Genomic DNA, 71,750 nt, shown 5'->3' on the forward strand with positions numbered 1-71,750 from the left:
TCCGGCTCCAGTCTTGTCCGCCACTTTATTTGGACTTGGATTCAGCTGAGGACGTGTTTTAGCTGTTTGACCCTGACTGCCGCAGTCCTCTGTCAACAGCCAGAACGCAGCCTTGTGTATCCCAATCCTTCCTCCTCATCTTCTTCCAATCGATCTGTTTACGGCCTCTGGCGGCGATGTGGAATCTGCTGCCTGCAGAAAAACATTTGGTGCAAACACAGAACATCTAGAAAGCCAATGCGGTTCTTTACAACGGAACTGCTGAACTGTTGTTTCATTTCAACTCCACCGAGCAAACAATGATGTGACTGAGGAATTAGAGGCAGAATGAGGAATCAGCTCATGCACACTGGGCTCTGGCAGTGACGGCTACGAGCCTTTTTGTCTCCAGGTTGATGGTTTTTGTGCATCTGCTCCGTCTCTGCATATTCTCTGTCTCATTTGCATTCATGTGACCGTGCAGTGGCCATAAAAGTGACATAGGCAGGAGCGTAACATTATGGCCTTTTTTAAAGTAATAATGCACTGAGTGGGTATATTTATATGTGATGGTAAAAGGGCAAGAGTTACAGTGTGAGCGTGTGTGTGTTTGTGTGTGTGTGTGTGTGAGGGGAGGTTTACTTTCCTGCTTCATATGGCTGCTGCACATCATCAGTGAAGTGAAAGACAGCATTCTGGCATCTTTTACACTCCGATACACAGGAGAATAAATTCCCTCATAAGACCACCCTGTCCTCCACACATGCACACACACACACACACACACACACACACACACACACACACACACACACACAAAGCAGCAGCATCCGTCTAAAAAAAGCATAAACATTAGGCACGAGGAAGTTGCTGAGAAGTGAAAAAGCCGTCTAAGCTGTTGATCCTGTTTGCTGCTTTGAAATTTTCCAGGAAATCTTCCTTTTCAATCTTTTTCACTGAGGGATGAGCGCGTGGTGAAGGAGGCTGGCGGAGACGGAGTCTTATCTATCGCGGGGCAGAGTAGCACTCTCTGAAGCTCAGCACACTCAGGTGCTTCATCTCATGTGTCCTCTTGCCAGTAAGCCTAAAGCCTTATGCAACAGCGGGGCGGCTGGAACATGAAATCATATGAGGAATGCTGTCTGGTAAGCCAGTATCTGTGGCTGCTAATACAAAGTGTCTAAAAGTTGAGATATCTATAGATTAGGCAGATTGCCTTTGTCGGCTTTTTGGTCCAACAAGTCCTTCAGCACTGAATGGTAAAACTGTTTGTTTGTGCCGGCTTTCTAAAATTACCCATATGAGTGTAATAAAAATCCCACATTATACACAGGAGTGTTTTTTGATCTGCCTCCTCAGTGCTTAATGAAAGAAAGAAAGTTGATTTTTGAGTCTCATTCCCAACTCGTCAAATACTGATGCTTTGGGATTGTAGGTCGGGTCGCCCGCCATCCCAAGGCTCAAGTTCAAAAGGTCTCATATTGCAGAAAGTGAGGTGTCCATGTCTTTTCTGACTATAAAGCAGGTCTAGGTGCTGTATATACTGTGGAAGTATCAAATCACTTAATCCACAAAGTAATGCACACAGCCCATATTCAGAAACTGTGTCTTCAAACGTCACTTTGTTCATCCATCCATGCTTATGTTCATGAATTTGACTGCATGGTGTTGCTGTCTGTTTCTATTCTCCCCAAAACAGTTTCATTATTTTTGCTCCTTTTTGTGTCTGTATGTTTTTAGTTGTACAGCCTAAAGGTACAATTTTCACTTAAGATTAAACACGTTCAACTGCCGCAAAGGCATCTTTAGCTCAATTCATGCCACCAGCAAATTTGTGTCTGTTTTCAGTGTCTATCCACTGATTGTGAGTGCAGTTGTACTGCCTCTAAACAAGTGTTCAGCCTGAAGACATGCATCAGATGACCACTTGTAATGCAAAAGATCTTGCTTGTAGAAACAAACCCACAGAAAATTACCACCCAACTATGCAGGTTCCCTCAGCTTTATCAAGCATTTAGCATCTTTCAGCTCATTGTTTTGGTTTTTGGGGCCATAGTTTTTTTGTTTCAATGTCAATACTCTCTTCAGCATTGTTTCCAGTTGCAGCTGGCAAGTTGGTTGGGATGAAAACAGATCTGTTCAGATCAAGTTCACCCAAATGAGAAAATTCTGTCATTAACTACTCGCCCTCATGCCAATTGGAGAGTCAGGTTGAAGTTTCATCGTCCACCACACATTTCTGAAACTTCACAGCTGAATAGCACTTCAGCATTCTCCTAAACAATAGAAATTAAAAACGTTCCACACAGCTTGTCTGGTGTAATCTGGGTCTCCATAACCCCAGCGATCCCATATTGATTTGAAAAAAAGTTATTTACACCCAAAATCTTCACTGTAGCTGCTAATAGCATGAGTGCGCAGCCAATTTGAATCAGGTGCACGAGCTCAACCTGCGTGTTGAGTGTGTAAATACTGTCTTAATTTGTTGTTTCGGTAGATAATGACTAAATTTGCAATTTAGACTTTAAACTTAACCACCAATAAACATCGAAATATTTCTGCCTTCAATTCTTAAGTGCCCTTGAGCAAGTCCTGTATTGGATTTCCTCTGTGTATCAACAGCAGAAGATTGAGGTTGCGCCGGGATGATCCCTGTGTGAATGTGTGTTACTGTGTGAGAACGAAAGCGGGGGATTGTTTGCGCTGAGCACACACGCTCCGCGAAAGCCTTCCCCCGATGAAATGAAGAGGGTTAAAAATATATGTGTAGCTGTCATTTTTGTCTTATTTGAACACTTGACGGCTGATGGTTTGGTATTTCAGTAACCACAAGTTGGATTTCTTTCAACATGAAAGGCTTTCTCTTTCTTTTTTGAAGTCTGCAGCCCTACTGAGGGGGAAATGATGCTGGAAAGAGCAAAGTAAAGAGAGAAAGTTACAGAGGCCAGAGAGGAAGATGGAGAGAAAACACGTGTGGCTCAAAAGGAGAAGCCTCTGAAGAGTTTTGCTTATTTTATTTGAACCTGCTCATGTTCATATGAGGGAGTTGTTGGGCTGCTGTTCAGAGATGCTCTAAATTATGGGGAGAATGAGACGGTGAGGGGGATGGGAGCACGGTGAGATTGCGACGAGTCCTTTGTGGAAATTCTTATCTGACTGTAGGAAAGGGGGACCGAGGCCGTGACAGATTCAGGGCACCGCTTGTCATTGTGTGTGTGCGAGTGTGTTCTCTTCCTTTTATTTGTCCTGCGAAATAGGACATGGTAAAAAGGTCCCTTCTCATCTACGCTCGTGTCGTTCCTTCAAGGGCAAACAACCCATCGGCCCGGTGCCGGGGCCTTATTTAAAACACACATTTACACACCAACGGTGTGCGCACACATGCTGTGAAATCATCGATGGAGTTTTCTCTCACAGTCACACACATCCTCCCGTCTGCTGTCATTCTGAAGGTAACCTTTCCCTTCCTCGCTTTATCTTCGCCTGCGAACACCTTCTCCACACTTCGTCTCTCACCTCCTTTTCTCTCGCCGCACAAAAGGACACCTCGCTAAAAGGTGAGCCTGCAATGAGATGAAATTTAAGCAGACAAGAGGGGCCATTTAATAGATCTCCAAAGAGACGATAGAAACGCTTTTCCCCTGCTTTTAAAAACTGTTTAACTGACAGCCGAGTCGACAGAAAATGCCCATAATCAAAACATAACTGTGACTGTCCGTGCCACAAAGTAATAACCACTGACAAATTGAATTGCATACTTTTCATGCCACTTGTGTCATCAAGTGTTTTGTGAGGCAACTAAAATAGCCGGGAAATCGTTTACCAAGGCAGCGGATGGCCTGTGCAGTCAGCAAAAAAGGTGACGGGTCATGAATTCTGTTTTCCACAGGGAAAAAGAGGATGAAAAACACTTCTGAGGGAATGAATGATAGAAGAGCCACGCTGGTCTCAAAGCCTGACGCGGCCAAAACACACCGCTGTGTGCTTTAGAGTGTGTGCGTGTGTGTGTGCGCGTGTGGATGTGTACAAGGCTCTTGTGCACAGCGCTTTCTCAATGTGTATGAGTGCGTGGTAGTGTTTCACTTTGTATGTTTGTGTGCCTGAAATGTGTGATTTTCAGGTTTGTGTATGAGAACATGTACAGACTCAAATGCCAGTTTGTTGCTTTTCTGTGTGTGTGTGTGTGTGTGAGAGAGAGAGAGAGAGAGAGAGAGAGAGAGAGAGAGAGAGAGTGAATGCAAGCAACGAAACACACTAATTAAAGGCCAAAAATACACCGTTGACGAACTGAGCTTGTTGACGCGCTGAGCTGCAACCTTTTCCACCGTCCTATTTCCTGAAAATAAGACTCTTTTCCCCAGAAAATACAATCTTGGCAATACAATTTTGTTACAGATCTTCTAGTTTGTTACTTGCTTTTCACTGTAGTTTAACTATTTGACTTCTGCCTGTACCAACAGAGCAAAATTATAAAAAATAAATACATAAACTAAACTCACTCCCTGCTTGTAACTCTGTTAGCATAGCAGCTCCTCCCAATCATGACATTCTGTTGTCAGTTAGCAACGTTAGACAGTGCAAATATGCATATGCAGTGCATATATATGTATACACACACACGTAGAAGAAAACATTTGACTTCATAAATTAAATTTGATGATGATCTCTTAACAACATATAGATGTTGAATGTCCCTGATGAATGTCATCATTAACAGCATTAAGCCCTCTCTGCTAGTCTGCAAAGAGAAAAGCCGGTAAGTCATCAAATCTGTACAAAATATATTAAAAAGTTAAATCTTATAGGAACAGTAAAGCCTTCTTTCCAAGAGATAATGAGATTATGGATACCCATCATCTCACATACATCTGTGTAAAGCTGGAATCGGGAGGTGATTAGCCTAGCTTAGCTAACTAGCTCAAGACTGAAAGTTCAGGGGAAAGGCTAGCTTATTAACACTGTATCTCATTTGTTTGATCTATACACAAACACAAATGTAAAAATTAAAATGTATAGTTGGAGGGGGAGTGATGTGCTGTAGACTGACTGACACTGATGTCACAATCCACCTGCTGCAGCGTGAAGTCAAGTCAAATCATGGCGAGACCAAAAGCTACTGAGTGGGCAGTGAATGGAACTCTAAAGCACTTTTCAGACACTGGATCAGTTGCATCCAAAGCATGAGATCACCATCAGAAGAGGAATACATCATGCTCAGTTTGCTGGAAGATAGAAAAGCAACTTCATCACAGATACAAAATAAAGAATGCAAGAAGAAGTCCTGTGGAGAGAAGGCTGTCTTGTAGTGGTCTCAGAGGACAAGTAGTAGTTTCTAAACCACTTCTCAGGATGGGAACACGGCCAAACGCTCGAGGTGGGCTGAGAAATACCAGAATTCCACAGTGGATGATGAAAAGAGACCATTTTCTGATGATTCCAAGGTAGAGATTCACAGCAAGGAGACTTTCCTTGTATTGTTGGGCACATATGATCATTTGTAATGAAAAAACTGTATTAAATTCTGAACAAATGCAAGATAGAAGTATTTTAACTCGTGGTCTTTCCGTCCGACTGTATGTGAAAGAATTTAGTTATTTTCTGATAGACACTGAAGACACCTAATATGTTTTCAAACATAAATTTGCCACCGATATTTAGTCATTACAAAAGTGTTGGTGAACAAAAGTCATGCACCGAGTCAAGGCCTCTCTCACCAGAGATCAGCTAAGACCGCTGACACCACCGACATGATGACTGATCCTGAATAATATCACACACTATGACATAAAATTTAAAATATTACATTAACACGCGGAAGGTTTCAGTGCAAATTCTACTGAAATGACTCAACTTGGCTCCAATTTAAACCAAATTGTTTTAACCACCGTGTTTCTTGGACCAGAACTTTTCATTCTGGTCGTAATTATGCTTCGTCTCAGGCTTCAATTTAAAATTCATTTCATTAATAATTAATCTGCAGAGCCTTTTTAAAAAAAAATTAATTGTTCATTCTAAAATGCTTGAACATAAAAAAGAGAACACAATATTACATCGTCAAAGTTTTTGTTTTATGGACCAACAACTTCAAGATATTTCACATTAATGGCCTGGAACAGAGAAAAGCAACAAATTCTCAAATTGAATCACTTTTGCTCAACAAACAATGATGAAAATTCTTGTTGCGTATTCTTCTGTTGATCCGAGGAGCGAATCATTTCATCACTAGTTTTGTCATGCTGTGCTTCAACCTCTGTCTGACGCTTTGAAGAAGCATTTCTGACCTTGTGATGATCCAACTCTGATCAGAGGATTGTGATAAAAGCAGCTGGAGCCACAGTGTGCAGCCTCTGCTCCTTTCAACATGTGGACCAGTCTCCTCTCAGACCAGCTGTTTCATTTAATATCAATGACAACTTAACACATGTATAAAGAGACTAAAAAAAACAGTTTGCATTCAACAAACACATGCAGCTTCTAATGCAGTTTGTTTGTGTAGGATACCAGAGTTCGCTTCAGGCTGTTCATCGGACCAGATGGTTGGGTTTTTTCACTGCAACACGACTCTTCACGCGGCGCCAGACAGCGAGCCAATCACGCGGAGAGCTGTGCTGATTTGACTTGCAAAACACGTCAGTGTGATTGCTGACACTCATCATATTGTCTTATCCTGGAAACCAGTGTGAGGAGGCGAGAACAGATCTGAGGAGTCATCTGTAAAAAGTCTTCTCACTCGAGTTTTCTCTGTCAAAGACACCACATGGAGACAACAAACCACGCAGGCTGAAAATTTGTTGAGTTGAGTTTAAAATTAGGAGACAGTAAGAGTTGAGCTTTGTTTTTTTGCAGCTGGACACAACAGCAGCAGCACCAGCAGCTCCGTCTGATTCAGCTTCATTGAAATCACCAGTGGACGGTGTCTCCCTCGTGTGGATTTGAGAGGGAACAACAGGTCAAAAAGAAATAGTTCACTCCAAAAATTTTGTATTCCACAGCAATACAACATGTAAAAGGGTGTGACTAATCCCTGAAGCATTCATATGTGCACACACCCAGCTCGCACACTGATAGGCTCATTTAATAACTGGATTAAGAATGTTTGGAGGATCACCAGATTTCAGCCTCAAGGCCAAAGTTTCAGCACACGGCGGCTTTTCCGAGGGATTTGGGGCAATTCCGATCGTGTTGCCACCACATTACATCAGTCGACGTGTCCACAGGCAGTAAAGCATTAATATGTTGTTCTAAATGCCAATTTCCTGAGACGAGTTCACTTCACTGCTCCGCATTCTGCCGACTGCTCTGCTCCACGCACACGGCTCGACTCAAAATCAATTATCAACTTAGCCGACATAAATATGAGAGTATAAAGTGATTTCTGAGCACATTTAAGGAAATCTTCTCTCTGAGATACTTCTGCTACGTACAGTATGTATGCTGCATTACTGAGAGCTAGCAAAGTGTCCAAACAGAAGCTGCGGCTGAAGACGGTTCCTTTTTAAGTGTATGTCTCATTACACAGATCAGCGACAGGGCTCTCAGCAGTCACACTACGATGAATCCTATTAAAGGAACAGTTCACCCAACAATGAAAATTCAGTCATTATCTGCTCACCGTCGTGCCGATGGAGAATCTTCTTCATATCAGTTTAAGACCTTGCAGCTTTTAGAGGCACCCGATGACTCAATTTTCATTTTGGGTGTAGCGTTCCTTTAATCTCATGGGTTAGCCGGACTATAACAGCTACATTTTTAGGGTTTAGACACCTTAATTCAAGTATACTTTTAATTTTTTTTAAGTAAATTTAAAACGTAGTCTTAAAAAGTGAACTTCAAATAGATGACATTGAGTTCAAGAAGCTGGAACTTGAGAACTTTATACTTTTCTTTCTTAAAAACATATTCATGACGATTTATTAATTCTCAAATTGTTGTCGATTAATTTACTAGTATACAACTAATGGATTAATCGTTGCAGCTCTACATACAAGTGTGAGGAAAATTGTAAAAGTGGAGAGGAAGGGGAATATGACAACAGAAAAAAGTTTAAATGAATAAAAAATGTTCCAAAAGGGGAAATTAATGTGTTGAAAAATAAAATAAGGTGATTAGATATTTATTTTAGCTGAGGGCAAAATCATAAGTCAGAGTCAAACACAGAACAATGGTTTGAAGATTGGCCGATTAAAGTAAAATGCCATTTTGTGAACATCATCTGACACTTTAATAAGCGATCATATCTTAAAACCTGTACAAACAACTCTCATAAAGGACAGGAGACTTTCACACTGCTTATGTACTCACTATATTAGCAGACCTGTAGCATTTACTGACTGCATTTGTACTGATTATTTTTTCCTCAGAAAATACACAGAAAATGGCCATAAAGACTGCACACAATCAGCCTGTGTTAACATGGATCAGTCTGAGTTATCATGGAAACAGAACGGTGACATGCGACCAAGGTCTAGATGAGATCACCTGACCTTTCCACTTTCTCGCTTTCCACTTTGAGTTGACCAAAACCTGGAAAGCTGAACTCTTTGCAGAGCTGAAAGCAAAGAGACCTTGTCGGAGAGCTGAACTACTGGATGACTGAGAGAAGAAGAGACGCAAACCACAGGATAAATGTCTGTTTACAGACAAACGACCACAGAGGAGCACCTGCTGACTTGAGGTCAGGGTGACTCAGACATGCATCCTGTGTTATCCTCATTTTGAAACAAGTCCCCATCTATTTCAGTTGTTTAGAATAATGATGCGTTGCTGTTTTTCTGTGAGGATCTCACATGCTCACATCCATCAGCATGTGAGAAGATAATGACTGAATTTTCATTTTTGGTGAACTTATCCTTTAACATGTGACAAGTCCATTACATTTTTTAAAACCTTGGCCCCACAAAATCATATTTCTCTCACTTCAAATTGAACAAAGAAACTGTACAAATCATTGTAATATAAGTATTAAAGTACCCCGGAGGCACTGATGCCTACATTTTTGGAAGGTCAGACAGTTCATGAAGTCGCTCATCAGCAGCAGAGACTATGAGAAGGCAGAATCAGACTGCAGCAGTGGACCGAGTCTCTTAGCATACAGACAAATTAACACAGGAAGTGTCGGACAAAAGACTTGAATTTAAATGTCAATCTGTGGAACAACTTTTTTATACAACCTTGAAGAGTTCCAAGAAAACTTGAAGCTGTTGACAGAAATTTAAATTAAAAAGTACATCCATTTAAAATTCAAGCTGCAGCACCACAACACAGGAAAAAAGATTCCAATAATTCTAATAATGTATCGCATTTTTTGTCATGACCTTTACTCCTCATTTAATCTGCTCAGCATCTTTTTCACAGTCCTTTAACACTGAATACCACAGTTATGTACGTGTACACATATTTGACCCAAATCAAACAAATGGCCCTGGCCTTCATAATGACTTCACAGGGCTTCATCACTGTTATTCTCACATTAACACATTCATTTGATTTGTACAAGTGACAGTGCTGCCACCTAATGTTAGAGGTGAGGTACTACAATGGAAAATGGAGAAATTTTGTGGCAATTTGGCCAAATGTCTTTTGATGTTAAAAATGTTCATCTTTAATCTTGTACTTATTTTATTACAGAGGGAAAACAATAAAGGATAAAGGCATATATCAAAATAAGACATGCTTCCATGTATATGTGGCGCATATTTCAATTCCAGTGTGTCCTATAAGCTGATTTGTGTCCCTTATAACACAAACCCATTATTTTGTCAGTTATTTCATTTATTACCCAGCAATTTAGTCTATATATTATATTTAGGATAGGAAGATTTAGTGGCATATATTAGCTGCTAAGACTTTTCGAGAGCTGCACAATTAATCCAAATACAATCATAATTGCAATATGGTCAAATTAAATATCCAAATCACAGAGGCTGCAATTTTTTGAGGTAAAATGTGATATAACAGCATCATAATGAAGCACTGGTCTGGACTCAAGTTTCTTTCAGGGAAATTGAAAATTGTGATGCGCAAATGATCACTCTGTTATCAGGATCATACCACAATATCTGTCAAAATGATCACAATACAACTTTTTTTTTGCCATATTGTGCAGCCTAAACTCTGTCATATCTTACAGTTACAGAGCTGCTCAGCTGCCTCTGTGTTATCAGACATCAGCAGTGACCCTCAGCTTCTCCTCCGTCAGATATGATCACACAACATTGGCACTATTCCTGAGATCAGAACCGAATACATCAGAAAACACTGCAGCTTTCACTAAACAATCATGTTAACAAGTCATTTGAGCTAGCATTAAATTAGTGTTGAGTATTAACACATTATTGGTAATACATTCATTTAATAAACCAGTTTTAAGTGGCAAGGGCTGTGAGGGTGAGACACTGACCTGTTTCTAATGTGACTCAACTTGTCCTAGGAATTTGTTTGAATAAAGTTTCGTCATCTTGACACCTGCTTAATGTTCTAACATCACACATGAAAGATCCAGTGTGTAGGAATCAGGGGCAGAAATGGAATATAACATTCATTGTTTTTATCACCTGAAACTAAGAATCGTTGTGTTTTTGTTACCTCAGAATGAGTCTTGTATATCTACAGATGGAGCAGGTCCTCTTCCTCAGAGGCCTCCATGTTGCACCACCGTGCTTCTACAGTAGTGCAGGACGGACAAACCAAACACTGGCTCTCTCTAGAGGGAGCATTTTGAGTTTCCATCGAGGCCAACCTCCCTGCTAGATGCCACCAAATCCTACAAACTGGACCTTCAAAAATCACATGAAATAACAAATGAAGACATGTCACGTCCATTGTTTACAATTTTATTATTGTTATTGTTTTCTCGTCGTCAGATAAAAGCAGATAGAGAGGAGCAGAGTAATCAGAAACAGCGTGCAGCTTTGGGGATCCTGTCCAAAGCCGGACGAGAGAACTGTCTGAGGTGAGTATACGTTAACAATACAGGGCAAACCCCTCTGTCGTAAATGCTACATAACACTGTCCATATCATAAACAGTCACAATAACGGCTGCTGTCAGCTCTCTGACAGTCAGTTAGCCTGTAACACATTCATGACACACAGTTATTCTGAGGTAAGCTAGAGTTGGCTAGTGTTGTACTGAGCAAATAAACATCTATGTACTGTATATCTATAGTGTTGTGACTGTGTCATGTCCTGTTCCTGTGAGCACAGTTCACTCTGTAGCTCATCTCTACCTTGGCATAGCTTTGGCATTAGGAGGTAACATGGTAGCGCCCTGTTGGGGGCCGTTTGAGAACAAGCGTCTTTGTCCATTTCATGAACATGTCGGGAGTAACTCCCCAGGCCTTGGGCCAGTAAATACAGGGGACTAAGTACTGCAGAGTTTAAGTCAGCTATTCATATTTCAAGTTTGACAAATAACAGTTTCTATATAGTGCTAATGTAATCTGAAGGAAAGCACCCATAGACGTGTATATTCTCTGGGTTATGTACATGTCTAACGCAGGTACAGTCTGCAACTCCCATCGTTCCGTTAGAGTGAGATCCACTTTGAAGTGCAGCTTTGCAGTCATACGAACTTACACGAGCTTAAGCTTTAGCTTATTTCAATAGGAGAGAAGGTGCTTGGAGCATGTAGAACGACGCATTTGGGTTTTTGATCACATTGGTTTTAGCGTTCTTTCAAACGTAAAAAAATAAGAAAAAAAAAGAAAAGACAAAAAATCTGAGTAGACTCGTGTAGCTAGGCTAGCTTCACTGGCTGAGTTGAGGATTGAGACCGAGTACAAAAATGACCAAACAGCAGCATTCAGTATAACAAAGAAGACAGATGACACAGAGATACTATGATATATTGTCCTCGGCTTGTTTCGCTAATATAAAAAGGTATAAATAACACATCCTGTTTTGGTTAAGATGAAGGAAATCAAAATAAAGAAAACAGAGCACATGTTACGACAACTCTTCACGGTCTTTATCCATCATGTTTTTTGGGATTACCTGAGATTCCAGTCGTCCCTCAGGGCTTTACAGATTGATGATGGATCGACTGATTGAATCAGTCGACTGATTGAGGTTAGAGTCTTACGAACTAGATGGAGTCAAAGACATTCAGGCGAGCAGAGGGCTTTCGTATCACCATACACTGGATCCATGATGCCGTACTTTATCCCCACACCCAAACACACCTGACCTGCAGGCTCAGCACGCTCATGTCACCACAGTCCATCAGACAAACACTCTGAAAAGGCTAAAAGAAGGCATGTAGCAAAGAAAGAAGAAAAGGCGTAGCTTAAAATGGGCGAGGTATCCTTTACATGATTCTCCCTCTAAGGAATTTAGGCTTTTTAATACCATCTTGGAATGCACTATATATTGATATATATATATACTGTATATTGCCGTTAATATAAGCAGGATTACTGTTGATAAATACAGTGGCCTCCTTACCATCAGAGGCACCTCAGCGAGCTTCAGCACCTTTCTCCCTTTGAGTTTTGGGTGCCGTAGGCCCCAAAGGAGGACACTTACTCTTTTCCTATTTCATCTGATATAAACTCAAACACTGCGATCCAAACTCCACCAGCTTTGGTCACTCTTCATCCACAGTCTCCCTTTTTGAATCCTCCTCTTTCTGATCCAGGACCTGAGGGGTGGGGCTCGGCAGGGCTGCCACCTCGGTAGTAGCCAATGAGGAGGGGTCTTGTTGTTCAACAATCCTGAGAGAAGATGTTTCTTCCTGTGGAAAAGTACAGATGTATAAGAAAACATTGTGATTTACACTCTGTATCTACTTGATTAGATACACCCGTCTGGTACAAAGCTGTTTGTCAGCTCGGATTCTTCTATCTTTATTGTCCCCACTGACAGTTTTGCTTTCAGACTGTTAAATCATTTCAAAGTGATATTATTGCTGGCCCCACTGTCAAAAACAACTGGATTGCTTTCCATTTTCCTCAGCGCGGCAAATAACAACAGCGAGAACAAAACATGGGTTTATTCACTCATTGAGTTTATAATGGAGACGTAAAAGCAGATGAAAATGGTTTCAGTCACCCATTATTTTCCCGAGAGACAGCAGACAAAACTGCTTAGTGAAAGTGAGGTTTCTAGGGAACTAATCGAAACAGTGATGATGTTATTGTTCTATAGACAACACCAGACACATGATGATTAAAGGAATAAAGTTGTCTTTTGCCAGTTTAAAGTAAAAGAGACGAGCTCCTGTGACCATTCTGGCTGAACGTATAGGGATCTACATATCCAGGGTGACCTAATCATGCTGCATATTCATCTGCTTACGTCAGCTTGTTTACATATGTGAGGCTGACTTTCACTAAAGTCACACTGTCCTCTCAGGAAACTCAGAGTTAAAGGTGGATTATCTCCTTAAAATTATAAAGATGATCGCGAGTCATTTCACTTTGATGGCCGATCACAGTGCACACAGTCATACGACGCATAATTTGAAAACTGTCATATGGAGAGTGCATATGTTAATGAGTGAAAGTTTAACCGCTCTGATCAGCACTCCACTCCAGTTAACTAATGTGCCTAACAGCTGTTTTCTAACCGCCACTTAAGACGATAAATGAAGACGAAGAAGAAAACACTCTCCGACTTGCCCTCGCTGTTTTCAAGCAGCCTCTAGATGTGAATGCAGACAGCGACACTACTGAAGCAATTAGCATTTATATCATGTTTACATCTGTTTTTCATCAGCGCTGCATATAAATATGAACTATGTGAGAGTGTAAGTTCACTGTTTACTGCTCAATGCACAAACGAGCAGAGCGGAGCAGCTTTTAGTTTCTGTGCTCTCCACCTGTGGAACGAGCTTCCTGAATACCTCAGAGCTTCAAATATGACTGTTCACTGTGGCTTTACAATAAGCCACAGTGGGTTTGAATAATCAACAAAGTTTATCATCTGTTAATGTATCAATCTGTCGTTTGTTAATGTAGAGATACACATATTGTTTCCGCTGGAGGATCACTGCAGGTAATGTCATTAGGCTTTACACGATCAGGATTTTTGGGGCCAATCACCGATTAGTGAGTTTAAATAAACCGATCACCGATCACTGATCCGATCACGTGAGGGAACAATATGTGTATTTAAATAACTTAATAATTTACTGTATATACTTATGTACTGTTTACTGAGTATCAACAAAAGTATTCTCAAGCATTTTTGCCAATGTTTAACAATCTTTGCCATGCCCCAAACTGACAGAGATGCAAGGGTAAAACATCAATGACCTCTAGAGGGCATTCAAGGACTGGCCAGACATAAGTTCAAAGTTCAGTCAGGTCAAAACAAAATAACTTGAGACAGAAATAATGGGCGCAACAACTTACTGCTTGGATCAAAGTATGCCAGCAAACGTTGAAATGCGGGGTTCTCCACAATATTAAATGGCAGGTCGGCCAGCACGATAAACTCCATAAGTTTGCTTGTGCCACCGCTTGCCTTCTCACTGTCATGGCTATACGGACGGGTACTGTCTAAAGTAGTTTGCTTTAGCATCCGTTTTGGTGTTTGTTTTTCTTTTTCCACGCTTCGTTTCTTGAACTCGGCATGCTCCTCCTTGTGTTCCTTATCCAGGTGCCTGATTAAATTTGTCGTGTTGGGGCATTTTGCAGATACTCCTCCACGAGGTACTCTAGTGTTGCATGGATTGCGGGTGGCTTGGGTTGTGTCTGTCTCGTTCGCTTTGGGGGGGCGGGTCCCGCACCGCCGGCGTATTTGTTTGAATCCGACAGCTAATGATTCAAGATTCCAAAAACTTTATTGTCCGTCACATCGTGACAGCGCTCAAAACTGGCTGTCGGGTTCGGGCAGGCCTGTCGGTGGTGTGGAGCTTCTTTGGAGTGGGTGGGACACAGGCCGTCTGCAATCTATGCAACGGGAGCATCTGCGGGGAGTTTCAGCACGACAATGACGTCATTGATCGGATCGGCGAATTAAGACATTACAGCCGATCTCACAAATTGCATAAAATGCAAAATATCAGATTGGCGGAAAGCCTAAATGTCATTAATATTTTTAAGGCGTATTTCTCCCCTCTCATCCCACCCGTTATTGATCAGGATGTTACCGTTTATGACCCGTCCTGCCTGATCCACGGACTGAGAATCGGACTGAGCAGCAACGCTCCTCCTTGGTTAAATATCAGTTTATTTTTTCATATGCAGTCAAACAGAGTTGTTGATGGGACAGATGATTGTGAAATGGTGGGGCAGAGGGTCCAGCAGCCAAGGATCACATCCCTTTCCCTCAGCGAAGACAAGAGCTACTGGTAAACATGTGTCAGGCCCTGGCGCACCTGGCTCTTAAAGAGAATGGGAGATGACACTCGGATTGGTTTGATTTATGTTCTGCCCCAAAACACACCCATGACTAAGTCAGAGTCTTAATACCACCTCTTTGCACTTTGTGCCCACATTATCCACCGTTTAACTAGCAAAATGGACTTGGACATGCCCTAGATGCACTAGCGCGCTGAGCGCTAGTGCATCTGTCTAAATAGGGCCCATTGAGTCACAATGACACATTTATATGCACGGCTGAAATACACCAGGTTTTTCCATTAAAGTTAGTGAATTCAGTTTAGAGTGTTAACTTCCTCCTTTTCTGGGATCAGCCAAAACATGACCCATGTTTCTGCTGCTGCCACACAGACTTCCTGCTATTTCTCACTTTGTTCTCAGTGTAGCAAACTGGCTCTTACGATGACAACACTGGCAGCCACTTTTCAGCTGACTGTCAACAGCGACACACTGAAGAAGTGTTATGGCTGCTATTAGACTTTCTGTCATGGCAAAAACTCGCACCTATCCAACACAGGGTAAATGATGACATTTATTATGGCCACATTCTCTTCATGTGCACCAGTGCCAGGGCCCGGGTATTGATTGGCATGGCTCATTAGCACAGCTAAACAGAAGTGAACCTGCACTTTTCATGCAACGACAAGTCACATTTCTGTTGAGACACAGATCTATGAAACATTAGTCCAACAGCTATTAGCTTTTAGCAGTGTTTATGGTATACGTTTCCCTTTAAACCCTTTAAAGCCCAGACAGTTTGAAGGAAATTGTTTGTTTTTGATACATTACAGCCATCGTAACGTTTGCGACTGTGCTAAAATCACTTTCCTTGCATATTTCAAATACAATTATCACAGCCAACAAGTCCTACTCCTAGTTATCAGTTTTCTGTTACTTCTCAAGCAGCTGGTTTAGGGGCACCAAGTCAACTCACTTGCTCTGAGAAGCGATGATTCACCTGATCAGCAAACTCTTGCATCTCTCCCTCCTCACCGTTAGAGTGGCAGCTGGGACTTGGCACCTCAATTCCATGGCTTTCCAAAATGGCAGCTTCTGGTTGTGTTAGACAGGGAAGAGAAGGAAATATATATATACGTACATTTTACATAAATTGAGACAAACATGACCAAAAGTCTCCTCCTGTGATTCTACATGTTGTCACTGTCGAGAGAAAATCAAGTTTCTCCGCTTTTTGGCGGCTTTAATTATAGTTCTGTTACGGTGACCAAATCTGCTACTTAAATGAACTCTTTTAAAGCCTATGGGGTGTCACCAAGCTCAAAACAAACTCGTGAAAATATGATGTTTTGCAGATACGTGGACAAAAACAAATTATCAGGTCCTCACCAATGTTTGCTCTTCTCTTCATCTCCTTCCGACGGTTGGCAAACCAGTTGTACACCTTCAATGCCGTCACACGTTCAAACTCAGACAGCTTACAACCTGGGTGAGGAAACGCACAGCATCTTATTTATAGTAGCGGTATGGCCTTGACCAAATGACCAAATAGGCCCTAACTCAGTATCAATATTGCAACAATATTGTAGGGATGACTATAGGTTTTTTCACAAAACATTAGCACAATGAGATTTTTGATAAATCATCATCAGTAATCTGGATATAATGACTAAGTGTGTAAAGACAAGTATGAGAACAAGTAAGTAGTAAGTAAATTACATCACTTTACTGTAATACAATCTTTAAAAACAGGAAATATAACACTACTGTCATATCATGATAAAACAATATCCAAAATCTTTGACGCCATATAGTCTCATATCACAATAACGATATATATCATACTGTCTAGCCCTCTGCAAAACCAGTCAAGATCCTCAACTATTCTGTCATGGAGGTAATAAAACTAACTTTAAATCCCTCGTCCTAAATTACGTACAACATGAGTCTTTAAAATGAAGTTTACACAAACAAATCCCCAGTGCGCTTTTTAAAAAGGTCAATTAAACCACTAACAATAAGATGGTATAGATAATTGAGTTGACATTTCCACTAATTGCGACTACAACAAGCTGATACAAGTACATCTTGTGATTTGATTTATCAATGCAAGAGTGAATCTACACTTTATACCTATTTAAAAAATATTTGCACAATTTGTTTAGCTATGAAATAATTTTCTATTTCTTTTATTTTTTATAATTTTCAATGACACTATAGCAATAAAAAGTACTGTATGTGCACAATTTGTTTCATCAAAGCTTCACTCTGCTTCACAAGAATGTTAGTGTTTACATTTTCAAAAATCACTGCAGAGCACTTTTATCATCTTTGTGTAAATCCATCTGCACTGCATTATGTTGAATACTTTATTTTTTAATTAAGTATTCATATCAAGGCTGCAACTAATTAACCTCATCATAAATGAATCAATCATTTACTTTATGTTAAATCAATCTTTTATAATGACATGATGCAAAGAAAAGTAGAAAATCTTCACATTCAGGAAGCTAGAAACAAAACAACTGTTGACTAGAATGACTTATTATTGAGATAGCCATCAATTAATTACATGTCAATTGTTCTTTTAAGAACAAATTCAAATCAAGTATACAGAATGAATTTTTCAACACAAGGGCTGATGGACTTGTACATTTGTCACAGTAACAGGCCTGACACAGTTAGAAAAGCCTCTCAGTACCTGGTTTCTGGATGACAGAGTTGCAGGCGTTGGCGATCTCCTCTCTCTTGGCTTCATCTGGGTACTGGTTCTCCATGAAGAAACTGCAAGAGATAAACATCCACTCTATTGGAAACAGCTCAATCACACTGTACCACAGGTTAAACATTTATTAGAAGACGGCACCAGTCTGAGCAGTGCCAGTTAATGCTTATTTTACACCTCATCAACTTGGAGTCTTTGTATTGAAAAAGTAGGGACATTATTAAATGGAGACGGAGCATCAAGAGAGGTCCTCAGTATAAAGGAACAGATGAATGGATGCGTTAAGTGGATTCATTTCTGCAATTCAAATATTGTAAGCTTAAATCTCTTCCTATGCCTATAAATATAAAGACAGTGAAATTTATGTTATCCAGGTAAAGATCAAAGTAACAATTTTTTCCTCTTTCCTCTCCAGATTTTGTCTTCTTCATCTTTTTATCACCCCAAGGCTGAAGAGGAATCATTATCTCACGTTACAAAACACACAGGGATCAATTTCCCTCCAGCCCTCTCTCCTTCTCACCCTCTGAGTTGCCCTATCCTGTCCACTCCGTCTCACACACATACACACACTGCACATCATCTTCACCTCTACTGTATCGTCCTTGGGTCTAAACTAGCTCATAAGGATCAGCACTGCAGTAGAATTGCGTAATCCGGGGGCACTGCTGGTGAGTGCTGTCTGAGGGCCCGTGTGCTCTTATTACTGAGAGTGCCCAGACTGCACACTATACTTACAGCAACCATGTAATAGAGAAATCAATTGCACACAGCGGGTACGACTGTGGAGGAATGCCTACTCCTCTTTCTCTGCAGCCTTATGACTTACTGAGAAGACTGTCTGGGACAAATATGTTACAGAAAAGCAGAGACATGATACAGCATAATAAAGTGAATAGTGCTGCTCTGCACAACAGTAATAAAAGACATTTGATCCTGGGCAGGTTATCAATATTAACAATTACCTCGGGCATTGCTGCATTCCTACCATATGTGAATATTAATCCACAGCTAGATAGCTGAACCTGTGCTGACGTGTTCAAACTCATCTGCAGACATCAAACACTGAAGTGTTCTGTCTCAGTTGCTCTAATCAAAACTCAAACTCAGTGGAAACCAGGTGTGTTTGTCTTTTACAGCAAACCAAATACTGAAATGTAAACCAACAGAACCCAACTTTGTCATGGCAGCTTGATTACAAGCTGAAAACTGTTCATTTTAGAGCTCAAACAACCAGTTGATCAACAGAAAATTGAATGTTTTTAATTGACAATCAATCATCAAAGTATTTTTTCAAGGAAAAAGGTCAAACATACATTAGTTCACACGAATGCTTTGGAAAGAATTGCTACTTTTCCTTATGTGACTGTGAGCTGAATATCTATGGTTTCAGACTGTAGGTTGAACAAAACAATTTATGTATTTGTGTGAAATAGTGTCTGATTTATTAGGATATTCTGACATTTATAGACCAAAAGATGAATCGATTGAGAAAATAAGCTTCACTTGCAGCCCTAGCTCATTTCAATATACTTTACTTGCAGTTTTTTTTTGCAGTGTTAATGATGTTAGAACGACAGAAGTCAAGTTTTTTTTGTTTGTTTAGCTCACTAGTACCCCTATCAAACTGGACATGCCAAGGTCAGGTGTTTTATCGGCTCCAGCTCTGGTTGGCTCTGGGGACATAACGCCTGGCTGGACATGCAAGGTTTTGCCCTTTTTCTGGCTGTTCAAAAAGCATCGAGTACTGTTCATTCTGGGTTGAATTTGAAAGGGAGACTGATGAAAAAAGACATAAAAAAGGAACCGACTGAACATTTTCTACTGTGTCAAACGTGACACACAAGAAGTAAAACAGAAAGGCAAATTCTTCCACTGGCAATGGTAAAGGGGTCAGTCATCTCTTTATGTAGGTTTACCCACATTTAAAAAACCTGCATGTGCACACTAATTTTGGTGTAAAAGTGGTGTATGTAGCACTGAGACTTGCTCACCTCTCCATGATTGATTGGCACTCCTTCCTCCAGGTAAACCTGCTTCCTCTACGCAGCCTCAGAGGCCCGCCCACCAGCCCAGTTCTGTCACCAGTCATGATCCCTGTCCTCCAATCGGGTTCCTCCTTCACCAGAGAGCGCATAGATAAGGTGGCCCCTGAAGAAGACAGCACATGCAACAATATGAAAGTTGAGAGCTTGTGTAAACAAAGACAGTGATCGTGTGTTTAGACTCCAGCTGAACAAAAGCTGGATCATGACTCAACACTAACTGCCACATTGTAACAACACTACCTTCTTTAATCAGTTGTAACGTGTATTTATGCTATAAGTTAAGTGTTTGTCATAACCTCAATAAAAATTCAAAAGTCATTTATTGACCGCTTCTGTTAATTGCTATTACAAAAAGGCTGTATCGCACATAAATGTGAACGTTATTAATAAAAAACATAAACAAAATTTTGCTAAATACTCCCATCTTGGCCAAAGATTCTGCTAAAATGAAAACCTAATGAGCTACAAGCAATTACTGTGTCAAGTGAATGCAGCATTTAATTAAATCACACTTGAATCCTCGTCTGTTCCAATTAACTGTAACTGTACAACTTAAAGCATTCATGCCCGTTTCATCCTGTATGTTATTAGTTGTAGTCTGTCACAGGAAATTTGCTCCTGGTGTAAATATCACAGAAAATGTTCCTCTGGCTCTTCCAACATCGCTGTGGTAACAGTTATGAAAGACTGACCTACACCTGCTGGAGTGCAAATTTAAAAAGGTATATCTCAACTCTACACTGTGACTAACACGGGTTTCTGCAGGGATTAACAAAGTTCAATTTAAAACCATTTAAATACCAAAAGGAACTCAATTTAAAATCTGTTCAAGTGTGAAAGCGTGATGGAAAACCAGAAGGGACAATAAGGCTTGAATGATTTATTATTATGTCACAATATTTCATGCCTTCCTGGCAGAATAAAAGAACGATTCCACAAGATATCACAAATTAAATTATGGATGATAAAATGATGAATTATTTTAAATTTTTTCTAATATCTAATATTGACATTTGGCCATTATGAGACGATGAGCTTCCTCACTGCTTTAGCTGCAGCAGTGACAGTGTTTGCTGCAGGTCTGATGGTGCTGACTGAAACTCCACGACGAAGAGAACATATTACAAACATTTGTAAATTAAAAGGCTTTTTATATCTTCTATGGTATTCTTCTTCTGTTAGAGGACTCCTCATGAGGTACAGACACCCAGTTGTTTACCACAACTCTGACATTATATTCAAACTAAGCTACATTTGACCTTCCGCATAGCTGGTGCAACAGCCTGCTGATACTACGGCAAAGTCAAGAGGATTTCAGTAGTATGGTATGGAGATAAAATCCTCTAGTTGTCCTGAGTATCTCTGCCCTTTCAGACTGCTGAAACACATCCCCAGCTGACAGAGTAGCTACAGGGTAAACAGCATGCAGGTCAGCCGATGAACAGGCGCCTCCTGTGGCATGCTGTTGAGGCCGGGGGTGGGCAGGGAGGGCGCGGTTACCTGGCTGGGCCTGGGCGGCTGCAGCGGCAGCAGTGTACCACGGCAGCAAGTGCATCAACAGCTCTCTCTGCCTGCTCCACACTGGGTTGGGGTTGAGGTTGGTGTTGGGGTTGGGGAGGCTGCCACTTGCCCCTGCTACCGTCCCGTCTCTGTCCCCTCCCCTGGCCCTGGGCATGGGACTCACGCTGTGCTGGCTTTCACTCCACCTCAGCCCTTCAGTCGGGACAAAACCAACGGTCAGGCAGGCCAGGGATCAGATTATAGACACCAGGGTTGACTTATGTATTTGGGAGTTAACTGCCACACTCCTGTAGACCTGCCTGGCAGTTTTCAGTCAGAATTATGCATTTGAGTCTATTGGCCAAATTAAAAGTGAATTTGACTGACAAGACTGATACTTCTTAGATTCATGAGCAGGTCAATAGGAGCTTTTATTAGAAGCAAAGCATCGTGGCCACTGAGAGAATTAGTTCTTGTTAGTATCATTCTTAAGTAATCTGTTTGTTAGCCATGTAGGAATGAAAACCAGCACCAGAGTACCTCCAGCATCAGGGCTGAGAACTACAGAGGAGCTAAGGCAAAGCTTGGAAGGGTGGGAAAAGAAATAAAGGGTTAAGATGAAGGGAGGCAGCAGGGTCAGCAGATGGTCCATCGGCGGCTTTGTTTTGTAAAAAGTTAACTTGTGATTATTGTGAATGCATGCCCTCTCTGAAAGAAACCATACCAAATATTTTTAAGTATCTGTATCCGAGGACATGGAGAGGTCAGCACCAACCCGAGCTGTTACTCTAGCCTGCATAGACGAACCGCATTCACCCACTAAAGTTTCATTTCCAAACCAGAAGCCTTAATAATATTGATTAGCATCTCCTGTGACAGGACTACCTTTATCATTTGTCTTTCCTCTGAAATTATAGATTTGTCTTGTGTCCTTCGTTGACCTCGCAGCCCTCAAGGACCAGGATGGAGTTAGCGTGAGGGGTTAGAGGTGTGTGCGTGTACCATGCAGGAGGATGGGGTAAAGATAGATGGAGGGGGGAGGTTAGCGAGCAGTGGTATATATTAAGAAAGATAAGAAGTATTCACACACATTATCTAATCTATAATCTATTTTCATTAACCCGGCATTCAACCCTGAGGCACTGATCTGGAAATCTTCATAATTAGTCTTCCTGTAGTCGACTTTGTTCACCCCTGTAATGATCTATAATCCCAGTCCTGCTGTTTAATAGTCAAACTGTACCTGACACATTGCACTTACATTTCCCGTCTAACCCTACAACCCTTACCCTGCCCGGTGTCTCACCTGGGTTGTTCCTCTCCAGCAGGTACCAGCGGTAGAAAGCTCTGCGTTTGGAGTCGCTCATCTCAAGGCCCTGCTGCAGCAACCACTGGGAGATGTAGCTCTGGCTGATGCCTGTGTGCCGGAGGCGAGCCATGTTATCTTAACACTTTAAAGACATTGATTTATTTCACGGTGCACCAGTAGCATCTGTACTCCTGAGATGGGCTGAGAGCCAGCCCTGAAATACTCCTGTTAAGCTAATGAAGCCATTCCAACATTGATACATTAATTAAGGGCATGTGATCTGGTGCAATTCTCTTTCAGGGGGGGTGGGAGGTTTGCTGGTGGGAACATGCTGCTACCTGTGAAGTTCAGCATTTATTGCTCATAAGTGGAGCTTTGGCTGTGGAGGCCACAAGCAGTTCTCTACCTAGCTATAAGTGTGCTGCATTATCAGCACCAACCTTCCTGTTAGATATGCACTGTTCTCTCATCTATTAGCATATTTGATTACCTGAAACTCAATTAACAGGCATGATCATGTATATATTCAAAACCCTTTCTTAAAAGTTTTGAAAGAGTGAAAAATGCCGATCATTGTTTTTCCGAAACCAAAATGACTTGGGACTGATGATTTTAAATTATTTGTTGAATCCAAAATGAGATTTCCAAAGATATGAAAAGAGAGAAAAGCAGCAAATTCTCACTTTTGAGAAGCTGGAAGCAGCAATTGTTTGGATGGAAAGGCACTTTTTGCATATTGACTTTAACTACTTATCATAAATCAAGACTGTTGGGTTACGATTCTGCATCACTTTACAAATGTCAAAAACTGATTCTTGCCCATCCGTCTTTTCGGCCCATTTTGAATTTAATAACGGCATAATTAGCATTACAAGATGGAAGTGTAACATTATATGAACACTTGGATTGCTGTCAGCAAGACACTAACATATGCGAGCGGGGGGGCACTGATCTCCAGAGTGAGAGTGTTAGAGAGGAGGGAAACAAACTCCATGGCTTTACAAAAGAAACGGGTTATGTAGCACAACTTCACCCTACATCACTGTACAGTATTATCTAAAACTATATCACCTTTCAAAATATATCTCAGCCAGTACTGGTCCTCAGTAAGCCGAAGTAAAGTAAAGTAAAGACTTTAACATATTCCTTTTTATTACAATCCTCAATTAAACCGGAAGAAATGTCTCAAGAATTTCACATCTTCATATCAGCACTAGTTAAAGTACCCCACTATTGACATGTGACATGTATCCGTGTAGTTGTTAATAAGCTGTAATAACATGAGACAAAGCAGTACAGTACCTGTAACTTGGCCTACGATTGCCTGAGAGATCCTGCGATTGTTGAGGAAAGTTTTGATCTCCTCTTTCACCAGGTTGCTGTCTCTCCTGTAAAAGCAACGAAAACCCATTGTGGCATTAGAACTATTACACGGTGGTTAAAACAGCAGCCTTTGCTCTGACTAACCTTATTCACTGGTGCTTCTCTTTTTTCAGCAGTCCCAAAACACCTGACCTGAATTAACTCCACTAAAATTCTGGAGAATAAGCCTGGCCCTCTGGGGACAGTAGCTGTCATTATCTGATGTTATAATAGTCTCTCTTTGTCTCTACCATTCTTTTGGTCTTGCTTTCCTACTCGTCCTCGCTCAGCTCTCTGATAACACTAAGCTCCACCGTCCTCCCTCCTCCATGCTCACCTCATGTACTCATCCACCTTCTCCTCCAGGTCCCACTCCTCCTCTCCCATCATGTCGTAGCTGAATGACCGCTGAACCGCCACGCTGGGAGGGTAGAGGGGCGGGGGTGAGGCCTCGTAGCTGTTGCTGGGGGACAGAGCGGCGCCGTCCAGGCCGGAGGTCTGCGTGGTGGCAGAGGCTAGGGAGAGCGAGGAGGCGGAGGAGGATGAAGATGAGGACGGGGCAGGAGCAGCCGTGGTGGGGGCGTTGTTGGATGGGGCGGGTTGAGAGTCACAGTGTGGTGGGCGGTGGTCTGGGTCGAGCCTCTCCAGGGACTCCAGAGCGTGGATGATCTGAGGTTTGGTCATGCCGGACAGACGAAGTCGCTGCAGGAGGTCGATCTGTTCGATGGTGTAGCGTGGCTCCACCTCACAGCACTCCATCCTGGCATCTGCAGGCATCAAAGTGAATTCGAGACTAGCATTTTAAATGAAATACAAGACCAACTTTGTAAGTGAATAGGAACCAACTGTGGCCCTATTAATACACCAAAGGTCTGCAAGCTTAGGTTGATTTCTCACTAGATAAACAGCGATATACTGCTATATTTATCTCTACTCAGCACCTTTGATTTGTTAACTGTAAATTTAGATAACATGGCAAACTTCTTCAAACCTCCAACAAACTGATAAATGATGAAAGGATTATTAATAGATGAAAACCCAAATAAAAAAAGACAAGCAAAGCTGAATTCAAACAGTACACTTCCTTTGATGGGGTTCATTTATCCTGAATATGACTTTGAAGACTTTTAATGCAAATCTGACTAAATAATTTCAGTTTAATATATCCAAATAACTTTGAATAAATACAGGTCTGGTTTATGAAGCTGAACTTAGGAGAAAAAAAAACTGCCTGCATTCTCCTCTGAAGAACCCTTGGGTCATTCAACATTTTGGCACCCTTTCAAACACTTGGCACAGACACTTGGGGCTAACCTTGCTCCATTTTGTCCAGGGTGGAACTAAAGTAAGATCACCCTGGCATACATAACCTATCATCAGGTCCACTCAGTCTAGTCACATCCACCCACCCACCCACCCACCCAGGGTTTTACTTCCAATATCTGCCTGTCTTGTGCAGGGTCGTAAGAAGCCTGGCCTTAACACTTTACATTAATTGTTGACACTACAGTGTGAAGACTCATTTGCAGCAATTTGACATGACCTTGTTTACTTGAAAAAGGTAAACATCTGGGATAACATACCTTAATACAGTTTACAAATCTGATGAACCCAATCTTTTACTCAGCATCAGACTGATTTTACACATCAGTTCTTCCACCAAAATAAACAGTGGTGAGCTGCAACACCATTAAAAAGTTGATCTTGTTAAATGGGATGTGTGCCGAATTTACTAGAACGACTGGATGAATTTAAAGATGCATTAAGTCCAATCCGGTCACACATGTTCCTTTGTTGACAAGCTGGACAAAGTTAACTTGCCAGATTTTTTACAAAGAATTCGGCTTCAAATGTGTGTTTACAGGACAGAGTGGCTCCTATCAGGGCTACAGTAACGTTACTTAAACTCTGACAAATACACCACACTGGTATTTTAGGTTCTTTCTGTGCCTAAACTAAAACATTGAAAACTACACAGCATGCTGGCTTCAACCAGAAGTTAAACCGTGTCCCGTCACTGAGGTTATCTTACCTGGCGGAGGGGGTGACACAGACAGGCGCCCCGGGAGTGGTTCAGTGCGAGGGGTCGCAGCGGGGACACACCACTGTCGCATGGCTCAGAGGAGTTCAGCTCGGCTGGACCTCTACAGAGTCAGACAGGAGACTTGCTGCAGTGTGTTGCGGTTAAGCTGCCCCTATTAGCATGCTGGCAAACCTACAACAGCGGATGACTCGCTAGCAGGCTATGTTGGCTAAGCTAACACCGTCAACTCTGGTTGGTTGGTTCCCCTGAGCACCAGCCTCCCATCGATAGCTGCCCGCTGCCTTGTTGTGTCAAGTCAGACAGAACGAGGCACACACATAGCGGAAGTACTGCAATGTGACCTTCAAAATAAAGCCATTTTCCTATAGACACCTCGTTTCTATAATAATTACAAAAATAATAATAGTTGTAATAATAATAATAATAGTAGTACTAACAAGACGAGATGGATAGGTCCTTACGACCAAATTTCTGAGCTTCCCATAAAATAATGTATACGCATTTATCTTCAGTTGTGTTTGGCTGGGATAGAAACATGCAGTCACATTTTTCATTTATTTACAATTCATAAAAGCAGTTTACTTACTGTTTGTGGGCTGGCAGCTAGATTAAGCCACCACACGCCCCTACATATAGGGTTAAACTGAACTAAAATGTATACTTATTCTTTTGCTGTATGTCTAAATTCTGTGAAGAAAACTTCTAAGTTCACTGTTTTGGCTTAAATGCAAGCATTGTCAAATTTAACATAAGCTATATATACACTACTCAAAATCAGTTAGGGATGTTGGGATATGGGCGCATATATGGATATGCATAAAAGTCAAATGAAATGTCTGGCATTATTTTTTGGGGGGGGGGGGGGGGAATAAGATGCCTGAAATACACCAAAAAATCTTCACTAAACACTAAACAAAATTCAGAAATGTCACTGAATAAATAAACAAGAGTGGAACACTAAAATATCCCAATATCCCTAACAAATTTTGAGTAGTGTAAACCATTTAGACACATATCACCATCATTTTAATAGATTTTTATATTTACATACCCCCTGTAGCTTCAAGTTTCTGTAAAAGCTATCAATGAGCACAAATCGCGCTTTTATTTTGATGGATGCAGGAAGCATTATCGTTCAGTCTAGCCAGCTAGACAGTACAGTCTGTCTCGTCTGGGCTAACAACTTATCGAAAACTTGCACCTTGTGTGTTACGTTGCCAGCATTTCACACGTGCTGTTATTTACGAAACCTTCATGGTTAAACGTGACCGCAAACAAACATCATGTGTGTCAGGTCGAGTGTCTGACTGCGACACGGCCACTTGCTAACGGCTTAGCTCGCTAGCTAGCTAAGTTAGCTGACAGCTAGCTAGCGCCGGATTGTCCCACCGCGGAGCACCTCTCTTACCTCCCGTTGCTGTGGAGAGATAGCAGCAGCCGGCTGGACGGAGAGGGAAGATAGTGGAAACTGTAGACAAAGTGGCGCTCCACCAAACCCCAGTAAAGAAAGTAACTCCTCGGTCCGAGCTGAGGGTGAATTACCGAGCCGAGTGTGAACGGTGCAGGGTCATATTGTCTTTCAGCTATGCAGTGGGGAAATAGTTTATGCAAATGTGAGGAGTCTGTCTCAATTTATGACCCCTCACCCGATACCACTGTCAAGCTAGCAACAATTATAATCATGATTTCCGGTTATACTGTACCCACTAAAATGTCATAGCTCAATTTAAACACCAAAAGATGCAAACATTTTAGTAATAATTATGTTTTAGCAAAATTAAATTAAAACACCAAGAATTGTCATGCATACAGTACATAAGCTATAGTTTATTAGGCCATTAACAGTACTCTATTTCCAGCAGTTATTCTATATATTCTCTTATTTTGATTGGCTAAAGAAAAATGTGTCACTAAATCTGTCTGCCTTGACTCAGCACCACCCAACACATAAGTGTTTGTCTGCAGAATGAGCTGCCTCCCTCAATTACAAGCATTTAGTGAAGAAGTTACATGAAAAGGGGTTAAGCAGCAATTTGATGATGATAATAATAATAGAAAAAATGTTCTGTGATGGACTCCCCAGCAAATACTTCTGATCCAGCAGTCTGCTTTTGGACCTGACATTTCTATATAGCCTGCTTGCTGTATAAACACGCTCATAAGAATTTCAGCAAATGAGATTCTAAGTGCTCAGGCAATTTTCCTGATTTTCATGTCTTGTAGTGGATATGATCACACCAGTGGTAGAATGTAACTTAGGTATCTTAGGTATAAGGATGTGTCTCCCACTGGAGAAGAATGCATAGCCTGCTTTGCTTCAAAATGTTTAAAATTCACGTAGATAATTACAGATAAAATATCTGATGTTATTTCCCCATGTTCAAACAGTATTACTAATTTTTAATAGAAAGTGACAGCCCTGTTTGTGAAAACCTCGGCATGTCTTCCTCTGTCCCCGAAGCTGCTTGAGGCTTTGGATGTCCTGAAAGGTAAACTCCCCCAAAACCAAGATGACCAGCTTTCAAGGTTGAAGTAATTGATTTAGGTGTGCCCCCCTTCAAGGCTCTGAAATCTACAGGGGGATGAGCATTCAACCTCTTCCTAACAGGTGGGTGTAACCTACACAGCTCAGCCGTTCGTGTATTTACAGTTTTGTGATGTCATAGTGCTCCAGTGTCTGAATAGCATCACGTCAGTTGTTTTCTTGGTCAGGAAAGATTAGTGATGTTTCTTATATTTGTCTCTCAGGGCCCCGGAGGTTCCCTTGGGCCTCCATGTCTCCGAGCCTGTAGACAACGGTGCCTCGGTTGCATCCTCACCTTATTGTAGCTCACAGACAGCCTCTGTGTCGGAGAGTGAATATAAGCTGCTGAGAAATCTAATATATATAGATTTGATTGTCCAGCTTCACACAGTCAGCCACAGACAACGTCTAAACCTTATACAGCCTCTGGTCCTTTCTGTTAAGCTAAGCTGCGTTTCCTGGTTGTAGCTCATATTTAACAGATATGAGGGTGACAGTGATTTTTTCATCTAACTCTCAAAAAGAAAGCAAGTAAGGGTATTCCCCTAAATGGTTTGTATTTAATTAACAAGCACTTGTAGTAGCCTGATCAGCACTCGGCTCAGTACCTAGAAATCTCTGCCTCTCTCCTGCCTGTTAATCAAAGTGTTTGCTAACTCCACGAGTGACTGTAGCAGAGTTGATGTTTGCTTTGTTCAATATTCTTCCCTCCCCTTCACCATGTGCCAATAAGGCGGTAGTAATAAGTACTATATCACAGAGCCTTTGTGCCTGACATGCCCAGTTGTGTGCTGGAGCACTCAGTAAAGTGCCTGCCACATTTTCAGTCATTTTGGCCTTCTTCTTCTTCAAGGTGGTTCGACCTAACCCCTGAAAGAACACCATGAACTGGGCCTTCCTTGAGGGCCTCCTCAGCGGGGTGAACAAGTACTCCACGGCGTTCGGTCGCATCTGGCTCGCCATCGTTTTTATCTTCAGGCTCTTGGTCTTCCTGGTGGCCTGTGAGAAGGTCTGGGGTGACGAGCAAAAGGACTTTGATTGCAACACCCGACAACCCGGTTGTCACAATGTCTGCTACGACCACTACTTCCCAATCTCCTACACCCGACTCTGGGCTCTCCAGCTGATCTTTGTCACCTGCCCGTCCCTTCTCGTGACGCTCCATGTGTCCTACCGGGAAGAACGCGAGCGCAAACATCGGCTGAAGCACGGAGAGAACTGTGCCCCTCTGTATGATAACACAGGGAAGAAGCGAGGAGGACTTTGGTGGACCTACTTCTTGAGCCTGCTGTTTAAGATGGCGGTGGATGGTGTGTTTGTTTTCCTCCTCTTCTACATCTACGAGGCCACATTCTTCCCACCGTTGGTCAAATGCAAAGAAGAGCCATGTCCCAATGTGGTGGACTGCTACATTGCCAGGTAAGGGTACTCCAAATGTTCTACACTGTTAAAGATCCTGGAATCTTAAAATTAGGGAAGGTGATCCTGGAGAAATATGGTCAACAACTGATGCTTTGGGTTGGTATTCAGCCCAAAGCGTTGGTATTTGATGACCTGGGAATGAGATTCAACAGTCGACTATATTTCTCCTGAATCGCCTCCCCGACCTTTAATGACTGAACTAACGTTATGTCTCTCATCCTTCACCATGTATCCCTCAGGCCCACAGAGAAGAAAATATTCACCATCTTCATGGTGGTGACCAGCTTTGTGTGCATATTCCTCACTTTTTGCGAGGTCTTCTACCTGTGTGGGAAGAGGTTCTCGGAGTGCTGCAAAGGTGGACCCAGCTCAGCGAGAGCAAACTCCTTCATGATGACCAGAACTCCTCTGACTGGGAAGGAGAACACGGCGTACAACGAGCCTGTCCTGGACAAGGCTAAGATGGCTGACAGAGGCAATGGAGACGCTTCAGCCCCAGCGTACAGCATAGCAGTCTCCTGAGAGACATGTATCAAGCTAATGAGTTTGACTGTAATATGACTTGACATGTTAGGTCGCTGTTGTACTGTTGGCCAGATTTATCTGCAAAAATTTGTGGTTTCAAAGAAAATTTGTTTACAAAGGTCATGTCATTATTTTTGTTGTATATCAGTTTTTTAAAAATGTTTTTGTCTCTTAATATTGTTGAGCTGAACATGTATGTATCCTTTTTGTGATCTGAAATAACTGATAATACAGTAAAGGTGATTTACTGTACTTTGACTATTTATATGATTATTTGTTATGTGAGATTATTTTGTTATCTGGAATGCCACAAAATAAAATTGCTTTACTTACTCTGAGATGTGAGAGCTGCAGTGTGTGTACTTTATCACAAACTAGAAGTGAGGAACTGAGGCAAATACTTCTGCATAAGCACACACAATGTCATGAACATAACTAAAGTACACAACCATTCTTTGGAGTTTGCTTTGCCACATATTCCTTTTTCGGCCTTGTCTGAAAAGTTTCAGAAATTCCACATCTTTTTCAAATGTGTTTCAGCAAAGATATCTTTAATGAACCTACGACATGCAGGGCAGACACAAATGGGTGCAGCAGTATAGAGTAAACTGAACGAATAGAAAATCTAGATGGGGAATTACGACATGCTCCGAAGTAATCAGAAAAACCACATCATGACGTGCAAAAATGTCTTACACAAAGTGATCTACACATAGTTACTGATGGGAGTAACATTATTGACAAAAGTTGATAAAATCACCACTCCTACACTGAGTTTCAGACCAACTCGATGACAATTAACCACATCCTGCATCGCTTCACTGGACCGAGAGTAGATTTGTAAAGGAGAGTATCGTATAACTGAGTGTACTTATAAGGCAGTGACTGTAGCACATTCTTACCTGGAAAAATGAATAAGCCAACCCTTGTTATATCTGATTCTGCGATATTGGCGCTCCCTATCTCAGGTGCATTTTAATCCCAATGAGCAAACAAGTGTTAGGCGTTGGACCCATTTAATCCTGATTACTCAAAGGCCACAAACATGCATATCTCTACATCGCAATTGCCTAATGGAACTGATACCAAGTCACTTGCCATGAAACGTAGACAAACACACCTGCTTGAGGTTTTCACAGTCCACATGTTTTTGTCCCGTATCACCTTTAATAATTTGCACAAAGTCACTCTCTGGAACTGATTTCCTTGTTCCGTCAAAACCACTTATTACTTTTGTTGTTTTTGTGTACTTTACTTTTACTGAATTCATGAATTTCAGTAAGGGTATCCCATCATAATAAACCTGCCATAGTAAAAGTTGATTAAAAGTTATAGTTCTTGACTTAGCTACATGTCAATTCTACGACAAATTGATGCTGACATGGAGTAGGTAGAGGTTTAAAGGTAAGTTTTGGGTGGATGCCAAAAGTGGCCACACCTCTAGATAATGGCCATGAGTTGATTCTTGTACTCAGTCAATATCAGAGACCCACTCACTGCTGGAGAGAGGTTGCCCAAAGCCTGCTGAACGCATTCCCATAGACTACTTCCCAGGCAAGGACACGATGGACTGAGTGGAAGACACGTTTTCTTATCGTAAGTTAAGAAGTTTTGATCATTGTTTTCTAATTGTATATTTAGGATCAGTTATATTAAGTTTTAAGACCATAAGGACATTAAATTATGGGCATAAATCAATGTGAAATACAACATTCGGACGCAGGAGGAGTGAACATTTAAGAAAATTCTACCTTTGAGCTTCATCTTAAACCTTCCCCATAAGTGTACCTGAAGCCAAGTGTTCCTGCACACTGTGGAGGGTTTTGGGTGTTGAACAAGTGTTTCATCAATTATTAAAGGCATCTTTCTTCAAAGTGCCAAACTTTAAAAGTGAATGAAAATGCTTTGAACTGTGAAATACAGGAGAGGGGATAGAGACTTTTTGAAGCCCCTTAAAGCAACAGTTTGATCAGAAAAGAAAAGTCTAAAACATACTGTGAAACATTTGGAGAAAATTACAATATTTTGCTGATTTTATGTTTTTTGTATTATTTCTCTGGATAATTGCATAACTCTATCTTTTTCTCTTTCTCGTGTTCTAGCCCTAAAGTTTATAAAGTTTCCCTTCAAACATTGAAAGACAGACTACTAAACTTCTGAGAAGCCAATCAAAGCCGAACCCATGGATTGGAAGTTTCTCCAGGATCTTCTCAGCGGAGTCAACAAGTACTCCACTGCCTTTGGACGTATCTGGCTATCAGTGGTCTTCGTCTTCCGGGTGTTGGTCTTCGTTGTGGCTGCAGAGCGCGTCTGGAGCGATGACCAGGCACACTTCGAGTGCAACACCCTCCAGCCAGGTTGCAAGAACATCTGCTACGATTACTACTTTCCCGTCTCCCACATCCGCCTCTGGGCTCTCCAGCTTATCTTTGTCACCTGCCCTTCCTTCATGGTCGTGCTGCACGTGGCCTACAGGGAAGACCGTGAACGCAAGTACCAAGCCAAGCATGGCGAGGGCACGCGGCTGTACGACAACCCAGGCCAAAAGCATGGCGGCCTATGGTGGACTTACCTCATGAGCCTCTTCATTAAGACCAGCTTTGAGATCACTTTTCTCTACTTGCTCCACTACATCTACGACAGCTTCAAGCTGCCCAGGAAGGTCCAATGTGATGTCAGCCCCTGTCCTAATTTGGTGGACTGCTACATATCCCGTCCCACTGAGAAGACCGTTTTCACCTACTTCATGGTGGGGGCGTCCGCTATGTGTGTGGTGCTCAACGTCTGTGAGATTTTCTACCTGATTGCTTCCCGGTTGGTAACTCTCAAAGATCAAGGCACCCTGCGCACCAAGTCTAGAAGGGTCCGCCCTGACCTGGACTTTGATGGCTGCAAGTCATCTCTTAAATTATAGCTGGAGACTCATTTGCCTTCAACTGATTTGCTATGGAGTGATTCTTTTCCCCATTGAATACATTGATTTTATATATATTTTATATCTAATATAAATGTATAAATGTATTGTATCATGCTTATTAATGATATCAAAATTCTTTCAGTGTAATAAATGTTTCAGCAACAGTTTTGCTGTTGTTGATCGTTGTTAAATGAAGAAGTGAACTGCTCATGCTATATCCAAAACTGACATTATTTTTGTTTTTTTGTATTCACTAAAAACAGATTGTCAAAGAACTAAGATAAAGTTGTTGTTGTGGTTGTTTTAATTATTGCAACTTTAATAAAAACACAGCAAATGTTCGTCCATGTGTGAGACCTGATTTGTCCTCTTTGATGGCGCCATTTCTCCACCTGGTGGCAGTAAAGACATACTACATTGTCATGTGAGGGACGTGAAGCCCTCAGGAAACAACAATGGTCCCTCTCACAGTTCAGTTGGGCTATTTTGTGATTATATAATATATACTGTGTAGGCTACTGTATTCTTTAATATCTTCTGTGGTACCTATGTGTGGTATTAATGTTATATAGTGACACGACAGCTTCAAATAGAAACCCTGCTATGTTTTTTCACCCAAACTGACCAATATAATTACATATTTACACTTTTCCTGTGGGTTTAATTGCGCATTTAATATTGCAGCCTACCATTTTGTCGTCAGACCACTTGTCTGTCGTGTTTTTCCAGCCTTTGACCAGGTGTTGACACCGGAAATAGCTTAATAGGTTAATGTCCTGAACAAACCACATTCAAAAACAACTTTTTACAGCTAACAAACACTTAATGAATAAAGTCAGCTGACTTTACAGTCGACTACACTAATTTATAAGTATGTCCACGGCTTTTTTCAGCTACCAGAATAACCATGGAGGTGCCGACAGGTGCACCTGAGCTCCTCTGCATCAAGGTCCCTGAAATTCAACAGATAACGAGTAATTACCAACGTTACTTTCAAAATAAAAGCATTAATTGATTCCCGAAGAGGAACTGTTGGGAGTGTGCATCAGGGGCATTTTGGGAAATGAAAAAAAAAAATGTTTAAAAATATTTACAAATAAGGCACAGATTATAACTCAAACAAGATCTTATCTTTGCTAATTTTCTCCATTTGCCAAATCAATTGTAGATTAATATTAGCTCAATTCTTGCCATTTCCCCAACTTTAGACTACGCACGCAGTAGCCAGGAGAAATGTAGTAACTGTGCTTAAACTCTCCAAAAAGCCACTGTCATAGATTAACATCTACAGTATGTTCATCAAGTTTGTTACGCTTTTATCGATATATTCTTTGACGCGATGAGGTTTTATTTTGAAACGTCATGAGCACAGGTGTCACTTTCCCTGTGTGCTGATGACTGACTGACTGACTGACTGTCTGACTGACTGTGTGCGCTGCTCTGCTTAGTTTGGAGAGAAGAGGAGACACGCTGATAAGATAAGACCAACAGACAGGACTGCCCGTCACTTATAACTCATGGTGACCTGACAGAGATGGCTGGTACAGGTAATGAATGTGCCTGACTGGTTTATGTACATGTCTGTAGACTGTAGGCATTTGTTTGTTTCAGACTTGTGGTGTGTCTGTTTGGGTGTGGTGGTGGCTGTGAACTTGACTGAAATAGTTTCCACCTGCTAAGGAAGCATTTTAACAGCACCTGTATAAAGTGAGATAGTAAGCATTTGTCCTGGGAGAAGCAGTTAGAAATGAAACTGCACTTTGAAGTAAGTACACAACTTTGAGCCTTTGGGCCCACATGTTTTAAATATCAGAGGCTGAACAGTGTGGACGCTGTGTGAAATGTGAAATCACACCTCTGCATGTGTGAGTGAGAATTCCCCAAATATTTAGTTGTGAAATTGCCTTGTCATGTGAAGATGGGAGCAGCAGCCAGGTTAAAACTGAGATGTGTGCCATGTTACATACTGTGTGTGGCCTACACAAACATTAAGGTGGAACTCAACTAACAGAAAAACTCAAAGAAGTTATAATTCCAATGGAGCTTTTAATAGTTAAATCTAACACAGTCAGGCGTCAAGTTTTTCTCTAATTTTTTACATCTTTAGAAGACATCTTCTGTGTGTTGTTAGTTAAGTTTGACGTTCTCATATTGTTGTATAGTTGTATATCAGCAGCAGTTGTTGATTTTAGCATTTTAGTTCATGTAAAATGTAGTTTTGTTCTTAAGTCGACTCCAGTGTACTGGTTCTGGTCAGCTCCAGTCTGAACAGCCTGCACTGTAGTTATGTGTTTAGCAGCTAATCATTAATACAAGTGACATCCCTGCAGCGGTGTTGACCCGGCTTCTGTGTCTCTGATCAGTACAACAGGAAAACAACATGGGTGATGTAACGTTATCTAAAATCACTGCAACTTTCTGTTCTGTCATGTGATTTATTGATTGTATGCATGATTTGACAGGGACAGATACAGGATACATGGACAAAATGAAAACTGCTATCTGATGCCAGTATCATCACTGATCGCAATGTTTATAACGGATGCTCATTTGCAACTCCTGTCCCCCAGAGGGCTTTTATGAGAATGAGAGATTAACAGTGGTGAAATCAAAAGGAGGTAAATTGAGACCAGCAAGATGCAATAAAGTGCGTGCTTTATTATATCTTGTCATGGATACAGACAGTTTTGTTGTTGAATTAACCAGTATTAGGTAGATCGCTTGAAAATGGTCATGTTTGCAGCAAATTTCAACATCAGGTAGCAGGTTTCAGGACTTTGCTCCAAAACGATATTTTGCAAAATGGATCTTTAATCTTGTGATATATTTGTAGAGATGCTGAGGAGCAAGTTCATATTAGCTTTAAAACGCAAGCTTTACATAATGAAAAACAGTTCTGTCTGAAACGTGCCTGGAGTATTAATTCGCTACTCTTCCTCCTCAGGAGTGTGTTGTGCCAGCCTGGAGGACCCCAAGGCCCTGATGAAGATGGGTCTGAGCATGCTCCTCATTGGTCATGTGAACTTCCTGCTGGGAGCGCTGGTGCACGGCGTGGTGCTCCGACACATCAACTTCCACAAGCAGGCCCGGGCCATGGAGTACGCCATCTCCAACGTGGTCGCTCTCACCTCCGGCCTTGTGGTGAGTGCACAGGCGCATGAGATGCATACTCTGATCATTTTACAACCTGCTCTTCATATTGTTACTATAAGATTTAGAAAAAGGAAACCATAAAGGAAAATCATTTTCATGTCAGTGCTCTCTTCTCAGACTTTCTAATGTCGTGTCAGGTGATTTTTCATCAGAGCTGTGGTTGCATTCTGAAAGCCACCAGTTATGCATCCACTCCTTCAGATAAAGGGTCCTGAAATTGATCTTAAAAGTAATGTAGAAAACTTTCTTAATGGAGAAAATGTGTAACAACAAAAGGTTCTTTGGGCTTGAGCAATGAAAATATATATTTTTTAAGTGCTGTAAAAACCATTTGTAAAAGTAATGTTTTGTAAATGTGTGTGTTAAAGTTGCAAGATGTAAGAATTGAGTAACCGCTAACTGCTGCTAACTGTAGCTGACGTTAGCGGTCCTATTAGCTGATTCTGCCAGTAGCGCCCGGCGGTAGCACAGGAGCTTTGGACCACTAAGAGGGTGGGATTTCTGAGGTCCAAATGGTGGTGGGACTAACTGATATTCTTACATATTGCACCTTTTAAAATCATGGAAAGTGTTAAATACTGCAAGTACTGCAAATATTTTAATAAAATATACAGTTTCCCTTTTAAAAATGCAGAAAGTAGTCATTTGAATCAGTCACAGGTTTATCTGATGACCTCAAATTGGTCATTCCAGTCGCCAGTATGAATTACATGTCGAGTTAAAGGGCTATTCTGTGATGATTTTTTTTTTTCCTTGCACAAACAGCTTAAAAACACACACTATTTAAACACTTTCACACACTACAGATGCTTGTAGTGATAGCACAGCTGTGGTGTTGACAGAAATGTGGAGTTGACTTTGACTTTCTCCCTGTGTTTCCCGTGTTGTCTGTCCACAGACTGAATGAGACATACATGATGTAAAATCTTATAATTTTTCATTTCTTGGTTTTCTGTATCACATCTGTCATCAGTCTTCCCTGTATGATCAGGGACATATGGTTTCAGATATGAATATTCTTTGATGAGTCTCTCTTGTCTCTGCAGGGAATCATCGTTGGCATTCTGGCTATTGTCTTGTCTAAAAACAAGAAGAGTAGATGCCTGGTTAGTATCACTTTTATTTTTCCTATTAACTGTTTTTTCAAGAAGTGATAAAACCTCTTCTGACAGTGCTGCCTCCAGTCCTTTCCCCTGATGTTCTCTCTCAGTAGTTAAAGGCGCTCTCTGCTTATTTTGATCCTGCACGTATTTTTGCCTTCTCTCTGATATTTCTCAGCTTTCTACCACTTTATTCTCCTCTCCTGTCACCGACTCTCTTGTCAGGAGGACATAAAAAATCCCCTTTGAGTTGCTGCATGTTGCCTCAGGTGACTGAACGCAGCCCTGCAGAGTTGGAATATTTTCCTCTCTCCCTCCAGCCTCGCAGCTCGCTCGGCTTCGCCCTCTGTTTACTCAGTCAGCTGTCGGGCTGCTCAGACGGGACTGATGAGGCAGCGGGCTGAACAGAATGAGTAAGCTCAGGAGAACCTGGCGTGATAAACCACTCCCCGTCCCCTTTGTTAAAGAGAGCTACAGCGAACTGGGCAAGGCAGCGCTGACTAGCAGCAGTTTGACTCCTCATCCGTCTTGTTTTCTTATTCAGTCATACAGGCAGCACTCTGTATGAATAACAAGTCATCTGAACACTCCCTTTATTCATATTAACACACTCCTTTATTACTTCTGCTGGCTACTGCAGCTCTTATCTCCCAGACAAATTGCTACAGTTTTCTATTGTTCTTATCGAGGTTTGCTTTAACTCACTCATCTTCACAAAGGGATTTTAATCGTCTAGACACTTTCTGTACCTGTGTCTCACCTTCTGTACATTTATTAAAGGGCGGGTTCACTCTTTTAGCTGCCTAGAATATGATTCATTATTGCACATAGCTGATAACTTTAGTTGTTAATGCTTCTTACTGGGAGTTTAGATAAGGCTTGGCTTATCCTATGTTTTTCATGATCAACAAATCCCATTAAAGGACCAGAACCAACAAGGAGTTAGTTAATAGTTTCGTCATAGTTTCGACACTGTACGTTTTTGGCAAAACAAGAGTAAAATGTGTGTTTGTTGGGTTTTTTTAGCGACAGATTTGGTGTTTTACTGATGATTTACTGCAGCGGGATGGTTCATGTTTGATCGACTCAAACTACAGTGGCCATAATCTTCATAATGAAGGAACATGCACTGGAGTGGCTCGTTTAATAGATTTTGGATGTCAGTGGAGCTCTGTGGCACAGAGGCTTAAGTGATTCCACAGTCAATTTTTTAGTACGTTAGTATTAATAGGGCTACAACTAAACACTGTTTTCATTATCAGTTTTACTGCAGATTATTGGTTCAATAAATGGATCAATTGTTTTTGTTTCTGAATATTACAAAATAATAAAATAAAAAATAACTTTAAAATCCATTACTAACTTCTAAACGGCCGAGGGAACATCTTCACATGTCTTGTTTTGTCGGACCAAAAGTCCTGAACCCAAAGAAATTCAGTTTACTGATGTGTGTGACAAAGAGAAGCAACAATTCCTGCAAAAAGACATTTTTTCACTGTATCTGATTGTAAAAATGAAATTTTGAATTGTGTTTCATTTCGGTTGGGGAGCTCCCAAGAGACAGGTTTGAAAAATATTGTCCAAAATTGACGCTGATCTTTGTTTGCACACTTCTTCATGAATATATTTTTAATTTTTGGGATATTCTCATGTTTACCTGACTTATTTTCTTTTCTATTTTTTCATATGCTTCCATATCTCATGTAGTAAATGCTGCCTTAAATCTGCTCTTTTTCTATTAATAATGTTTATTCTTTGCCGTCCTTTCGTCTGTTTACTGTCGCAGATGCCCCAGTTTCCTAACTGGGAGCATTAAAGCTCAATTTAACCAGTCATCAAATATTTGACTCCTGATGTTTCTTCTTGTCTTTCTGTCCCGTCCCCAGACGTGGTCACTCTTTTCAGTGGGTCTGGCCGCGGCCGTCATGGCAGGAGCTTCAGCCGTCGGACTCTTCGTGTCTGTGGTGAGGGCCATCATTCACGGCGGGCGGAGCCTCCTGACTCACTGCCGCTTCCCCGATGCCATTGGCTACTCCAGCATCACCAACGAATGTCCTTTTGACCCCACCCGCATCTATGTGAGTTTATTTGTGCACAACAGGCGCTGAGATCAAGGCATGAGCTGTGGGCACCTGGCTCTTTGAAGAGCTGACCATTGTCTCTGTGGCATGAACACGACACGTGCCTCTACGTCATGGCGGCCGTGCCCCTTTTATGTGTGCGTACGTTGGGCGTGAGGATGGGTCCTGTCTGTCACCCCGTCAGTCACACTCTGCAGCCATCGGGCTGGTGGCAGAAATGCTGACCTGACCCTGTCGGACTTCTTCGGGCTCTGTCCTGTTCCAGTGCGTTACAGATGGACTGTCAGACCTGCTCAGCCTCACAGCTACAGCCACACATCAGCACCACGTTGGCATTTTAGCACGGCTAGTAGTCTGCAATTTGTCAGTTAAGTGACCTTTGTCTTAAGCTGGATTTATACATGACGCGAGGGGTTAATGGCAGAACCGCTGTAGATGCATGCAGCGCTTTAAAATTATAGCTCAGTGTCGGATTTTACCCATTAATAGCACAAACACGGCATTAGACAGCAAATGTGTTTACAGTCTTTGATTCACTTTATGAAACGCAGTGATGTTGGGAAGGTTTGACATGTCTCATTATTGAACAGGAATCTGCTGTCATGCAGTCACAGTGTTTACAGTACAGTCTGTCACTCACTGTGATGGAAAGCACTGATCAACTGGAGCTAAAGGTTTTCTCGACAGACTGTCAGATACACATAAATACTGTAGGTACCACTTTATTCCAAGTCCCCACATTTAGCATTAATGAGCAGCATAAAAACATGCTGCTGTAAAAAAAGTTAATGACTGACGGTATAAAACAAACAAACAAACAGATGTACTGATGTCATCATGTCTACAACGCCGGGTTGTACAATGGAATGCAAGTTGTAGTCAGGATGAGTTAAGAAGAGTCAGGAATGAAGCTGCTCTGGAGTCTGATGGCACGGCAGCGGATACTTCTGTATCTTTTGTCAGGGTGAGCAGGCTGTGGCTGGGTGGCTGCTGTCTTTTAGTGTCCTCTGGGCTCTGTGCAGACATCTCACCTCACGACATCACTGGTGATATCTGGTGTTACTTATAACTGCATTATAATGTGTAAATAACCATTTATTAAATATGAATATACAGCTTATAAATGTTAAATAGGGATATTTAACGTGTAGCCAATAAATATAATCTAGCATCTAGTGTTTCACTGCCATCTTTTCAATGACGTAACATTTAAGCGGTGCGTTGAGGGATTACAGTGTAGATATGGAAGCTACGCATGTAGCTGTTGAAGCTACACTGTGCTGTAGCTAGCTAGAGTGCACCTCCTCAACAATATACACACAGGGGCTATGGCAGCAACTGTGATACCAAAAACTGTGACTGGTTAGCATGGGCTTGCGTGTGCTACTGAAAGCTAGCAGATGACTGAGCCTCTTTGAAAGTAGCCTGTTGTTGTAATGCTCTTTACTATCAACAGAGTGATACCAATGAAACTGAAAACGCGAGCAGCCCATGCTAACCAGCTACAGTTATTGCTATCCCTGCTACTATTTGCAGGCTAATAACATTTCTGAGGGGGCGCACATTAGTCACAGTATAGCTATGGCAGCTACTTCTGTACTTTTCGTAGCTATGCCTTAACACACAGCTGCACATACTGCCCACATCAGCCTTATACATTTGTATTAGCAAAGAGTAGCAAATAATTAGGTGGTAGATTTTACCGCTGTATGCTGCAGTTCAGGACAGTTAAAGCTAAAGTTCACTCAACCAACCAAGTAGTCCTCAAGCTAATTTAGCAAAACACTTACGCTGTACACTGCGCAATGTATAGCCACTTGCTTTTCATGCTAGCTCAAACCCATGTGTAGGTAAAGCAAATTAGCTGCCCTTATACTGAAGTTGAGCACAATTCTTATGTATTAAAACTACGGTTGGTTTCTGTAGTTTTGTAGTTTTTTGAAGCAAATTTTAAACAGACTCCGAAATGAGGGCTTATTGGTATTATTTTTAGTGTGCTCACTTTTTGTTTTGCCTCGAAATAAAGTTTTAATATGACGGATGGTTAATATTAAGTTCCAGATTTATCCTTTCATCAGGAGACTTCCATCTCAGTATCAGTACAGAGGTAAATCATTCTTTTGGAGTCTTCTGAGACTGTCGACCATGCTGTTCACTCACAGAGTTGCTTATTAGCCGGGGACCTCCAATATGGCTGCCGGAGGGCGCATTACATCACCTGAAAGAATGTTTTGGACAAGATATCCGAGTTGCTTCGGGGCAGTAATCGTTATGCAAGGTTTTTGGGTTTTTTTTTATTCCTACATATTTCATCATGAATTCCAAAGAAAGCTCCCAAACTTAAAAACATAAACGCTCAATCTCTTTGTAGTCTGCTCAACAAACAGCAGCTGTCCCCCCTGTACACTTTGATACAGTCTGCTCCGCATGTTTTATTCACAATGCTGACTCTCCTGTGAAAACTGAAATTCCCAGACCCAACGTGGCGAGAAAAACAAGGTTGTATTTCACATCATTACCCACGCTGTAGCCCTGATTATGTGAAGCTGCTCTTGCCTCAGATTGTGTTGTTTATGGTCCAGCTGGTGGTTGTCACTAACCCAACTCCTTCATCCCTCCCCAGAGCACCACTCTGATCCTCTGGGTGCCTCTGATCGTGACTTGTGTCATCCAGATGGTGTTTTCTGCCCGATGCCTTGCTGCCTGCGTTTCATTTCTGGGTCTGCCTTGCTGCCCCAAAAGGAAGAGAAAAAGAGACTTTGGCAGAGCGGTGAGATTAGATTGTGCTACTTATATAAAAATATATATATAGTCTTTGAAATGGTGCCTAAGACTGTTTTCAGTTGAGCAATATTTAAAAATTGGATTAAAACACTGTCGTAAATGAATTCCTCTGTGTTTGTGTAGGTCAACGTGGTGAGGCCGATTGATGAAGGAGCTCCCTCTCGCTATACTGACTCTCCCTCTCGCTATACTGACTCTCCCTCTCGCTATACTGACTCTCCCTCTCGCTATACTGACTCTCCCTCTCGCTATACTGCACCTCCAAGAAGCAACAATGAGCCTCCAACCCGGTATACTGCACCTCCAACCCGGTATACTGCACCTCCAAGAAGCCACCGTGGACCTCCAAGACGGAATACTGAACCTCCAAGACAGCCGCGCCAACCTCCTCCCGCTTCACAGCATCTTCCTCCTCCATATCGGAGTCTTCCTCCTTCAGAGAGGCAACCTCTTCACCCGCCGTACAGAGAAAGGTCAGACAGAGGAAGGCAAGAAACGAGGGCTGGCAGCCAGCAAAGGGCACCGGAGCAACACGGACTGCTGGAGAGGGGAGGGCTGGAAAGGTCCAGCTTCTGGATTTAGACGTATTTGACCTGTCAGAGCTTCCTGAAGATGAAGTGCTGTGAGGGTGTTTGTTGTTGCTACAATACTTGGATTCAAACATCAGTTCTTAAAAACTGAACTCTGTGCTGGAGAGGTTTTTTTTAGCAGTGCAGTAGACCTCAAAACTGTCAGTGTGCAGAATCCTGGTTAAGTGAGTGTGTCTGTTCTTTTGTTTTTGTACTTCTGAGTGTCAAAGTATTCATATCAGGATAAACAGATGAGGCAAATCCTCCAGAATGAAGACATGGTGCCAGTTCTTTGATGTACACACATTTAGTTCATTCACGGTTAAAAGAATAGTTTGACATTTTGAGAAATGCACTTTTCTGCCAAGACTTAGAGGAGAAGATCATACCACTGACGCCTGTGTGCTAAGAAGCTACAGAGCTGGAGTTAGGGCATGGTTAGCTTACCTTAGCATGTTTAACAACTCTAAAGCTCACTAATTGAAATGTTATGTTTTGTTTATTTAATTTGTACAAAAAGCGTGTAGAAATGACATGTTGTTGCTTCAATGTGGATTATATGTGCTAGACTCTTTCTTGACTGGGAGCAGTGAGAGTCTTGTTGTGTTAGCTTAGCATGAAACTGCAATCTGGGAGAAACGGCAAGCCTTGCTTTGTCAGAAGTCAAAAAAATATGCCTACCAGCAGCTCTTATTCACTAATGTTTCCAATTTGATTCATTCTTACTCGAGCTGAAATGTAAAAATGAAAAATTGCAGTTAAAAGTGAGTTGTGTACTGTAGGCTAATGACTTGTCACAGTGACAACAGGAAGTTTGTCACCAGGAAATGGTTACAGCACCTCAACTCGACATTAAGACATTTAGATTTTTTTATGTTTCTTCTGCTGGCATGTGTGTTTTTGAACTAGCCTAGGCTAGCTGTTCTCCCCATACTCTGTGTCTTTATGCCAGGCCAAGCTAACCATCTCCTGGCTCTAGCTTCATAATTGGGGCGAAAAAGTGAAAGCCGTCTCAATCTTCTTGTCTGAGTCTGGGTAAGAAAATGGCAAAATGTATTTCCTAAAATGAGACATTTTTCTTTAATGTTCGACTTCACACATATAATGGAGGCATGGATATATGTAGCTATTTTTTCCCCCCTAGTTTTCCATCTTTATGCTAGGCTAAGCTAACCATGTCCTGGCTTTAGCTTCAAAATTAGCGCACAAACATGAGAGCGGCGTGGACCTTCTCGTCTAACTCTCGGTAAGAAGATGAAAAGTTTATTTCCTTATTGTCAAAATATCATTTTAACGTTAGATTTAACACTACTAACGGAGGCAGGTGCCATAGAAAGAGTACAGCTTCTCTCAAGTGAAGCAATACACAGTGTCTGAGTGTGTGTGGTGCTGCCTTCTTCCTGTTTATTGCAGAGGATTAAACCTCTGTTGTGTGCTGCCTGTTCGAGAATCAAGTGTGTGTGCATTTATCCTGTACTTAGGTCAAGAGAAACCAGTACTACAAGTCTGTTGTATTTATTGCTTAACTAAATAAAGTTATTATTCATCATTACACAGCTAGATTGTTTGGTTTGCGTCTGAACTCTGCAACTGGAAACATTCAGTGTGGTAATGTCAGCTGTTAGTGACCTGACAGGTATGACTGGTTACACTCAGGCACCCATGTAGACACCCTGGCAGAGCAACACAAACACATTCCCCCACTTTGTGTCAGTTGTGTGTTAATAAGAACCTACGATGTATCTTGAAAGGCTGCGAAACCTTCATGTATGTCAGTAATGTTCAGTTGTCGGACCAGATGTTTGCTTGTCCGCAGTGACATGCTCTCCTTCGTGCTTTCCTAAATGCCAAGAAATGAAGAGACAGTCCACACGTGCAGCTTTGAAACACATAGGTATATTTCGCTTTCAGGTCCAAAGGAACAAACATGACATCCTCGCGTGAGGTTTTCATGCAACAGAAAAACTAGGAAGGAAAGAAGAAAGGGAGGTTAGGGAGGGAGGAAGAAAGAAAGAAAGTAAGAAGGGCGTGTATTAATCCAACACAAGGTACCAGTTCATCAGAGGCAGTGAGAATAGAAAAGGGTTAAACTGTAGTAGATCAGGGGTGAGCAACTGTTGTTCCTTATCCTACCAGCAGAAGGCAGTGACACTATTAGGATCCCCAAAGCAGAGGTGCAGCTGGTTAGGAAGCTCCTGTGCAGATGTTTGGTACAAGTTAACCTCTGGTCAGTCCTAATGTCATGTAGGTGCAGCTGCACCAGCACAGCTCTCAGACCCTCATTGGTAGATCACTTTGTACACAATAATTCAAAGTTTGGTGACGCACATATTGGGCTGATTTTGCCTGTTCTTAAAAATCTGGTAGTGAAGTCTGGCGTGACGGGATTCTTCTTAGACTAGTTAAAGAAAAAGATTTTAAGATCTTACACAGCAGACAGAGGAGTCATTGTTTTTTTTACTGTTCACCTTCTGCAGTGTGTAATGTGAAGCCTGTCTCCACCTGCTTAATGGAGCTGATCACCCATCTGAAATAATTGCCTTAGTCTGGATTTCAATGAAGCATTACAATGTGCCACTTCAAAAGGAATTCTTGTCCCTTTTTACCGAGCAGATTAAGGGTAAGGACATTGATATGGCAAAATTTCACACTACTCAAACTATTAACTCAAGATAACATCCAGAAGTATTAGCGACAAAGTCTACTTAAAATACCAAAAGTTAAAGTTTGACCCATGCCAGAGTGTACACTAAAGGGGCTCTATGTAACACTTTGTTGCAGTTTACATGTATTAATTAGTGTCTCGTCTCACTGCTCCACTAACGAAGAGCAACAGCAGCTAACGTTAGTTTAGAAATGGAGGACGACCGGCTCCACTCAGCCCCTTTAATATATTGATGGATCATTATTATAAATGCACTGACATGCTTCAAAGATATAGCTGTTAAGCTGCTTTTAACTTAATATGAAAAGTAACTAGTAAGTACAGTTGACAGATACATCTAATTCAGTAAAAAGTGAAAAAAGTAAAATGTAGTTGTTTAGAAGTATAAAGAAGCATAAAATGAAAACACTCCTGTGAAGTACCTCAGTATTGTCCAGTAAATGAATAAAAGTACTTAGTTACATTCCACTGATTCTTACTTAAACACTTAAACGTCACACTTATACAATATTAACCTGTAAAAGTAAAACAAGAAAAAGCCATTATAACAGTTAAATATTAAAAAATAACAATCATCCTGTAATGCTTTTGGATGGTCTTCAGCTAACAGGCTTGACTCTCTTGTTCATCATGTAAAGGACTTTGCAGTTTTGCTATTTTTTCCCACTAACATAATTTCTGTTGTGTTTAACCGCCACAACAGAAGATGGCAACAGTGATCTTACAATGGGGTCCTTGCATTGTAAACACACGGGAGTCGTGCTGTTGCTGCTGCAGCAGTGGCTCTGTTTGCATGTGCACAGTATTTCAAAGGGAGGCTTTTATTTTGAAGCATGTTTTATTCAGTTGAGGCCAGGTTTCAAAAACTCAAATAACACTCAGTTTAAAGTTCTCTTTCACTCTCTTGTTGCTCCAGATATTAATTAAATATGTCCGATATGGTATCCCAGATATTAATTAATGATTTCTATCAGTGCTAATGTAAACACAGCCACTGATGACCACACGTCTGGAAACCCCTGAAAACTCTAATCAGAGCAAGTATGTCTTCCTGCTCCCGCCTCCTGAAACGTGTCCCTTCATCTACCTGCTCTGTAAGCAGACTAATCCAGGAGGTTATAAAAGCATTCAGCTAGAGAGTGATGAACGAGCCCTTAGTGAGTTCTCTGTCTGTCAGAGGAAAAAGAGAGAGAGAAAGAGGAGGGGAGGGAGGGTTTAGTCCCAAAGCAAGACAAATATTTAATCATTTCTGCCCGGTACAGTGCTGAGGAGGCTGCAGAGCTACAAAAAGAGACCGCTGTGCGATGACCGTTATCGTGGAGTCTGTCGTCATCTGGTTCGTAGGATCATGCAGTATAGTGACAGGTTTACGACTATCTTAAGTTTACTGCTCGTTGTTAAAGATCTTTAAAATACTTACAAATTAAGAAACAACACAACATGGTAATACTGTAAAAGTTAGCCTCAAGCACACGGTGCATATCCACATGCACACACACGCATCCAGACCAAATGCAACAGCCATACTTTATATATAAACACATGGCGGCTCAAACGATATGTGCTACTGGTGTCGTTGATCAAAAATGCATCACGGGATCTTCTTAATTCACAATCTTCCACTTTTTAAACGAATCCCAAAGAGATCAATCTGAACTCACATATTCTCCCTCTCTCTGTCACTGTAAACTGGAGTATGGTCGTATTTAACAACATGTCAAAGTAAAAGCACAATAATAAGAATAAAAATGAATAAATAAAACGACATGAGGGAGGAAAACAATATGTACAAATGAACAAAAAGAAAAACACATTTATAGTTTAAAAATCAACAGAATGCAAGAAGATGTCGATTAAAAACCTAATGGGATCTCAGGCCTTCTTTTTCTCAGCGAAAGATCATATAGCAGTAAAATCCCAATAACGCCCCGCCCCCACCCACCTCCACCCCCCTGACCACGCGTTCAGATCAGACCAGGAAGCTACGCTACATAATACTGCCTTTCAATGCCAGAAAGTGTGCACCATACATGGAGACAAATGTACTTCATCTCATGATATACATAGACGTACAGTATATACATGATATACATGTGAGTTGGAGGACAAACTAAGCCATCCCCACCCTGCAGAAAACATCCACGCTCTGTCACCAGCTCCTCAGGAAAACTCCAGAGCGAGAGATACTTAGCGGACGCCACCGTCGACCGATCGTTAAATGTATGCATGTCCCTTCATTTTTCCCCAAATATAAAAATGAATGTAAAATGATAGAGATGACTTTTCTTAGCCTCCTTAAAATCCCTCCTCCATCCTCGCACACAACGACAATAATAGAAAAAAAAAGAAAGATGATATGAGAGACGAGAACCATCATGCATTGATTTGAGTGACTGTTTCAATAGCAACAGAGGGGGTGAGGAAGGAAGGGCCGCAGCGGGGCGGGAGGTTCAGAACTGGGAGGCCGAGCTGGGGTCGCACTGGAGTAGCCGGACGATGGAGGGGTCGCTTTTGGCACCTTTGATAAACTCCTCCAGGGACAGTTTGCCTGCAGGGTGGACGGAGACAGAGAAGACGAGAGAAGAGACGTTATTTTGGAGGAATTTGGCCCTTGTTACATGCAGGCTACAAGAATGAAGAAAACTAAAATAACTCATTGTGGGATTTTTTGACTTTCAATAGAACTTAACAGTTTAATGCGAGGTCACATAAGCTGTATGCTGCAGATTCATATCAATATCGAGCCCTCTATAGTGACAAAAACACGAATTTCATATATTAATGTTCTCGCTTACTCAGCTGGTCGAGCTTTAGGAGGAATCATTTGTAAAAGTAAGAACCTGAAGTTTATAAATACACTCAAAACTATCACAAGCATGTTTCCATAGTTTTGTTCTGTGTCCCCAGAGACCTTACTGTATTTAGGAAAAAAACTTGTACAGTAAGTAGTCAATGGCGAGAGACAAATAAATTTATGATTTTGAATCGTGCCATGAACTATACATATGATGTGTCAATTTAAAAGATAATTTTGCAAGTCAAGAAAGTAGCAGTCTGTCATAAACACAGTAAATTACCACCTCTTTGTGCCGTGTGCCACTTTGCACCCAGATTATCTGCCATTCAATTAGCAATATGGACTTGGACACAAGCTAAACACACTAGCACGCTGTGCTGTAGACCGTCTAAATAAAATCCATCGAGCCCACCACTGATGTTGTAGATAATTCTTCTAAGAATTAATCTCTTATTTGACAGCTCAATGTTGAAACTGGACAATTTGTCAGTCTAGAGGAAGAAAAGTGAACTTCTCGCTTGTCTCGCTGATAAAGAAAATGAGTTCCATTTTCAGTTTTCTATTGTCCTTTGACTGGGAACTAAACAATACTTTGTTCAGTGAGATAAAGAGAGACATTTATTGTGTAAATATAGATGATGCAGACAGACTGAGTTGGCTCTTCACATCTGACACATTGAAATTGTATTTCCTCTGATATTCAGCGTACAATTTATTTGATTTTTCTTCACAATGCTTAAAAGTATACATAACGTAGTTACTTTATTTTTTATTGTATATGTGTTGATACTTTTTCTGTTTGATAATGTCCTGTAATCTCACGAGGGATGGGCTAAATGTTAAGCATGGCACAGACATAAAACAAAAAAACTACTAAAAACTAAAACACACAGTCATAAATTCTCCTCTCTTCCAGTAAAACGGGCACATTTCAAAGATTATCTTCAACAGACCGTCACACTCATCCTCTAGCTCTCACTCACTCTCCCTCTCTGCAGCATATTCATCCCTCCATGATGCCATTTCCTCCTCTCACCATCATTATTGAGGTCCATTTGTCTGAAGATCTTATCTGTCCTCTTCTCCGGCGTGGATTCATCCTCTGGCATCTTCATCACAGATGACACCATCTTGTAGATGGCCTAATAGATGGAGCGAGAGAGAGAGAGAAGGAGAGAGACTGGGTTAGGCTGGATGGGGGCGGGAGAACAGAAAGTGTACTTGAGCCAGCAGGGAGCCATTATGGAGCCTCAGCAGGAGAGAAGTAAAACACAACTGAACTGAAAAATAAAGTCGTTGTGGCTTTCAAGATGCTGATAAACACGATTCCCTGACATTTGTTACTCCAGATGCTAAGAGCTGCTCCCTGGGCAGCTTTGCCACAAATACCCACGCAGAGTATGTATGGCTGCAGCACCACCGTCACACCACGGTGACACAGACTGCATGTGCCAGCAGGGTAGGGGGCTTACGAGCAGAGCTTACTGTATCGATCTGATACATCTTTATCTGTTGACTGATATGAGCGCCTCCCGTCCCCTGATAGTATTAAATTAAACTCTGCAAGTGAGCGTAGAGGAGCTCCGAGTATCAGTCGGCCTCAGACACGGATCTACAATCAGCTTATGTGCCCATTAAATCTTCTCCATTGGGAGCATAGGGTGTAAAACTGACTGTAGATCAGTGTCACAGCAGCACCCTCAGATGGGGGGTAGCTCACACAAAATAAGCCCTCTGTGCTTTTCAGTAAGACATACCAGCTCTAAAATTTTATCTCTTGGACTATAAAATGAGAGTTCATATATTTCTCCAAAAATGGTTGGGTAGCTGGGTGGATACTGGAAAAAAGAAACTGTAGGATAAAAGGCAAAACATTTTTGTTGTTTGAGAATATATCTCAGACATGAGACATGACAGACATCGGTTTGAAAAATGGGGCCTGAATAGATAATCTGCACACAAATGTATTTAATATGATCTATCACCTATTATTTAAAGGGGCAATATGTAAGAATTTTAGTTTAAAACATTCAAAAATGAACTAAAATTATCAGCAGAATGTGATGAATGAAGAATTTTGATGTTATGTCAAAGACTGCTATGTGCTGTGTTGCAGAGATATCTACTGAAGTTGCTGCATGCTAACCAGCTAGCCCCGGGCCTGAAAACCTCTTTCTCCCAGCAGTCCAAAGCTCCTGTAATTGTCATGTACAAAAAAAAAAAAAGTTAAATTAATAAACCTCTAGAAGCCAATCAAAAGTTTGCAAAGTGTTTCGGGCGTGATGTGCCAAACTAAAAGCCATGGACGACACAGCCAACTGCGATTTATATTCAATCTTAGTGTTAGAGGGATAGCAGAGATATCTTATTGTTCCAGAGATTTCTAAACATATTTTTGTGATCAACAGTGTTGGAGGCCTGGAAGCTTGTCTTACACCTGTTTTGGGGAAATATTCAGTTTTTATGTTGCCAATTTTTACAGAATGATTTCAAAACTAATCTTAATTTGCGTCCTACATTTACGCTCCCATTTGCAATCAATCACAGGCCGTTATGACATATTAAGTCAGAAGCCGTGTGTTGTCCAACAGTGCGGTGTAAACCAGATCTGATTCCTCTATCATGACCATCTCTCTCTCTTTCAATGACACAATGGGTCCCTCCTCTCCCATCCAACGGTGCGTAACCTCAGTGAGCCTGAGGATAATCCCAGTATTCTGCACACTCAGGGATAAACTCTGTTAAATTTAACTCGCTAATCCATGAGAACCCAGTAGTGCACACACACACACACACAGACGCAGACCATACAGTGAGATCCTCATATCTCGACATATGAGCCTCTCTATGTCTTCTCTTCGAGTATGAGTGACAAGATTACACACAGCACTAATGTTGTACTGTGCTTAACAGTCTTCATGCAGACCTGTTGCCTTTGCCAGTATAGCAGTCAGCACATTAAGTGTGCCTGTGGGTCTTTGCATATCGGCGCTTGAGCCTCCTGCACAAACATACTTATAGGAATGAATTAACTTGCATAATTGAAGTGAACATTTATGCTAATTGCTCTTTGCGTCTATTCCAGTCAGCGCAACTCTATGTGACTGTTTGGTCCAAATAACAGGTAAAGCAGAGGGATTCTGGGAAATTATGAAGGCGCGCTGACAATGCTCCGGCCAATTTTTTTAAGCATATTATGTTATCATCCGCACCATATGTTTTTAGTAAAAGCGGTTAAGTATGGTGACTAAGAGATTTATGGCATTATTTTGGGCTCTTCTTCATGTGTCATATACAAATCCTCATGTGACTAATATTTGGGATCGTGTTCTTTGTAATTTGTGCCTTTATATATTGATCCATTCTGTATTTAAAGGGGGACTCCACAGATTTTACACATAACGGTCAGTACGAATATTAAAACATTTGTAAGTCCTACAGTGGTCTTCAGTGGAGGAGTCTGCTAAAGTCTGAGAAAATAATCATGATGATGTCATTAAGGTTACATGGTTTGCTTTTTTTGTTTTTTGTTGATTTTCTGTTTTATTTTCTAGTCCTTTTCTCTTGAGTCTTATTGTTACTTTCTACTTCCTGCTCACCTGTGTTCCCAACGTTCTGTTTCCCTCCTGTGTTCCTTTGCTCCACCCCAGCCTGACCCTCCCCCCCCAACACAGCTGTCTCACATCAGCCTCATCAGCACCGCCCTGTTCCCAGTGTCTCTCCACCTGCACCTCTGCCCCTCGTTAGTTTAGCTTGTATTTAAGCCTGTGTTGTTCCCTCACTCTATGACAGATCATCTGTTCTCATCCTCGTGTGTTCCCTGTGTTCCTGATTTGTTCCTCGTGTTGTTCTGGTGTGCCCTTAGTTTTTGTATTACTTTGGTATATTTCTTCATTGCTTGCCCTTTTGTGACTTGGAGCACAAAAGCATTAAAGCTCACTTTTTGTTCCTTTACCTGCCTGTCTGTGTGTGTGTGTCCGATGTTTGGGTCTTCCTGTGTAACTGTGATAGTTAGATAGGGACTAAATATTTGTTACAGCAAGTCTGTGTTACAAACTTGGGGTATGCAGTTTGAAAGACATGTTTATTTACCAAGCAGCAAGAGTTTAACAAAAAGATGTAATTGTTTGAATTATGGGAAATTCAGCGTCCAGCTTTGGAGCTTGACACATAGCAGGGACTAAAAGCGAGCAGATCGCAGCCTCTGCCACTTTGATTTTGACCATTTTTAGCCTTGCTAACGGTGGTTTGCTGGTCAACAACTTTGCATTTCCATTAAATTGTGTTCAGCATTCATGGTCCCAGGAGGATTTATCCTGTTGACTTTGGTGATTCCCTGACTTTTCCTCTTGTGCCAGCACGGGATTGCTATTTTGGTTTATGTCTCGTCAACTGTTGGATGGATGGTCTTACAATCTGGCACAGATGTACTTGTCCTCCTCAGGATGAACTGTGATGACATTGATGATCCCATGATTTTTATAACATCAGTTTCCTTGATTTTTCCACTAATTTAGTTTATGACAAAATAAATGTAAAGCTAATGGCATTCCCATCAGCCTCAGGTGTACTTTAGTAGTGGTTGTTGTGATGTTAGCATATAGCTCACTGCACATCTGTGTCTAATGATGGCATTAAATGAAAAATACCCCAAATCCTTTTCACAGTCCAGATGCCTCATCTCATCCTCTGTCCCCAACTGAACTTCATTGCCCAGTGTCCTTTTCTCACCTGTACAATCTCCAGCATCTCCTCGCGGCTGATGTACCCGTTTCCGTCCAGGTCATACATGCTGAAGGCCCATTTCAGCTTCTGCTCCAGCTTGCCCCGTGACGTCACGCTCAAGGCGATGATGAACTCCCGGAAGTCTATCGTGCCATCGCCGTTGGTGTCGAAAGTCCGGAAAACGTGCTCAGCGAATTTGGAGGCGTCGCCGTAGGGGAAGAAATTGGCGTAGATTTTCTTGAACTCCTCCACATTCAGGGTTCCACTGGGGCAATCCTTCAAGAAACCCTGTGAAGAAGAAGACATGAGGCGAGACCAGAGTGAAAATAAGACATTTGAAGCTCTCATTCAGTCTCCAGGACAATATAATACATCACTGTGATACAGATGTTAGAGCAGCAGACCCAAGTAAAACCTTTTCAAAGCGGGCTGGAACGATCACGAATCAAATTTGTGTCACAAAACTTCGATCAGCAAATGTTTCAGTCATGTAATGCTTCATTCTAACAGATCGAAGAAGTACTTTTTGATAAAGAGCTTAGTCTTGGATAGATGAAAGCAGTTCTACCTTCTTTTCAAGGGGTCACATTTGATAAGGCAGCATTGTGCCTGAGAAGGAAAGGGAGTTAAAGTCATGTCAGTCTCGGTCTTTGTTCAGCAGAAATAAAGCAATTTTTTTAACAAAGGCCTTTAAGATAGAGGCGGCGAGGTGAGAAAGTCATCATCCCGATTTGAAGGCTGGAATTACTTTTTGATCATCGTATCAAATATTCTCTTAAGTGAAAGTGGAATATCAACATGGTTCAGTCCTGATAAAAGTTGTTTTCACTTTCTGAGAGAGAGACAACACAACTTGGATTTATTGCCAATAAATTCCCCAAAAAGACACGCTAGATAAATTCTCAGGCACCTCAACCTATGGAATATACTAGTATTATATTTCACCCGCAGCATCCCGGAGCTGTTAATCTGCCGAGAGTGAACGCCACCACGGCCACTGTCAGTGTGAAGTGACCCGGGGTCAGTAAGGCTTAAGTCATGGGTCAGGGAGGCGATAGTTTAACATGTATGGCTCTTATTCAGGACGGCTCACACAGCTGTTCCATAGGTTTAATCCATGCTTAAAGCCATATAGTGTAGCCATTACACAAACACACATCCATACGCACACGATGGGATAACTGCGATCAGGTCAATGTGGCACCTCATCATGCCAAGACTTAACTCACCGGGAGCGGGTGGTGCTCGGTCTTGGATGGAGACAGACATTGTCACATGAAATACCATCTTTGTCCTCGAACATAGGGTTATGCTCATTTTAAAGGTAACTGTACTATCGCCTAATAAATATAGACATACTTATATATTTAAATAATTTGAAATCACTTCATTACTGATAACATTTCCAGTACTAAGGTTTTATCTGTGTCGACAGGTGTTGACCACAGTGTTGTTTGTCCGAGCTCAGTATTGACTGAAGTGTTAAATTATCTAAGACAGGTGTGAATTTGTAACATAGCACACTGTTGACATTTAACCTCGGTCGAGTGATCACCACAAAACCATAAGTGACATTTTTAAATCAACTCAACTTTAATATGAAAAGATGAGAATTAAAGGCATCAATTTTAGACTCCACTACAGTAGCCTCAGCTATTAGCCTATTTTAGCTCATTGTTTTGGTTTTACTGAACACAACTTCAATGTTTTGGTTCTGTCTTAATGCTTCCATCAACTTCCTTTCCTGCTGCAGCTGTTTCCATCAAACAAGCTCTAAAAAACTCACTGTATAACCAACTATCTGTCCAGCAACAAACGGCAACAGACAAAGGCTAGGTTGGTAAATCCAACCTAACAGAAAATGGATGAAAATATAACTTTTTCGGTGAAATACAAAATGTGGTGCTTCCTGTTGGTGAACACACCAAAACAGAACTAACAGGGGAAATATTGGACTTTAATTTGACAAGAAACACAACTCCAAGTATTGATAGAGAGGTCATATTATGCTTTTTGGGTTTTTGCCTTTCCTTTATTGTGTTACGAAGCATTTTTGTCCACGCCAAAGGGAGTTACTCTCTCCCACAGAAAACACTGCTCCAGCACTGCCTGAAATGCCTGGTTTGGAGTTGAGCCTTTACTTCTGTAACTTATGTGCACCACTATGTAACAGGTGTTATATTAATATATATCTTTATATAATTATTATAAAATAAATACACTCAAGTCAGTCAGCAGACATACATCTGCGATTAATGTAGCTGCGTTATTTTAGATCACACTACCTTGCTTGCATGACCCACCCTACTCTGCTTCTGATTGGCTACATCCTGCCTCTTAAGTAATGCGCATGTGCAACTCTCACCAAAGATTGAACAGAGGCGAGATGTCTCACTCTGTAGCTAAAACGGCACGTTCAAGACACAGTGTGAAAAGGGGTGCTGAAGCAATGCACCATATGAGAAAAATGTGTTTTTTGAAAATTTAAGTATGTAAACCTTTTCTACTAGGACCCCCAAATAAAAGTAAAAGTAGTATGAACCTGAAAATTAGCATAATATTACCTCTTTAATGTTACCTTTATGTGTGCTCGATGTATAAAATGGGTTGATTGAATTGCTGACCACTTCATCACATCAACTATGTATGTTGATGCTGTGATGTAGTTTGTTAAACTGACCTGAATATGGATTAGTTAAGGTGAAAGTGTCAATACCACTAGCTAGCTAAAGTACTTTATACTTTTGCAGTATGTTTTAGCTTTATATAATTCTATATATTTTATTATTAGACAATATTACAGATGCAATAATCTAAGCAGCATTTTGAAGCTAGAGCTAATTTTTAAACTAGCTTCTTTATAAACTCTTGGGTAGTTACATCTATAACAATGTATTATATTACATGAGATGTTTATATGATCGTATGTTTAATTTTTAAGTAACTTTTAACTATAACAGCTAAATAACAGAAACAAAATGATACAATATTTCCATATGAAGAAGAATAAAATGGCAATACTCAAAAAATGCACAAGCACTTCAAATATAGTATCTGAAGTATAGTATCTGAGAAAGTACAGCAGTGCTGCCACTATGACTTGGCGTCACCCAGAAATGTCCAGACTGTGTGTACAGTGTGTGTGTGCGAACCTTGTACCACTCCTGCAGCTCGTGGTCGGAGAACTCAGTATTCTCCCGGAGGTCCTGCAGCATCTCCGGCCGCAGCTTGCTGTTCTGTTTCCCCATGGCAGCGGGACAGGACTCTTGGTTTCCTTCACAAAACAGTGACTGAAGCACTAGCCAGGCTGCTTTTCACACCTGTCAATCAGACATAAAGACACAGGAGGTCAGCAATAATCAGGCAGACAGGAAAATGACCTTGTGTGACAAATGAGAAGTGAAATGCAGTCGGTCAGCAAACGTCGGCAGTACGTCACTGGAGTCACTCAGCAACAGATCAAAACTATGAGGGATTAGACAGACTAGTGACAGCTCAAGTTGAAAGCAGAAGACGGTTAAAAAAGACGCTTTCTGTTACTATCCAGCTGCAGCACAAGGACATTTTGTTTTGTGCAAATTAAATCACTAAGCGAACAACAGAAAGATGACATAAGCTAGTTCCCCCCACAAGACGCTGACAAATTGACAACGTGACTTTGTCCACTCACATAATGACTATTTTTAAATGAAATCAAAGCGAGCCTTGTCACAGTGTTGTGTCCCAATTCCCTTGACACGGGATGTTACGCAAGTCTTTAAACTGCTGCATCACATTCGCAAAACATTAAATAATCCCGAACACACCCCTGTGACGTCAAGTGCTAGCCCACTGATCACATTTCTGGGTTTATCTGGCCAGCTGTGTGTTTGTGTGTCAAATCAACTGTGGTCGTGGTGTTGGGGTGTGTGTGTGTGTGTGTGTGTGTGTGTGTGTGTGTGTGTGTGTGTGTGTGTGTGTGTGTGTGTCCGTCCGTGTCCCCTGATCTCCTAATCTTCTTCTCAGCCCAACCTGCCTGACAAAACACGATTTCAGTGATGCAACTACATAATGAAACCGTCATTATGACACCAAATCCCTTCTTTTTTTAACCATAAAATTCAGTTATCAATGACGTCATTATAGTCTTCATGGGATTTTAATGGAGTAACAAATTCTAATATGCAAACTGTTAAGTTGTTTGGGTTGTTTTCAGGGGTGAAGTAATGATTAATATGTGGTATTTTCATTGATACTCATTTCATAGTGAGTGTAGATCAGTCTTGTGCTTTATCAATTAAAGGTGCACTATGTAGTTTTGGGAAAGACATTCTAATCAGAAGAGAGAGATCTTCATTGACTTATTTTTTATGCCTTAACAAACTAAATAAACAAACTCTCATTTCATACTGTTTTACCTTGTTTATATGTGGCGGACCCTGCCACCTTTCTAGCTTGAAACAGTGTTCTGGGGACCTTATTTTCCTCTGAGAACAGCTTGTTTATTCACTCATGGAAAATAAGTATTCCTGATTTGTATCATTACCTCATTGATATTGTAAATATCAAGATTCTGAGTTTGAATTTCTACAAAACTACAAAATGCTCCTTTAATAAATGTTACGAACACCTATATGAGACTGTTGCAACAACTTTGTGTAAAAAAGAGCAACAAACTTGTGCTTGTTTAGTTTGCTTCCCTGCACTCAAAGGCTAATTACCCCGTGCTCTACCATCGAAGCAGTTGCTTTCTCTGTGTGTGTGTGTGATTTAAATTACAGTATCACTGGGGCTCGAACACCTCCGATGAGACTTGGCCGACCCCGCTGACCTCCAGTCTCTCCTCAGTCACGCTGGGTAATTACGCCGACAACTTTGTGTGTACGTGAGAAAGTGAGACCAAGCGCAGGCCTGTTTGTGTTTACGTGAACTTGAGAAAGTCAAACAGCATGCGTGTGCGTGGTGCATATGAGGTGGGCCGTGTGGGCGTTGCAGGTCTTTAACGCTGCCTGCCGAGAGCTTCACATAAACACAAACAAAACCCACATGTCCGGTTGTGTATTACCTCAGTGGCATTAAAATGCAGCTTATATCCAGACAACTGATACGAACCATATCAACATTTGTAAAACCAGAGATATCATGTTCCCATTACAGGTATATGAGGTGACTTTCACCTCAGAAGGAGGAAAAGATGGTGGTGGCATGACAGGTGGGCAAGACAGCTGCTAAGCCAGAGACCACTGTTCAAGGCAGCGTTTCAACATTGGTAAGTGTGAAACCACTCAATATTTTAAATGAGATGCCAGGACAATGGCAACAAAACCAGACTTTAGGACCATCTGCAGCCTCGTCTGCGGTGACAGAACGACGTAAACCGAACCATAATCTTCTCCTTACCCTAAACACTAACCATAACCACAACCTTAACCACTTGGTTAGAGTAGAAATGTAAAGCCACAACATCAAGAAAGAAGGAAAGTTTCAACTTATCAAACACGACGTTTAAACATATCCCAACATATCTTATTTTTTCCTCCAAAAAAGTATAATTGTATTTCTGTCCTATTTAATTGAGTGTAAAAGAGTGAAGTCAACACGGAAATGGCCAAACCTGCATGGCTACTTTGAGAAACCGCTAGCTGCTAGCTGACTAGCTAGCCATCAAACTAGACATCAGCTACTAGGCTTCATTCGACCAACCTCAAGTCTACCTCTTTGCCTTTTTTTGGATTTGGTAGGTAACCATGTAAAGCACCACCAAGATGACGCACACTGTGCTTCACAATGGCTCTTCAGAAATGGGTGACATCCCAGAGAGAACTACGTCGATGGTGACTGTACAATCATGTGTCTTTTTTGAGATTTCTATAATGTCTGCATGGGAAAATTAGACATATCTGCTTTACATTTTACTGTTAATGAGCTAAAATGGGTTCAGATGTTTGCCCTTTCAATGCACGCTGGCCTTGTGTCTGTTGTTTCTCTATCCAAACACCACTAAGCCGCCCCACACAGCTCAGTAAGCCTCCAGCCCGACACACAATCTAAGGACAAAGGCGCAAATTAATTTCTCCTCCAGGGGTAATTGAGTGGCATCCGCAGAGCTGAAAGCTATACGCTAAATCAGTAGGTCTCGCTATGAAGCCGTCATTTGTGTGTTTTAGTTTAGCAGACAGAGGATAGATTGAGTCCACCGCTGTGTCTCAGATGAGTGTTTGAAAAACACACACTTGTCACACAGGCATTGACGCACACGCTTTTTAGTACCTGCAGAAATTAATAATAGCCACCCACGCTGTCCAATTGTCATTTGGAGAACACAGTCGCGAAACAAACAGTCTGTACCCGTGTGTGTGTGTGTGTGGGTTGTTGGTGTACAGTATAAGATGAAAAACACGCAGCAGAGGATGAGATTTAATTGGCGAGATAAAGATTCTCCAGCTAATGCTTCCTGATGACACACAGACATACATAGCGAACCATCACCTTAATTGGCTTCTCGCAAAAGGAAGTAAAGCAAAGTGAATAGAAAGAGAAGAAACAAACAATGCAAAATGTACAGGACTAATTTGGGGCTGTTTTGACACGCTGCTTATCCCTTGAGAGTTTTCTACCATTATTTGGGCTGTGGTCACAAAGAAACAGAGGAAACATGGGAAATTTATGCCATACAATTGAAATGAATTGTATTGTAAATACAGCTGACATGGTCATGGACCTGATTTCATTCTTCAAACACAGGGTGAAGTATCAACTCTATCAAATTGGATTGATGTCATGTTTTTGTGAATGGTTCGACCTTTGATGTGAAAAATACAACGTTCATTTTTGTATTAAAAATCAAAGCTTACATATGCCACCAACAATACTCGCCAACTCTCAACAACTGAACAGTTGTTTTGGACTCTAATCCATGCTTAACTGTCATTCCCTCCTCGGCTCCCATTTGACCCAAGTGAAACAGCAAGTGGTAATCCAGTGATTAAGCATTGTGCTCCCTAAAGCTGATGAAGCTTGCTGTTAAATCTGAGGAAACGACCCTGATGATGTATCAGGGTTGTTTTCTCAGATTTAACGGAGCTCCTCCAGAATCACAGAAGACAGTACAAGACCGTTTCAAAGGCTGAGCAGTACTAACCGTGACGAGTAACCTGACCTTTACGTGTAAGATAGGTTGAGTGCCCATAAAAGAAAGCAATTTTGAATGCTAGAGAGACATTTCCTACCGTGAGAGTCTGCCGTATGTGAGTGGATCGTAACGTGACGTAAAGAATGAGCCCTTCCTCGTCTCTCTTAGTCTTTACAATCCTGTGGATGATTTGTTTAAGTTGTTTAATGCTGCTGGACTGTGGATTTCTTTATGAAGGGCTCAGGTCGGATTATATTCTGCAACAGTCCTGCAAAGATGTGACTTTATGCATTTTCACAAGTGCCTCTCTCTGCTCCGTTAAGAGACAGCAATAGTCGCTAACGTTAGCTTAAAAATGGGCAGCTTCGAGCACAACCCAGCGGTTCCACAGAGCACCTTTAGGTACCAAGCTTTTCTTGTTTTCTCTCTCTTACATTTACTACAAAACCAGTGTATTAATAACCTAATAACTAGCTAGCTAACCAGCAAACAGACAATGAAAAATATCTTAAAGGTCCATGTGTAGGATTGAGTGACATCTAGAGGTGAGGTTTCAGATTGCAACCAACTGAATACCCCTCAATCCTCCACTATGGTGGCTGATAAAAGGCAAAAAAAAAGTGAAAGAGCAAGTATTCTGTTTGTCCATTCTAGGCTACTGTAGAAACATGACTTTTTCCCCATAAGCTTCAATACTGCGAAGGGAGTGGCTGTAAAACGCTGGATATTATTTTTGAGCAAAAATGTATCAGAATTTGAGCCATTTGCTCAGATAACATTGGAAAAGTCGTAGCATTAAATTGTTTTATTCCCATTCAAGTTAGCGGAGGGCTACACCGGAAGTTAGCCGCTCGACCGGTTGAAGTCTTGGGCCACACAATACGGACCATGAGGAAGATCGGGATAAATTTAAAGCCAGGAACTTTTTCGGCTTCATGCACCACACAGAGCGGGGCTCTGCCTCTGATGCTTTATCTACATTTTCCCTTATTAGATCCATGCCTGCTCCCTCTGTAGACATGAAAGCCTTATTCTAAGGTAACGAAAACACAACTATCTTTAGTAGGAGGTGATTATACACAAATGAAAACATAATTATGAATATTCTGCCAGTATAGCTCCCTAAATCCTACACACTGGACCTGTAAAATATTACTACACGGTGCCTGTTCGGTGTTGTTGCTGCATTGTTTGACTAGAAACACAGTAAGCTTCTCCGGGTAATAGATCTCCAACATGGCTGCAAGAGCACGTCATCAGACAGCCCTCTACAGCTTCGACAAAGCTCTTGGAGGCCAAATCACAGAAAGTGAGTGTAAATTGACAGGCTGGCTGCCAGTGTTTCATATTTACTACAACTGCACAACAAATCCTATTCTAACAGTTGACCTTTTCACTGTGCTAGCCACTCTCCCCCTCCCCTCCATCTAGTTTCTTTTTTTTCTTTGACCCAGCTGTGACCTGTGAAAGCTCACTGCAAGCCTCTCTGTTTGTCTGAGAATCACAGAACAGTAAAAATGTTTCTGTCCTCACCAGCCACAGTTGTTTTAATCCCTCTGTGGCCCCCAAAACCCAAACCCTACTTCCAATCCCTCCGTACTATCCCTCTATCCCGAGGCATAAATCACTAATCCATCACTCCAGTCTAAGTGCCCAGTGCTTGTTAGTCGTTGTTGTCTAGCCCCAACGTAAGTACACACACACAACCACACACACACAAACACAGACACTGACTGTGCCCCTTGAACATCTGCTCTGGAGTTGTTAAGCGGGTCACCAACCTCTGGGCTGATGATCCTTCACAGAGGGAAAGACTGAGGACAGAGAGATACAAAGACATGCACATGATGTAACACCAAAGATCAAATCAGATAATGACGAGCAGCGAAGGTGAGAGAAAATCACATCCAAGGACAAAAGGTGATTTCCGAAAAAAACGGGGTAGAAAATCGTTGTGCGTCTTATTTATGGTCACATTTGAGTAAAAGAGATGTTGTAAGGAACCATTGTTCAGCAGGATAAATCCCTGATGAATAAAATAAAGAAATGAATTCGAAGTTCTCATCCACTTTGACAGAGAAGTAATGGAAACTGGCACAGCCCAGGACAGGAAGGCTCTGCAGCGGGTGATTAAACCACCCAGAAACATCGTTTGTAGCCATCTACAGAACATCAGTGTTATCGGTAAAGTGAGATGTCTGCACAGAGCCCAAAGGATACTACAACACAGCACCCAGCCCAGCCACAGTCTGTTCACCCTGCTGCCATCTGACAAAAGTTCAATGATCAACAATCCAATATCATTGTATATACGCTATGCAAACACTCGTTACCTGTCACCTTGTCCGTTTCAGTTCTTTAAGGTGTAACATCACTTCTGATGGTTTAGCTGAGTTGAATTTCTCTTTCAGCCTTTGTCCTCTGCTGCGTTCTGACATGAGATCAGGTGGACAGTGTGTTACTGACAGATTTACTGTCACTTAAAGGTTGTTTTCCATTTCTATGCTTGTTAAATACAGAAAATGTGACGTGGTTGGAAGCTATGGAGTTGTTGATGGCCACATTTTGAAAGAGCTGGGCTAATGAAAGTAGCATAACATGTAATGACACAAATAATTTTGTGGTTCAGTAGTTAGTAGGTAAGTTTAACTTTTTGAATTAGTGACGTTGAATGGGTTATTAATTCCATGTTCAAGCAACTTGACCAACACATATTTTTTTGTTTAACACAGGAAATACACCTAAATCTCATGCAAAATGAATTATGTCATTTCTGGCTACCAATGAATGAACAGACTAATTCCTCTTTATTGTGCAGCAGATGGAATATACTGTATGTTCTGATGACTGTGGAAATATCTCAAAAACTTCTGTAAACTTCTGTCTTGTTAAACTCGAGTGTAACAGAAGCGAGGACTGTGGCTTGAATGTAATGTGAGAGACACAAGAATCGACACGGGTGAAAACCTTTGAAGGCGGGTTCTGAATTGTTTTTTTTTCATTTAAGCCGCCATTGTGGCTGATACTTTGTGCCAACATTATAATTGGATTTTTTTATAAGAACATTTTATTGCCCCGAAAGCCCTCAGAAGCACCTTACAGCACAAGAGTGGACACTAAAAGTAATTTAATTCTTCGAGTTGGGTTAGCTGCTCCTTAAGGAGGATTGAAGCAGGTTTCACTGCAGGTATTACAGACTGTTGGGTAAAATCCTCCCACAGCAGGCCAGAGTGATTTCCCTGGGCATTAAAAATATTAAAAGCATATTGACTCGCCGCAGTCGGAGAGCGATCGGCATCATCACAGAGGTAGATAACACCGCTGACACTGGCTGGCCGAGATCAGGTTTTTAATAACAGGGGCTGTTACAGTGTGTCAGCCCAACTTTAGCTGTAATAAATTGAAGGGGAAAGAAAAGCAGTGGAGAGCTGATTGAAATAGAGAGATGGAAACTGAAAAAAAAGGGCAGGGGGAGTGTGAAAAAGAGAAAGTCAGAGTGAGTTAGAGAAGAGATAAGTCCAAAAAGTCCAATTTAACATTTTAGAGAGCCGGCCTTTTTCTCAACTCTTTAATGTGCTTATAAGACGTGAAAATGCTGCCTTCATATCGCCTGCCAACAGCTCAGTCATTAGGGAGGCAGAGCGATGGAGAGAAGAAAGCGAGAGGGCTGCAGAGAAGGGAAGATAGGCAACGGAGGGAGGGGCTGTTGAAGTGGTATGCAGCACTAGAATAAAGCAGACAGAGCTGGTGCCATGTGAAAAAAGCCACAGATCAAGAAATCTGACAGGCACCATTGATTTTCCCCCCCTCGTCACTCGAGTGTTTTCTGCCTCCCGTTGCCTCTTCTCAAAGCGCAGCAATCTGAGAGGCCACCTGAGACGCTGGGCAGCTTATACCTTTTATCCATATTTCTTTTCTTTCTCTTTCTCCCCCTCCTGCTTACATATTTTTTTTCTCTCTTTCACAATTTCCAATAATTTCGCCCCGACAATTTGCTTTTCTTCTCCTGAAACTTCCACCCTGCTGATCCGTCGCCTCTCCGTGTGTCACCGCAGAGACGTGACATTGTCTGTCTGTCTCCTCTTTCTCTCAGATTGTCCTCGCTGAAGATTTGTAGTCTTGTTTCTTTCCCCCTTTCTTGTCACTTAAAATGATGACTGCGAGCACTCATGTTGTAGGAACGGTGAGAGGTGCTTTGTGTAGGTGACATGCTATGATATTATAATCGGGGTATTAAAGTTCTGAGAAAAAAATGGTTTTGAAAAACATTCTTTGTTGCTGCATTCAGGGACCGGCAGGATGCTCTGACATTTTCAACTTGAGAACACATTTTAGGGCATAAAAACAACCATACAGAGGTTCATACAAGGCCGACTGTAAAAGCCGGTTATTTACGACCCATATTGACATTTGTTGTTAGGCGGCAACCTCTAGTGGCCGTGGTAATTATTACAGCAGTATAGGAGGAAGTCAGGCAAAGTGGGATAAAACGCCTACATTTTGGGGAGGTCTAGATGGATGGTCGGGTTAAACAAGCACATGAAGAAGAACAACAGAAGACCACTGTTCATGTCCAGTGTGAAACCAAAACTTATTTATGTGTTGAGGTAACATCAACAGACATAATGTTACAGCACTTACGTACGTAATGTAGGTATGTTCAGTTAGTTTAAGCTGTCTTTTAAGTAGTTTTCTTACTGTAACCTAACCAAGTAGTTTTTTTGTTGTTGTTTTTTAAAGTAAACTTTAAAGTGGTTTCACCTGGATAACACGGCGTGGGTTTTATTGCCAGAAATGGCCGCTCTGAAACAGTAGCCTACACAGCAACCTGCACTGTGCTGCCACAGGCAACTACTGTTTGGAACGGAAAAGAAGAATTGATTTTTGGTAGTGTAACATTAGGGGGACAAAATGTCAGCCATTTGGCAATATTTCACACTGGAAAATCCCAACAGAAAAACTGCAACATGTACACTGTGCAAGGCTTTATTTTTGGTTGCCACTAGTGCTGCCAATTTCAAACCCAGCAGAAACCAAAGAGCACGATGAGTTCACCGAGGCCACAAAGGACAAACTGGACTAACGGACTGTCAAACTAGATGATAGAAGGAAGTTCTGCTGCATTCATTTGCTTGTTTGATTTGATCATGATTCACAAAGGGTTTAACCTGAGCCAGGCCATAAAACAAGGAGAGCAATCTCATCACTTCACTGCATCTCACTCCAGCGTGACCCAGTGCATCATCGCCCAAATCAAATCATGGTATCAAAGGCAACTAACAATAACAGACATCTTCAGATTCACTTCGCTGTCGGAGAAGATGATGAAAACCAGAGACTGCCGTGATATTTATAGTCTGAAAACAATCGATTATCATTTCATCAATCAATTGATTAATTAATCATTTCAACTTTAAAGCCAACTCGAATATTGAACTGTGACTAATCAGACATCATTCGTCCCACGGCTCTCATTAAAAACACAACTTCTTCCTGACCATCAGCAGCTCCACTCTCCCTCACCTCACATCCATCACCTCTAATGTCAACTCTCATTCCCAAAACTTGAAAAACAGAACTTGTCTCTGCCCATCCAAACCCATTTCCTGCCGCGGAGACTCTGCTCTCTCCCTCTGCTACTGCACTTCTTTATGATACATCCTCCAAAGACCCAATTAGCCTGTGAATGCAAATGTGAGAGCATCCTTGAAAACAACAACAAGAAAAAGTTTTTTAACCGCAGTGAGGCATTAATGTGAGGCTTAAACATGAGCTGAAAGAAGCTAAATCGCTCTGTAAAGCTGAGGGAAATACAGTGCAGGTGATAACGCTCTCTGTGAGCTCGCATCTCTTCACTAGCGATTACTTTCACATAAATGTAGCCGTGTGATCCATTTTTAATGCAAAAATATTGATTGTACCCCTCGAAAAACTGACCTAAAACTCACTTTTAAAACTTTCTTCAAGGGTTATGAATAATGGATGAGAATGTGGTCAATAAAGACTACCTTTCCCATCAACCCTGCTCTTCTATTCCCTACTTTCTCCTTACATTGCCCTTAATGTCACTGCTTTATCAATACGAATCAGCTCGTGTAGTCTAAAATCCACGGCTTCCATTTTAGGAGAAAAAGAGTTACTGAGAAGCAGAGGGAGAGGAGGGAGAGGAGAGGAAGGATTGATGAAGATGCGGAGAGGTATTGAAGGAAAAGACATTAATGGAGTGGTTAAAAATAAGAATGAGGACTGGTCCTCCGTGTGGAGCTCGCTCTCCTGCTGCACTCAGAGTTTTCAGAGCATGTCCAAATCCTGATAATAACTCTCTGTCACAGCAGGAGCACACACATGCACGTGTGATCACGCATGTATGCACACACTCCACTCTGTGATCTTCCTTCTTCCATTAAAGTGACTAATGTATAAAATGTACATGCCAGTGATGACGTGGAAGGACTGGAAAGCGAGGAGGAGAGAGGGGAATATGATGAAGTAACAGTTAAGGTCACACAAGTGCAGAAGGCAAAGGCTTAAAAGGCTTAAGTGGTATTCACTTCAGAGAGAGAGGATGAGGGACAGACAGAAACACAGACAGACAGACAGCACCACGGTGAAATAACTACTAATGGGAAAGATCATACGACTGAGATTACCATAAATCAGAGAAATACGAATGATCACAGATTTAGAGAACTGCAGGAGGATTTACTCTTTCATTTCTCCTGCGTATACATACTGTACTTATGAACATGTTGAATATTGAGCACCCACTTGTTCTGAGCGCCCACAGGATTGTTATGTCTGTAAAACATAGAGAAAGGGTGGAAAAATGACATTATTACAATATCTTAGAGGTAGAGGTCATCAAATGTCATGTTTTATCCAACAGTCATCAATCAGTGGATCAATTCATTGAACTGACTTATTGTAGACGAAAAGAGAAAAAGTGAAGTAAAGTGTCAAATTCAAAATATTTGACAAAAACATGTAATTGATTTTTAGGCGTGTTGGAAAAAGTAAAAGACAGACTTGAGTAAAAGTAAAGATATCATGTTAAAATAACCATTTGGTAAAAGTGGAAGTCATCCATACAAATATTGGCCTACTTGTGTTGAAGTCTTGAGGTATCTGATATTAAATGTTCTCGAATATCAAAATCAGTTTTCTGGCAATAAATGTACTTAAAGTATGAACAGAGCGTGGAGAAATACAGTTTTGACGTGATTACATCTATATATTGTGTTGTACTGTACTAGCTGTATAAACACCGACACCCCCTGCTACTCGGAGTTCCCAGTCTGGACTGCTAGCCCCTAGGCTAACTGAGCTAACTAACTAACAGTTACCTTCTCTAAGCGTTCTTGTTGCTTTATTAAGATGAATACATACTTTATAATCTCAGTTTGTCAAAAGTAAAAGAAAACTGTATTTTGCATTTATTAGCGCTTACCTATGGACTTATTAACAGTCGACCATAGTGGCAGTTTCAGAATCACTATTAATTAAGGTAGATTTGATTTAGACAGTAAAGTAGTGGATCTGTTCCACTCAATCTGAATTGCACTGTCAGACACAGTTAGTCTTTCGTTAGTTAAATAACGGGAAAGAGTCAACTTCTGCCATCTTCTGGTAGTGCTTCCGGTGTGAGAGGGTCATATAAGTCACTAATAGAATGACATTTTGCAACATTGTGTGTTTGCCTTTTCATGGTACCGCCAACAGACACATACACACACACGTCCTCCTGGCCTTGCAGGACAACAGCAGCAGACCTCTTTTCAGGGACTCACCTCCGTCTGGGAGGAGGCTGACCTCATTTATAGCCTGTCCATTAGAGGGCAACGCTATTTTCATCTGGGTCACAGAGACAAGAGATAACGCCCTCCATCTAGAAGTAACAATCACGTTTACGTGACTGAACACTTCGAGCAACCTGAGAGCCCGCGTGTATCCATTACCTGGTTTCCAAGCGAGCGAATACAGATCAATTCTCTGCTATGAAATCTGGGACTATTAAAGGGCCCTTAAGTCATGCAGGTAAACCTATTCTCACAACTCCAAGGAGAATAAGGCGATTTGTGATAAAAGCCTTCTTGGCACTGAACAGTGATTTAATTTCCCCGAAACACTGACACCTTTATTCTTGTTCCTGTTCAATAAGTAGCCATGCTTCTTTTTCTTGCCCGGCTGATGCTTGTGAATTTCTCTGCTGCTTCAAACACTGCAACGCTGCTTTCCAATCACACAAAGCATACAACTCTTTCTTGTAATGATGTCCTCGACCACAAAGTCCTCCCTGGCTGTTTAATTTTTAATAAGAAAATGAAAGAGAAGGGAAATCAAACATCCACATGCACAAACATGTCAGTATATTGGAATCCATGCGCAGATATTCTTTACGCTTTCATGCAGGGCAGAGGTATAAGCCACCTCATACCACAAGGACAGAGAAGATGTTCATTTATATAATATTTATATAATATTTTTTCAAGAAGCAGGACTTGTGGAGAGCCTCCTCGCAGCCCTTCCTTATGAAATATTTACACAGGGAAGCTCATCTTCACAGTCGGTAACGGCACACATTTATTAATCAGTTCCGTCTTCTAGCTGCTCCGCTGTTCCCCTCTCTCTGCACGTTTGAGACATGATTACATCAAAATGCTAATTTATACCGGACATTTGCTCGTCATAATAGCAAATGCACACCATGGACCCAGGACGTGAGTGATATTTGTCCCGCTGAGTCAAAGACGAAAGCAGTGCATTCAAGACTTTGCCGTATCTACACACTTTAGACACATTTTCATCCCCCGCTCGGCAGGTGGACACGAAACACAGCCGGTGCAATCCTGTCTATGCACTTTCCTTTGTTTACAACAGCAATTTCCTGCATGCAAATGAGTAAAGTGCACAGTAATAGAGTGAGTTGAGCGCTCGCAAAGAGCAAAGCTATTTTTTTTATGTTTATTTCATTGAAAAGATGATGGATGGAGAAAATCAGGAGGGACACCGGGCCATATTTCAAGGTAAAACAACATATTTGATAACCCGTTAGCTAACGTTAGCATTCAACCACTTCCTAGCTAACCTTGAAATATGGCCGGATGTCCCTCCACATTTTTATAAGCCTTTGTCAGGAAGCAGTGTAGAACTTCATGCAGCAGTAAAATGATAACAATTTGTTAGATTCCCTGCGTTTATACGTCTTACAACGTGGAACACAGTCCAGCATCTGAGCCGTGGTCTAGCTCTACAAGTTGCAACACATTTGATGGAGGCGGAAAAAATCGAACATTTGGCCCAGTGCTGTGAACACTCGAAGCTGTTGCTTTGAGAGAGACTTGTGTTCACGAGCATACGGCTCAGGTCAGCGCTGCATCTGTCCGTGTATACACAGCAGGGGAGGGAGCTCGAGCCGGCTTCCCGACCGTAGCGCACCATGTGTTTGTGTGGGAAGGGCCAGGTTTCGGGGAGACAACGAGCCGAGCGTCGGCACAGTTGGTGCATCAAAGGGAGTCAAGCTATAACATTTGTTGATTACACAATCTGTGAGTCGAACGGAGGATACGAGTGGAAAGTGTTTGTGATGGTACGTTCCGTTCAAGAAAGGGAAAGGAAGAGCAGAGCAGATTAAAAAAAGATTAAAGAAAGCAAGAGCAACACTGATGGATAATTAATGACACTTTTTCTCTTCCTCCTTCCGTCTGTTTGCGTCTCAGTATCTGCTCCGTGCAGCACCATGACCTTTAGCGAGTAATTCTAGCACGGGGCCTGAGCATAACAATATATGAAAATCCATAGTGCCTGCTGCACGCTGAGTAGACCGAAGACAGCAGGCTTGGCTGCTGACAGGCCGAATCTCGGCCCTCCACCCAGACAGCTTATTATATCAGCAGCAGCCCTGCTCCCATGGGGGAGGCACAGCCACATCTCAGCTCGTCTTCCTCTTGGAGACAACTTGGCCTCCACAGCAGAGCTAGTCACAGTTCAGAAGCCAGGTTCCAGCTCTTCAAGTGCACGTTGATATTTTTAGACACAATTTGAGACATCTGAACTGTTCCTCCTCTTTAAGATCATCCAACCGACTGTCAGAAGGCTGTGACAGTTATTCATGCTCTAATACAACTTGCACTGATGTACAAGTCCATTCAATGAAGAAGGAGGCAGATACCTCTCACAATTGCAGCCATTATTCAACATTTTTCATGGTATAATATCTAAGCATGTCCAGTAATTACCAATAAAGACACAACAATGGTTAAGTCAACCCGAGCCATGATCAGAACCCCGGACCTTGGACTCTTGAAAGATTAGCCAATGAGCTAAAAGAGATCCAAATCATATCAAATCAAAATCAAGTCCCATGTCCCCCCTAACATGCTAAAGTATAGCAGCCATACAGCTAACAGGGTAATCCTGCAGATGAACAGAGGATTATAGGCAGATTATTGGAGCAGTTCTCACTAATGATATAACATGCACAAGCACATACTGTACATGGAGTGGAGCTGGACAGTATGAATCACTTTGCTGATTCACATCTGTTCCTTCAGGTCAAATATTCACCATCAGTGCTAGCTCTTCATTAAACCATTAACAAGTTCTGTTTGTTATTGTAGGCAACTATATTTTGTTCCGTCGGTTCAGATCAGAATGAAACCGGGCTTATCGGATAGGTTATCGGGGAAACTATAAACTTATGGGTTATTATACGGAACTAGCATAACAAGGTATCATAATAACTGACGCACCAGTGGCACTTTCGTTAGCTAAGTGGGCTAAACAATAATAATGGTGTTGGTAGCATTCACATGATAAAGTCGCTAACCTATCTTGTTCTGGTTAAGTGATGTGTCCATATTTCATGCAAGGTATCATGGGGGCTAGGAATAAGGTGGATATGGGCACTGTTTAACCTAGCAAACAGTATCATCTAAGTGGGTTACACCCCGCCTTTCCGAAACCCCACTGTTCCGAAAATAGACTTCCATTCTTCGTAATGGTGGGGTTTCCCATTTTTTCTAAAGACCCCGCTATTCCGAAAAGGCTATTGGGGAAACCCTTACCCTAACCTAACCCTATTGGGAAGTAATTTGAACTTGAAAGTCGGAACAACGGTGTTTTGGGGGGA

General features: G+C 41.5%; 5 protein-coding genes across 11 annotated transcripts; 3 read left to right on the forward strand and 2 right to left on the reverse strand.

Annotated features, from left to right (window-relative positions):
* Window positions 1-10,797: 10,797 nt before the first annotated feature.
* LOC140993769 (homeobox-containing protein 1) lies at window positions 10,798-27,879 on the reverse strand. Of its 7 annotated transcripts, none has more exons than XM_073463300.1 (11): window positions 27,658-27,879; window positions 26,238-26,349; window positions 24,543-24,972; window positions 24,146-24,231; window positions 22,841-22,951; window positions 21,535-21,747; window positions 19,981-20,137; window positions 17,963-18,045; window positions 16,651-16,746; window positions 16,238-16,353; window positions 10,798-12,710 (listed from the first exon to the last, which is right to left on the reverse strand). In XM_073463300.1, the coding sequence occupies exons 2-11, from the start codon at window positions 26,317-26,319 to the stop codon at window positions 12,564-12,566; spliced, it is 1,521 nt and encodes a 506-aa protein (XP_073319401.1). In that variant the 5' UTR covers window positions 26,320-26,349; window positions 27,658-27,879; the 3' UTR covers window positions 10,798-12,563. The 7 variants fall into 7 exon arrangements, with proteins under 7 accessions (XP_073319401.1, XP_073319402.1, XP_073319400.1 ...); XM_073463301.1 differs by having other exon boundaries at window positions 16,262-16,356; XM_073463299.1 differs by having other exon boundaries at window positions 16,238-16,356.
* A 1,777-nt stretch (window positions 27,880-29,656) lies between these two features.
* On the forward strand, window positions 29,657-30,717 carry LOC140993771 (gap junction beta-4 protein-like). Its single transcript, XM_073463306.1, has 2 exons — window positions 29,657-30,192; window positions 30,435-30,717. The coding sequence occupies exons 1-2, from the start codon at window positions 29,657-29,659 to the stop codon at window positions 30,715-30,717; spliced, it is 819 nt and encodes a 272-aa protein (XP_073319407.1).
* A 2,185-nt stretch (window positions 30,718-32,902) lies between these two features.
* LOC140993392 (gap junction beta-3 protein-like) lies at window positions 32,903-33,634 on the forward strand. The gene has a single exon (XM_073462811.1). The coding sequence runs from the start codon at window positions 32,903-32,905 to the stop codon at window positions 33,632-33,634; it is 732 nt and encodes a 243-aa protein (XP_073318912.1).
* A 1,442-nt stretch (window positions 33,635-35,076) lies between these two features.
* Window positions 35,077-44,876, forward strand: LOC140993477 (keratinocyte-associated protein 3-like). Its single transcript, XM_073462924.1, has 6 exons — window positions 35,077-35,184; window positions 36,582-36,778; window positions 37,837-37,896; window positions 39,777-39,968; window positions 42,595-42,741; window positions 42,879-44,876. The coding sequence occupies exons 1-6, from the start codon at window positions 35,172-35,174 to the stop codon at window positions 43,335-43,337; spliced, it is 1,068 nt and encodes a 355-aa protein (XP_073319025.1). The 5' UTR covers window positions 35,077-35,171; the 3' UTR covers window positions 43,338-44,876.
* Window positions 44,877-48,439: 3,563 nt separating this feature from the next.
* On the reverse strand, window positions 48,440-56,762 carry LOC140993676 (hippocalcin-like protein 1). The gene is made up of 4 exons (XM_073463184.1): window positions 56,664-56,762; window positions 53,518-53,799; window positions 49,823-49,928; window positions 48,440-48,537 (listed from the first exon to the last, which is right to left on the reverse strand). The coding sequence occupies exons 1-4, from the start codon at window positions 56,757-56,759 to the stop codon at window positions 48,440-48,442; spliced, it is 582 nt and encodes a 193-aa protein (XP_073319285.1). The 5' UTR covers window positions 56,760-56,762.
* Window positions 56,763-71,750: the final 14,988 nt, after the last annotated feature.

Source organism: Pagrus major, chromosome 3 (genome assembly GCF_040436345.1).
Source record: "Pagrus major chromosome 3, Pma_NU_1.0".
In the NCBI taxonomy this organism is placed as follows: domain Eukaryota; kingdom Metazoa; phylum Chordata; class Actinopteri; order Spariformes; family Sparidae; genus Pagrus; species Pagrus major.

Coding starts and splice junctions, on each gene's coding strand:
- LOC140993477 (XM_073462924.1), top strand. Junction 37,897..39,776: donor ACAAGAAGAGTAGATGCCTG/GTTAGTATCACT, acceptor TCCCGTCCCCAG/ACGTGGTCACTCTTTTCAGT. Junction 39,969..42,594: donor TTGACCCCACCCGCATCTAT/GTGAGTTTATTT, acceptor ATCCCTCCCCAG/AGCACCACTCTGATCCTCTG.
- LOC140993769 (XM_073463299.1), bottom strand. CDS start 26,319: ATGCGACAGTGGTGTGTCCCCGCTGCGACCCCTCGCACTGAACCACTC. Junction 21,748..22,840: donor GCTGGAGAGGAACAACCCAG/GTGAGACACCGG, acceptor TCCCGACTGAAG/GGCTGAGGTGGAGTGAAAGC. Junction 16,357..16,650: donor GAAGAGAAGAGCAAACATTG/GTGAGGACCTGA, acceptor TAACACAACCAG/AAGCTGCCATTTTGGAAAGC.
- LOC140993392 (XM_073462811.1), top strand. CDS start 32,903: ATGGATTGGAAGTTTCTCCAGGATCTTCTCAGCGGAGTCAACAAGTAC.
- LOC140993771 (XM_073463306.1), top strand. CDS start 29,657: ATGAACTGGGCCTTCCTTGAGGGCCTCCTCAGCGGGGTGAACAAGTAC. Junction 30,193..30,434: donor GTGGACTGCTACATTGCCAG/GTAAGGGTACTC, acceptor TGTATCCCTCAG/GCCCACAGAGAAGAAAATAT.
- LOC140993676 (XM_073463184.1), bottom strand. CDS start 56,759: ATGGGGAAACAGAACAGCAAGCTGCGGCCGGAGATGCTGCAGGACCTC. Junction 53,800..56,663: donor AGCTGCAGGAGTGGTACAAG/GTTCGCACACAC, acceptor TCTTCTTCACAG/GGTTTCTTGAAGGATTGCCC. Junction 48,538..49,822: donor AATGGACCTCAATAATGATG/GTGAGAGGAGGA, acceptor TCCACCCTGCAG/GCAAACTGTCCCTGGAGGAG.